Source organism: Salvelinus sp. IW2-2015, linkage group LG35 (assembly GCF_002910315.2).
Source record: "Salvelinus sp. IW2-2015 linkage group LG35, ASM291031v2, whole genome shotgun sequence".
NCBI lineage: Eukaryota > Metazoa > Chordata > Actinopteri > Salmoniformes > Salmonidae > Salvelinus > Salvelinus sp. IW2-2015.
In genome coordinates, this window is record NC_036874.1 from 20286437 (window position 1) to 20358525 (window position 72089).

Here is a 72089-nt window from a genome sequence, read left to right on the forward strand (position 1 = left end):
GTTCTATGTCTCTGGGTTGTTTTGGGTTGGGTTCAGACAGCTACTGTGGCAGTTGAAAATACTTAGACCGACACTAAGTGTTTGTTTTACTTCTGTTTGCTTTCTGTGTGGGCCTTCTTTGGTTGTCTGCCAGTGCATGTTCCCAGCTGGGTCATTTTACCAATTCAGTGCCTTTTGAGAAGTGTCATTTGGTAAAATTCTGTCATAAAGAGCTCATGTTCAACTTCATAAAAATGTTTTCCCAAATCAAGAGGTTAAATAAAAAAATGTGGCTATTAAGTGGCAAATAAAGTAACAGGGTTGGCAGTAAAGGGGTTGACTATTTCTTCTTAAATCAGCCATAAATTCCCTTGTAACAAGGGGAATGGAAGCTTGTTGAGGTCATACAAGAAGTTTTGTAGTGATTCTTATGTTGATGATGTAAAGAATATTTGCTGGTCTGTGGTGTGTAATGAGGAGCAACCAGACACTGCACTTGACACATTTCTGAAATTGCTTATTCCAGTTACTAATAAGCAATAATGACTGTAAAAACTGTCAAATCCCCTTGGATTGATGAGGAATTGAAAATGGAATTGTGAACGCTGCGTGTAAACGCTGCGTTTATCCGGTATCAGGATAAATAAAAAGCCAGGTCTGCTAACTTTCTTTAATTATGTTTAATTACCGCAAGCAATGAATGGCAAATGCAATTTTCGTATATACGGGTTCACTGTATCACCACGCAGGGTAAAGCAGGGAACTGTGGAATGTACTCAAATAGCAGTTCTTATACTATGACAGTTTTAGTTCCAACTCGTCCAGTTGGCCTATCATAGTAGAGGCTGAGCACGGTTTAAACTCTTGCTCCGCCTTTGGGGGCACCCGGACTTGTCCAAGCCCCTTGGCGCTTTCCTTTGTCCACATCTGGTTGCTGGGTAGATTAACTCCGTCTTGTGTCTCCCCCTTGATTCTTCACTCAAACAATTCCTAATATGGTACTGATCAGTCTCCTAACCACCCTGGTTGGTCTAGAGTGATGCACCCTTCCCCTCTCCAGACTGACCACAGCTTTTATGGCCTGTGTTGGTCAGTCCTTACACACCTACACACACACCCATCTGTATTGTTTGTGTGTGTGTGTAACAAAACAATATTAATCTTCAAACAATATGCTAACAGGCTATAGTGCATAAACATAAATCCTAACAGTATGGTTGAGAGGGATGAGGCAAAAGGTATGGCAAATAAGTCTGAAACATAAATCCTAACAGTATGGTTGAGAGGGATGAGGCAAAAGGTATGGCAAATAAGTCTGGCAGCCCAATCGATTGGCAAACGTACTGCAAATTAAGAAATCATGTGACTAAACTAAATAAAAATAAACTATACTATGAAACAAAAATAAATAATATAAAGAATGATAGTAAAAAGCTTAGGGGCACCTTAAATGACATTTGGGGGAAAAGACAAACTAATTACTTTTTCATTGGCAAGATTAGCACATTTAGGCATGACATGCCAGCAACAAATGCTGACACTACACATCCAAGTATATCTGACCTAATTATGAAAAACAAGCATTGTACTTTTAAATTCGGTACAGTGTGTGTGGAAGAGGTGAAAAAGTATTGTTGTCTATCAACAATGACAAGACCCCAGGGTCTGACAATCTGGATGGAAAATTACTAATAGTTTGCGATATTGCCACTCCTATTTGCCACATCTTCAATTTAAGCCTACTAGAAAGTATATGCACTTAGCTTCCCACCAGGCCTAAAGTCATTCTGCTACCCAAGAATAGTAAAGCCCCCTTTATTGGCTCAAATAGCCGACTAATCACCCTGTTACCAACCCTTAGTAAACTTCTGGGAAAAAATTGTGTTTTACCAGAATCAATGCTATTTTACAGAAAACAAATTGATAACAGACTTTCAGCACGCTTATACTGTAGGGAAGGACATTCAACAATCACAGCACTTACACAAATAACTGATGATTGGCTGCGAGATTGCAGTTTGCTCAGAACAGAGCAGGACGGCTGGGCCTTAAAAGTACACGTAGAGCTAACATTAATGACATGCATGTCAATCTCTCATGGCTCAAAGTGGAAGAGAGATTGACGTCAACACTACTTGTTTTTGTAAAGTTTTGACAAGCTGAATGTACCGAGCTGTCTGTTTAAACTACACAGATGGGACATCCATGCATACCCCACAAGACATGCCACCAGAGGTATCTTCACCCCAGGAAGAGTAGCTGCTGCCTTGGCAGCAACCAATGGGGATCCCTAATAAATACAAATACAAACTGGGAGTGGCAATTGAATGCAAGCTTCACAAAAAAAAAATGAAATTGCTCAAACAATTTTAGCCCGTCTATCTATGGGTAACAGGGTTGACGTGTTATGCTCGACCCGCTCAGTTTTCCACCAGAAACACCAGAAAATTACCAAAAACAGTAGAACCAGCTCACCTGCTTTTATTTAGAAAAAATGTATTTTATTGTTTTATATTGTGGTGGTACAACATTCAACCCACATAATGTGTAGTGCATTTAATGTTTTATTTCAAAACCACTTTTTTTTTTTTTTACAGAACCGACCTCAAAAGCACTAATTAGCCAGCACTAGGGAGTTTTAAATAATATTATTAGTCTATTTCTCCCTATTTCTGTTTGTCATTCTGTCCTTTTTTGTCAAGTGTAGGAATCTTCTGCAGCATAGAACTGCCCCAGTGAGATGGAAAAGAAAAATGGAAAATGAGAGTCGGGTCCCCAGAGGGTGATAATGGTAGTGAGAGAAGGAGAGAGGGAGAGAGGCAGGGTGGTCAATCTGTGTTTTACCGGATCAGATGTCAGATCTGGCTGAGAATAAGAATCGATTCGGATTAACAAAAGACTCACATGCAGGACTCCATTAGCTGCCAGAGAAGCTAGTCGGCTTGAACCTCTCTTTCCTTCTCACTGGAGTGGAGCTGTGTGTTTGTGTGTATTCATAGGTGTGTGTTTACTTTTGTGCTTTCTACCTACTTAGTTAAGGCAATACTTTGCCCTGGTATCATGGTCTATGTGTTACGAAAAAGCTACGACATCCCTCAGTGGCAGTTCCTTGAGGATAGTCTATCTGCAGCGTTGAGGTAAGCCTTCTTGTAAGGGGTATCTGTTTTTCACCCCCAGCCTACGCAAATACAAAAAACAGGCAGAAAATGGGACAGAGCCAGGCAGTGGCCCTCTATGTAAATGTAAACTAGGTGGGCACAGTCTAAATGGATCCTGTTTATATCATAACACCACAGTCTGTGCACAGAGAGGGTCGGCTTAACGTAAACACACACATCTTAAATAGGCTGCCTTCTGGATTGGAGGAATTCTTCAGTCTGCTACGTTTTGGCCCTTTTTACGGTCTATGTCTCCAGTTTACGGGGTGCAAGTCCGAGAATATGCCATCTGTATTGCTGTCTGTCAACAGGCAACAGGATAAACAGTAATAGCAGCATAAGTGATGAGTCAAAAGAGTTAGTTCAAAAAGGGTAAATGCACATAGCTACCTGGACTGTTGGTTAACTATTTAACTAACCATTTTGCAGTCTTATGGCTTGGGTGTAGAAGCTGTTCAGGGTCCTGTTGGTTCCAGACGAGGTGCATCATTACCACCTGCCATGCGGTAGCAGAGAGAACAGACTCTGACTTGGGTGGCTGGAGTCTTTGACATACCGCCTGGTATGGACGTCCTGGATGGCAGGGAGCTCGGCCCCAGTGATGTACTGGGCTTGTACACATAACCCTCTGTAGCTCTTTGCGGTCAGATGCCTAGCAGTTGCCATACCAAACGGTGATACAGCCATTCAAGATGCTCTCAATGGTGCAGCTGTATAACCTTTTGAGGTTCTGAGGGACCATGCCAAATCCTTTCAGCATCCTGAGGGGGAATAGGCGGTGTTGTGCCCTCTTCATAACTGTGTTGGTGTGTGTATGGACCATGATAATTCCATAGGGATGTGGACACAGAAGAACTTGAAGCTCTCAACCTGCTCCACTACAGCCCCATCGCTGTGGATGGGGGCGTGCTCGGCCCTCCGCTTTCTGTTAAACCACGAACAGCTCCTTTGTCTTGCAGATATTGAGAGAGAATTGTTGTCTTGGCACCAAACTGCCAGGTCTCTGAACTCCTACCTGTAGGCTGTCTCATCATCATCGGTGATCAGGCCTACCACTGTTGTGTTGTCGGCAAACTTAATGATGGTAATGGAGTTGTGTGTGGCCACGCAGTCATAAGTGAACAAGGAGTACAGGAGGGGACTAAGCACGGACCCCTGAGGGACCCCTGTGTTCAGCGTGGTGGATGTGTTATTGCCTACCCTCACAACCTGGGGGTGGCCTGTCAGGAAGTCCAGGATCCAGTTGCAGAGGGAGGTGTTTAGTCTCAGGGTCCTTAGTTTAGTGATGAGTTTGGAGGGTGCTATGGTGTTGAATGCTGAGCTGTAGTCAATGAACAGCATTCTCACGTAGGTGTTCCTTTTGTCCAGATGGGAAAGGTCAGTGTGGAGTGCAATAGAGATTGTGTCATCTGTGGATCTGTTGGGGTGCTAGCGAAACAGTCTTGTAAGCTTAGCATCCCATTCATCGGACTACTTCCGTATTGAGCGTGTAACTGGTACTTTCTGTTTAGAGTTTTTGCTTGTAAGCAGGAATCAGGAGGATAGACTTACGGTCAGATTTGCCAAATGGAGGGTGAGGGAGAGCTTTATATGCATCTCTGTGTTTGGAGTACATTTTGTTCACCTCTAGTTGCACAGGTGACATGCTGGTAGAAATGAGGTACAACTGATTTCAGTTTTCTTGCATTAAAGTCACCGGCCACTGGGATCGCCGCCTCTGGGTGAGCATTTTCTTGTTTGCTTATGGCCCTTTTCAGCTCATTGAGTGTGGTCTTAGTGCCAGCATCAGTTTGTGTTGGTAAATAGACAGCTACGAAAAATATAGATGAAAGCTCTCTTGGTAAATATACTGAACAAAAATTTAAATGCAACATGCAGCAATTTCAGAGATTTTTACTGAGTTACAGTTCATGTAAGGAAATCCTTCAATTGAAATTAATTCATTAGGCTGTAATCTGTGGATTTCACATGACTGGGCAGGGGCACAGCCATGTGTGGGCCTGGGAAGACATACGCCCACCCACTTGGGAGCCAGGCACACCTAATCAGAGTGGGTTTTCCCCACAAAAGGGCTTTATTACAGAAATAAATACTCTTCAGTTTCATTAGCTGTCTGGGTGGCTGGTCTCAGATGATCCCGCAGGTGAAGTAGCCGGATGTGGAGGTCCTGGGCTGCTGTGGTTACACGTGGTCTGCGGTTGTGAGGCCGGTTGGACGTACTGCCAAATTCTCTAAAACGGAGTTGGATGCGGTATATGGTAAAGAAATGAACATTAAATTCTCTGGTAACAGCTCTGCTAGACATTCCTGTGGTCAGCATGCCAATTGCATGCTCCCTCAAAACATGAGACATCTGTGGCATTGTGTTGTGTGACAAAACTGCACATTTTATTGTGGCATTTTATTGTCCCCAGAAAAAGGTGCACCTGTGTAATGATCATGCTGTTTTAATCAGCTTCTTGATATGCCACACCTGTCAGGGGGAACGATTTATCCACTCTCCAACGTAATCTCGTCAGGTATCCTGCATGCCGGCCTCTATGCTCCGTCTCCTCCTTCGAGTGTCTGGTGTTTTGGGCCTGGTCCAGGATAATCAATGTCTTTTGCCTCCGATTCATTGCAGTAAAAGTCCTCGGCCAAATTCCTTTGTCATTTCTGGCATTATTGAATTTCCTACTTTCTGTTTCCTATTTTCCAGAGTGTCACTGAGCTTGCAGCCTGGTCCCCAGCCCTTCTCATCATCATGCCAATGTGTAGCAGCTTCCCTGTCAACAGAGGCTGTATTGTCCCTACCTACCGCCCATCCACTGTAAGCCCCACTCCTTCCCCAGTTTGAAGAACAGAGGACAAAAGGATGGGTGAAACTCCCTCTCTGGGAAGTACAGTATGGGAGGTGTGTGCTGGGGCTGCCGTACGACGGCCACAAAGATCACATTCATCCCAAACACAATACAGTACAATACTATAGAGGCCCTTCGGCCAGGACAGGACCTGCCCCAGGCCACCACAGCACCACAACGCCTGCCTGCTACACAGAGTTGGGGGTTAAGGTTAGCATTGAATGGGACTAAAAATAGAGAGTGGGACAGCGAAAGGGTTGAGGGGAATGTGGATAAAAAAAGAGGAGAGCAAGAGAGAGGGACAAAGATGGGTGAAGAGAAGGTGGATAATGGAAAACTAGCAGGGGGCAAAGGATAGCAAAGGATATAGAGAGAGAGGAAAAGTTGTTTTTGTCCAAGGTTGAGAGACTGTAGAAACACCCGTAGTGACCTGCACCCTCTTTCACTGTATCTCATGCCTGCCTCCCAATAAGGAGAATGGTAATGGTCCCACTGGGTAATAATTAGCAGACAGCGCTCCCTCCCTTGTCTGTATGTGTGTCGGTTGTGCTCGCGGCTCGCTGTGTGCGACTGTTTATTTTCGAGTGTGACTCACACTTCCTGTGCTCTGCCAGTGAGGCAAGCCTCAATGGATCAGCAGGGCCTCCTCTCATTCTCAATTCCACACGGAAATACTGTGCGGGGGCTTGAATGGATGAGGTGGCTCTGGAATTCATTTACTAGTGCACAGGCACCGCAGATTTCTTTGGAAGGTACATTTTTTATATGTAAAGGAGAGAGCGCAGTCTTATACGACTGATGTTTTGTTAGCAGGAAAAGACCGCCGTTAGACACAGTCATTGTACGTTCCAGTGTTTCTTGAGTGAAATCTTCTGGGAATTCAACATGCCTTCATCACTACTTCCGCTTACTTAGTCAATAATGGTTGGCGATGATGACGGGTTGCTGGGTTTTTCCCCAGGATCCGTCTCCCTTCGGTGTCCTGTGCTTCGCTCCGGGGGAAAGACCTGTTTTAAGACCTGTTTGTAATGGAATCTATAGCCGACTGTGCCACTGTTTATTAAAGGTGCAAAGAGGAGCAATTGTGAGGAGAGGTCTCAAAGCAAGAGGATGCAGACCTGGTTTGAATGAGTGTGTGTGTTTTCATTCATAGTCCTGGCACGATATTTATTTTCCTCATAAAGTCATAACGTAACGTTAATATTAGGGATGCACGATATATCGGTAAGCATATCGGAATCGGACAATATTAGCTAAAAATCTAGTTTAACGCCAATGTGCAAAACCGATGTCAAAGCTGACATGCATACCTATATAACGTTGGTAGATGACGTAATGACGCCACGAAAAATACAGTGCTACACGTGCAATACAGCATTCCTAACCTAGCCCATAATGTCTGCTGTGTGGATCTATTTTGAAGTTTCAAAGGAAGATAACTAAAAGGCCATATGCAACGTTTGTGCTGCTATTATTTCTCGAGGAGGGGAGAAAGTGAAATCGTTCATTACCACAAACCTAATTACTAATTTGAAAGTTCATCACCCCCAGATGTTCAGCGACCTCAAAAGCAGAAAAAAAGTGCACACTTCCAACGACTAAACAAGTTCAAGTCGAGCAGTCATTTGAAAGAGTAAGAACATTTCAGTGAGACAACTCAAAGGCGAAATCCATTAACGCCAAGATAATGGAATTCATTGCCCTTGACAATCAACCGTTCTCTGTGGATGATGTTGGCTTTCGCCGACTGATCGAGCACCTTGAGCCCCGCTACACACTACCAAGTTGGCGCTATTTTTCAGATGTTGCCCTACCGGAGTTACACAGTATTCTTGAAACACACATCCATGAGCTACTTGCTATGGGCGTCACTGTTATAAGCTTCACAACTGACATTTGGACCAGCTGTGTCAGCCCCATGAGCATGCTGGGTCTGACAGCACAGTGGGTCGACGAGGATTTCGTACTGAGGAAACCCTTATTGCATGGTCAAGAATGTGCTGATTCTCATACCGCTGCTGCCATTTCAATGGCATTTGACAACATGTTTGAAACCCTGGAAACATGAACACACTCCTAGTTCCATTCGAACAACTGACTCGAGAAGTAAGCAGCAGATGTGATACCCTCTGTCATGGCATTGAAACGCCTGCTCAACAAAACTGCCGACACAGACCGTGGGGTTAAAACTTGAAAAAGTACTCTAATAGAGGCTGTGAACAAGCAATTCGGTGGCATTCTCTCTGAGCATCTTTACTGTGTCGCCACCATGCTCGATGCTAGGTATAAGGACCGCTACTTCGATGCAGACAAGAAAGGGTTTACATAAAATTTTAGACAAAGCTGGACAAAATGGAAACGGACACAGTGACATTGTGCACCGAGGAAGAGAGGCCACGTACAGACAGACTTCATTGCTTGTCATGTATGATGAAATCCTGGTTGAGAATGAAACGACTGAGCAAATGAACAACGAAACAGCACAGCAAGTAAGTGAAAGAAATAGGTTTTGATTATGTTTTACTGGTAATGGGGATATACGTAAATGCCAACAAAATAACTTTGTGTGTGTGTGTTTCAACTATTCAACTGTACTAGAATGCTTAAAAGGTCGCTAAAATGTTAAATATCGGGTGTAGTTTTTTTTGGCAAGGAAAAATAGTGGATATCGGTATCGGCCCAAAAATGTCATATCGGTTCATCCCTAGTTAATATGCTTCGATGTTACAACAATGATGATGATCTTGATAATGATTGTAATGAAGATGGTTATTCTAAGGTTGCAACTTTGTAGGTCCCTCCTAGCTCTCTATTAGCTATTTAAGTGCTTTCATCCATCATCCCTCTACTTAACTCTTTCTCTCCATCACTCTCTTTTCACCTCACCCCCTCCCTCTCTAAGAAACACACCCACTCAAGCACTCATATCTGCTCACTCTCTCCCCGAATGTCTCTCAGTGACTCTGAAGCTCCTCTGAGGGGTGAAACCAGACTACTCTCTCCCAGGTAAACTGCTCTCCATCCTCCCTCGCTCATTCTCTCTCTCTCTCTCCTTCCTCAATCTCTCTGTCCTCTTTCACTATCTCACTCTTCTCTCTCCTCTCACTCGCTCTCCTCTCTCTCACAACTCTCTCTCATACACTCTCGCTGAGGCTAAATGGTCACTGTAATGGAATTAGTCTGTTAGATTGGGATTGATAGTCCTCATAACTGTCTGTTGTGTGATCTGCTGCTGTACCATAGGTAGTGTTTCTATTTGTGTGCTTTCTCCGAATGGGTTGCCTTTCCTGATTGTCTTCTTTTCTCCAGTTTGCTTGAGTGTGTTATGTACTGGATGTGAGTGTAGCAGCTACCTGAGTTCTAGTTCTTTCTCATGTTTGAGTGCAGCTAAATGGTAGTGAGTTTATTAAAGGGCATCTCTGAAAAACAAAGTCCTCAATACTCTCCATTTGTTTTTGGAGGGTTAATGGTGGATAGAGAGAGGATGACTAATCAGTGTGTGTGTGTGTGTGCTCACGTGTGTGTGATGAGTGGTCTACATATGCATGATTCACAGTTATACAGGCATACTCCCTCCACTTCCTGGTGTGGGTGGGATCTTTGCCTTTCTTAATACGTTCAAAAGGCAGTAAAATAAGTATTGACAGCGTCTACGGGCTAATCAGCCTGGTCCCACTGGATTGGGTTGAATCCCTAGACTTTGTGAAAATATGAGAGCAGCACTTCGGTTAGAGCTTTGGTCATTTCCTCTTCTTATAATGTTACCTGAATACATGATCAATGACCTTCATCCTAGCCCCTCGTACATTTCTGTCAAATCCTCCTGGGCTTTTCTTGTGGTTTATATTAGGGGTGTGAACGTTTAAACTAAATTGGGATTTTTAACATGAAGAGAAATCCCGAACTGAAAAAAAGTGCTTTGTTGTTGTTCCCCACCAAATTATGTCACATTCTTTGCAGTTATCACAAAACTCCTCGCGCTGGCTCGCCTGCTCTTTCTCTTCGCTAATGATGAGTGTGTGTATCCAGTTTTCGGTCTGTTGCGTGTTGAATATCCTAGCCTATTCATTGATTCTAAGCCCGCTTTACTGGAGTTGCGAGACATTGCATGCCACAGCATTCCATTGCGATATACAGTTGAAGTCGGAAGTTTACATATACCTTAGCCAAATACATTTAAACTCAGTTTTTCACAATTCCTGACATTTAATCCAAGTAAAAAGTCCCTGTCTTCGGTCAATTAGGATCACCACATTATTTTAAGAATGTGAAATGTCAGAATAATAGTAGAGAGAATGATTTATTTCAGCTTTCATTTCACATTCCCAGAGGGTCAGAAGTTTACATACACTTAATTATTAGCATTGCCTTTAAATTGCTTGACTTGGGTCAAACGTTTCGGGTAGCCTTCCACAAGCTTCCCACAATAAGTTGGGGGAATTTTGACCCATTCCTCCAGACAGAGCTGGTGTAACTGAGTCAGGTTTGTAGGCCTCCTTGCTCGCACACGCTTTTTCAGTTCTGCCCACAAATTTTCTATAGGAAGGGGTCAGGGCTTTGTGATGGCCACTCCAAAAACGTGACTTTGCTTTCCTTAAGCTATTTTGCCACAACTTTAGGAGGAATGCTTGGGATCATTGTCCATTTGGAAGACCCATTTGCGACCAAGCTTTTACTTCCTGACTGATGTCTTGATGTTGCTTCAATATATCCACATAATTTTCCTGCCTCATAATGCCATCTATTTTGTGAAGTGCACGAGTCCCTCCTGCAGCAAAGCACCCCCACAACATGATGCTGCCACCCCCGTTCTTCACGGTTGGGATGGAGATCTTCGGCTTTCAAGCCTCCCCCTTTTTCCTCCAAACATAACGATGTTCATTATGGCCAAACAGTTCTATTTTTGTTTCATTAGACCAGAGGACATTTCCAAAAAGTACGATCTTTGTCCCCATGTGCAGTTGCAAACCGTAGTCTGGCTTTTTTATGGCGGTTTTGGAGCGGTGGGGCGGTGGATTCCTAGTGGAATCGAATCTTGACCCTCAGAAATGGGAGTCGACATGCAAGGAGTCGAGGAATCAACTATTTTGGAGTCTACTCTCCACCACTTCGTCATCAGCAGCGAAGTCCTGTATGGCAATACTTTGAGAAGTTAAATGAGAACGAAATGCAAACTTTGCGAAGTGAAATTGAGGTACAGTAATGGTAGTACAGGTGCAATGCTTAACCATCTGAGACACAAACCGTTGCTGGTAGCAGCGCAGCTGCATTGTGAATTCACGTGGTTATTATAGTTTAAACATTACGATTTCTTTTCCATTTGTCACATCCCTAGTTTAGATGTACATTTCGCTATGCCTTTGTGCTGCTTGTGTTTGATTTGGAGGGTAGAATTGACCTACAGTCCAATCGGCTTGTATTTAATGAAAGTGAACATGGTGATCGCTGTGAACTGCCTGTCTTATCAAAGCCCTCTGAAATCCTGCTCTGCCTGCTCACGGCCTTCGAGGCACAGCAGAGCAGACCTCAAAGAGACTGCTTGTATGCAGTTTAAGAAAATTCCCTCTGTGGGTGTGTACATCTCCTACTACTAGACACAGTGGGAGTAACCCTAGGTGGGTCTGGGGCACGTTGGTTTTACATGCCATCTGATTTTTAGAGCTTCTGTTCTCTGGGTTTCTTTAATTGTAAGTTCCAGTAAAAAGAGCTTTATTGTGTTTTCGCCCCTTGGTTACAAAAACACCCTCAGGTTTGGGCATTTGATCTGGTAAAAGTGCTTACACTCTCTCTGAGAAAGAAAACCAAGAACATGGTTTGAGCTAATGTCACTTGCACAGACCTAAGTAATGAATGTAAACAAGTTGCCCCTGAGACACTGATCTAACACCAGTGTTGCATTGTCATGACCTGATGGTTACGGTGACAATTTGGTGAAGGTAACCTAGATCTGTAGGCTGCTTTCTACCTTCAGCGACCCTCAAGCCCAGGGGTCAGGGGTTAGGGGCTGTTCTGCATGGATGCAGAAGTCAGGCTGTTCCACCACTTCCTCCTGCTAGCGTGCATCTGTACCCAGAGAGGATGCTGGGTGATACATGTAGCCCTCCAGCTCTCTCTCCATCTGCCATAGCTCCGAGTAGACCCGTTTCCATGGGAACCAGTGAACCAGCAGCACCAGGCTACAGCGAGGAAAGGAGAGGCGGGAAAGAGGGTTTATCGGTTCTCCAGGCACAAGCTCATTTAATGTTTAGCCCATATTTTTATCATTTCCAGCCGTGGAAAGACCTGCCAAAATGAGCACAAACACATAACCCGGACTGCTCTTTATTCTTGGTGTCTGTTCATATTAATATGAAAAACAGTTCTGATATTGTACTAGTGCAGCTTTTTGCATATTGAGTGACTGAATGGTGATTGTGATGATGCCTCATGTTATGTGACCTCAACTTATCAAAGTTACAGTAGATCAAGATTTGTTGCTGTGTCTCAATCTTCAGATGTCAAGGTTAACATAGCAGGATTTGCAGCAGACCCGGTTGCTCAAAGAACTCTAACAACGTAATCGCAATGTTGCTAGCTGTCATTGGCATGATCAGGTTTCCTCTGTCTTTTACAAACATCCCACCAATGTCAGAATAATCTTGCGTCCTAAAGAAGGGTTAGAACATTAGATTGGAGCCTGAGTGAAAATTTAGCTTAAATAGTCAGTGCTGTTCCTCTTATGTCGTCCACACATTACAACCAATTTTAACAACATATCCTCGCAGTTTTATCAACAGACCTCGAGAGAAGAGTTTAGCCTTTAGTTGGAAATGCATAGTTCCTTTCACCTGGAAGTGTCTCGGAAAATAAATCTAGTCAGGTGTCAGTCTATTTTAATCTCCCCCTCAAGACATGAAGCAAGGTATCAAGCAAAGTGCTTCTGTAATCAGTACTGAAGAATAATGCTCTGATACATGTAAGCTGAGCCCTAACTCCGTGGCTGCCATATTGATAAGGCTGATGCCCTACGAAGCTTCTATCTTTTCTGTTGATGAAATTCAGGGGTAACCCCTCAGGTCTTTGTGAGGACATTTTAAGGCATGACACATATCCAGAGTGAAGGGATATTTAACTTGTCCTGCATTTAAATACTGTATGTCTCTGCAGACTCACTGCAAGTGTTCCATGGAACAATAAGAGAGGGAGCCTCAGAAAGCTTCTTCCTGGGTCTCCTTTCCCCTGGGTACCTCCACCACTGTTTGTGTTTCAGCTGACGGTGCACCGCACTCCCCCTCCTCCACCCATCCCCCCTCTCCTCTCTTCCTAGTTTGCGCTAGGCAGGAGCTAGGCAATCCCTTTCACACCATGATATGCACGCCTCACACGCATGCGCACACACACAGACATAAAAAGACACTCACACCACACCCCAAGTCTACTTGTGTCCAACTGATGACAGCAAAGGAATGTACTGTACAGACAAAGGTTAAAGATAGACACTAGTAGACAGCAGAGAGGTGTGTCCCATTACAGGTTCCCATACTGAAGGACCTGATTCTGCAGAGTACAGGATTAGCCGTTTCATTTCCTGATACTAATATTAGCTCTGGAGTTTTACGTGTGACAACTCCTATCAAAGGAATGTGTCACTGTAAGAAAAGAGAACAGAGCTGTGTCGTCGGCTTCACTAACAGTACATTCACACCCCATAGACTATAAATAGATCTTTGTGAATGAGTGAATCAGCAACCTTTTTCCCCGTCTGCATTCATCCACAGTATACTTCTGATTACCATCCTGAGGTTCCAGCATTGAAGTGTTTGGACTGTCAGCCTTCAACTGCTGTAAATGTTTTGTCTCACTTCCTTCATATGGTTCCTTCTACCTGGTTATCGTAAAGCATTATTGTAAGGTAATGGGGTCAGTGGGAAGGAAAAGCCTTTGTGAAACAACAGGAGGAAACGTTGAGAGCAACCAGAGCCACTGGGGAATGGCAGGATCTCTTTACCTGATCTGACTGTCAGAATGGATTTGAGACCGACAGGCTACAGAGGAGGGTGTTCTGGGCAGTGTAACGTGTGAGCGAGTTGGTGCGTGCATGTGTTTCAAGAAAATAACATGACAGTCTCTGCCATATTTCCCCTACCCAAGGTGATTGCTCCGTGTGTAGTACAACCATTAGGAATTAGCCTATTATTTCTAAACTGTAGTTTCCTATCCCTTATCCAATCTCAAATAATTGTGAAAGGAATACAATAATGACAATGTAGCCAAATGAAATGAATGTTATTAATACGTTTAATAAACTCAGTCTGTATAGGTTTAGTTGTTTGATTCATCTCTCGTTGAACAGCAGTAACCAACTCTGGAGTTCCAAGCTCTAACCAACCATATATTTGAGCCAGTTGAGATTAGTTTCCAGGTGATTCATTGCCTCTCCAATGGTGTGCCTGCCTTCTGACTGGTAGCCATTGGCAGTATGGTTGTTGAGCTTATGCACCATCAGAATGCCTCATCACCGGACTCATCTTTTGAGTCAAAGTAAAAGTTGCCAGACTCAGTCAGACTCAAGTTGTACACTGACATTTTTAAAGTTAAATGCTGTCAACCAAAGGATTTTAAAGCTTGGTATCTCCGAAGGTGAGAGTATGCTAAGGTAGAGGGGAATCTGTGTTTAGAATTATAGAATGTTATTGCTGGTATCTATGGCAATCCAAGCTTCCTTCTCTTGTGATGTACACTACAGTTCAAAAGTGTGGGGTCAATTAGAAATTTCACAAGTCCTCAACTGGCAGCTTCATTAAATAGTACCCGCAAAACAGCAATCTCAACGTCAACAGTGACTCCGGGATGCTGGCCTTCTAGGCAGAGTTGCAAAGAAAAAGCCATATCTCAGACAGGCCAATAAAAAGAAAAGAAAATATTAAGATGGGCAAAAGAATACAGAAGCCAGCATCCCGGAGTCGCCTCTTCACTGTTGATGTTGAGACTGGTGTTTTGCGGGTACTATTTAATGAAGGAGTCCTTTTCTCCCCATTCATCTTCCCACTCTTTACCTGTCTTTTCCTGTCTCTCCCACTCATACCTTTTTTATTTCTGTCTCACACTCCTGTAGTATTCTCACCCTCACTTTTCTTTCTTGGGAATTGTGTGTGAAGAGACCACTTTGGTACATGACCTAGCTACAGTATAAAACCAATCCCTTTTCTAACTATTCTAGCTAATTCCCAAGGCAAACACCACAATGTAGCTGGACAGCTCAGAACATTTTCTCGTCTGCCTCTCTTACTGTGAGGCGTTTGAGTTCATTTTAATGCTGTCACTTCAGTCTGTTATTCTTAATAATCGCTACTGTTGATAGTACTCTGCTGTAAACAAAGTTAACCATTGTGTAGTCTTAACATTCTATATACTCCCCTTGTCCCAAGGGTAAAAAATTACCCGCCTTCACTAAACCCCTAAAATAAAGCAGCTTAATTGAATTTTAAAGCCCAAATCTATTTTGCATGAAGAAACAACCTGTCATTCATCACAAACATTGAATATCTGTGTTTTCCCTCTTCACAATGTAGAAAGACTGCATTTAATCAGTGGACACCACTCGTTTTTATTACAACACACCTATCATAATTGTTTCCTTTACTAAAGTAAAGGTTTATGATTATTGTTATTATTATTATTATTGCTAAAGGTACGGCATAGGAGTAAACATACATTTTCTAGCAAGAGATAGCACTTGTATAGCCTAAGAAAGTAGCAGAAATGTGCAGAAAGTAGTTTTGATTGCATTTTATTGAAGGGAAACAATGACAGTCTTGAACGTTTTTGGCAACATAGTGGTATATTCTTATATACTGTACAATGAGGAATTCAACTACAAAATACTAGTCTTCTCCCATTTTTTAACCATTGCCCCCACCCACAAGGTGTATAAACAACAACAATAAATAAGAATAAAATAAGATAATAGATACAAAACAAAAACGTGAAGAACAAATCAATCAACTCTAATTAGCACATGTAGGACAGTATGCAAGTGTTTGTGCATGGACTTTGCAGATGTATTTCTCACATGTGCAGCACATAGTATTTGTTTTAATAGTTGTTCTTTGGGGGGCAGAATTTGCACCTCCTCCTCTTGCCTGCCCCAACTGCAGCCTCAGGTGGATCAGGACAAGATTCAGCCTCCTGAACAGCTTTCACAAGCGCTGCAGAGGCTGCTGTGCGGGGGAGGCGCTCCCTTATTTGAATGTGTGGGGTTTACAAGTGCCTTTCCCAGCTGCTCCAGGAACACCCTCCTCTTGTTCCGCTTATCAAGCATCCAGGTAGGGTTGATCTTTTTCCGTATCACGAAGGCATTGTATTAGGACACATCAATGATGTTATGGAAGATGGCCAGAGGGCAGTCATCCTCCTGCAGCTATAAGTTCCAATCACCTTGACCAGGTTGTCCACGCCTCCTTTGTTGTGGTTGTAGTCCAGGATGATGGCTGGCTTCCAGGATGATGGCTGGCAAACTTTGATGAGAAGTCCTCTCTGCCCCTTGTTGATGAGAAGGCTTCCCTCCCCCTCTGCATCCCAGAGACTACATGTAGCCTTGCCTTGGGACCTATACACACCCGCTAAGATTAGCAGCCCTATGAAGGTACGCAGGTCAATCTCATCCATCCTTTTCCAGTTGTCTCTATATTTACGGAAACCCTCCAAATTTGTCATCTCCAGGATGATTTTTTTGATGGCTGGTGTGATGAACATGTAGAATGTTAAGGTGATGTCCTGGGCATGGGAAACTGCATGTCTTGTGGGCCCTGGGGTCATCCTTATGACATTTTGTGCTGCCATTCTGCCCTGGTTGTCATATGGTGACAAGGACCATGTTATTTTGCTGTTCTTTGACAAAAAAATTCTCTCTTTCAGTTTGGGGGATTTCTTCTTCATCTGAAGATGATGATTCATGCTCTGGGTTGTATTCTTCCCCATGTTATTTTGCTGTTCTTTGACAAAAATGTCTCTATTTCAGCTTGGGGGATTTCTTCTTCATCTGAAGATGATGCATTGTGCTCTGGGTTGTTTTCTTCCCCATCTTCTTCATATACCTCCTTCTAAATCATTGATCTCTTGTTCCTCCTGGACATCTGAAAAAAACAGATCTACGACCTGTTGTGCACTGAAACGTGCACTCATGGCTTCAGCAAAGAGAGAACTGGGGGGACTGTCATCTGCAGCACCTTTATAGCCTAAATAAATGTATTTAGTCTGTGAACTTGTGTCATGTGTGGGGTCGTGAGGGGAGATGCTGCACATGCACAAGAAAGTTTTTGTTTTGTCTGAGTTCAATCAGTAGCACACAATCTCAATTTCTCATTGTGTGTGTGTGTGTGTGTGTGTGTGTTTTTGTGGTGTGTAAATTATTTTATAACTGCTGGGTCAAAAATAACCCCAAGAAAATGTTTGTACCCTGGTAGTGTACAGCTTTCATGGACATATGAACAAAGGCGATGTTTCACTTTTTCTAAAGTTGGGGTCACTTTAGGAAAAGTTGGAAAAATATAATGTAGGGGGTTTTCTCTGCTATCAAACAGTGTCGGGTCATTTTTGACCCTTGCGACAACACGAGGGTTAACTTCTGTTCGGAGAAACAGACTAATTGTATGATCATCAGATGTAGGGGAACATGGAAATGGAGCGGAGAATCTGTCAATTCACTTCCAAAAAGGAAGTGTGATTCTCTGTTTTATTTTCCACTGTTAAGAAGCCAGACTGTGCTGTGTTTTTCAGGAACATATGGAGAACGAGTGAAACCCGGGCTCATTAAAAAACCTGCCACCGCTGCCCCAGCTGGAGTCAGTCAGACTAGTCTTCTACTAGGCCTTTTTAGCCAGCCGCTGGGACACTGAATGACTCCACACAGCCTCTCAGAGTGAAATCTCTCTCTCTCTCGCTTGCACACTCACTCACCTTGTCAACCTGTCAGTCTCTACCTCTGCCACTGCTTTTGCCTTACCCAGGGAAGGTGGGAGGGAGACACAGTGTTAAATGCACTAGCTTATAACCCCTACATCTATTCCCTCCCTGAAAGTGGTATTCTGAAATATGATTTACTGAGAAGTGTGTTTTGATGGCTCTGCTCTGATGGATGTCAGTGGATGGGTCTCAGCTCGGACTGTCAGCAATTGGCTACGACAGCTCAGTGACATTTTTTTATTGGCTCTGACTGCTCCCAGAATGTGTTTTGATTGGCTGCAGTACAATAATTATGTGTGTGGAGTTGAGACCTGGGTTTCTCCTAAAGTGGGAAATATAACATCAGATATGTCTTGATAAAAGAGGGGAGGTACCCTTCCCCATCTTCCTACAGTCTTTTTTTCTTTCTTCAACTACTTCACCCGGCATCTCATCCCTGCCATGCTGCACCCTAGTGGCTGTACATGACAGTGCAACACAGGGGTAGAAGCTGAAGGCCTCTTGCTGTCATCTCATCTTTACTCATTACATGAAGATACCCCCTCTTCCCCCAGCTTGAGAACAAGATCGAATAAGCTCAGGCTAAATTTCAAATGTTTGTTTTTCACTTGAGTCACACTTTTACCCTCTGTTGGCGCTGCTGCCCTGGATGTTGACCTGGCTTGGCCTTCTCAGAGCAGTGGTGTCGCGTGCAGACTGTGCTCTAGCCAGATGGTTTGGAGTCAGAGATAGATACATAGTGGTGTGGTAGAGTTTTCTCTCTCTCTGTGTCTGAGCTCTTTTTGGAACTAGGAGGTATTATGTTGGATGTTGCACGTTAGTGCATTGAGACCATTCGAGCACATTTCCGCATACAGAACCAACATTACAGGGTAGAAGTACACTGAAATAGACCTTTTCTGTATGTGGCAGAGACTCCAGCATACAGGTAGAGCAAGAATAGATCAGAGCAATAACACGGTGTTACCGCAATTACCTCGCTAATGTGATCATTAGAGCACTTCCTCCACTCATCAGGCCAAGGAAATGTGGCCTTATTTGTCAGGGTATGATTTGTGGCAGCAATATCAACGTGAGAGTCAGTGTTTGGTCACAGGGCTTTGACTAGGCCTAAACTCCATGACAAACAGTTTGTTTTTGGGGTCTTTAGGGACTGGCCACCTAGTCATCGATAGTGTCACGAGTCACAACTAATAATGATGAAACTAATGCCTAGGTGTATTTTGTCAGGTCTGCCTAAGCTCTGTGACTCACTTCTGCTTATTTCTGTGTTTCTGCAGATCCCAGTGAGGTACTAGGTTTGACCAATGACGGCCTAAGAGGAACAAGAGAAGACCCAGAGTTTTCTACTCACCAGAGCCACAGTGTCAGAACGGTCCAGCAGTATGCCAAGCCAAACCCTCATCTAGCTCCCAGTCCATAGTGAAGACCTATTACAATGGCTCAGACTTACTCCGTAATGAGAGAGGATCTATGTTTACCTACATCCTCTATGCTGCTCTGGGGCACTTTTTAATTATGTCTTATTTGGTCCTCTTGAATGACTTTTGGCCTGCTCATAAAAAAGATACTCCGTTAGATGTTCCCTCGTCCCAGGCATCTCTGCGGCACTGTGGCTAGCCCCATGAGGCTGTGTGGCGCACTGCTCCCAGAGGAATTCCCTGTGTGTCTGTAAGGCCTCCTCCCCACTCTATGGAGGCGGAGCCCAGCCATCCTGCTGATGGTGAGCGATCCGGAAGGCAACAGCAGCCTCTGTCTGCTGGGGCCGCTGAGTCCCCCACAGGGTCCTGTCCACCTCAGCCACAGCAGCCGCCATCCAACCCCCGCCCCATCCACGGTGGCCTGGGATGCCTCCACCACCGCAAGCCTAAACGTAGCGACCTGCTTCTCATGCTCCAGCATCAGCACAAGACCCAAGCAGCATGTCAGCTCTCAACAGACACCCCAGGTCCTTCAGGAGGCAGCATCTCCTCCCCCTCCACCTCATCCCTACAATCCTCCTCTACCCAAGGCGACAACACTCAGGGGGTCCAGTCCCAGCCCAATCAGGAAGCCCCAGAGGGCAGCCCGTCTAAAAGAAGTGAGAGGAAGCCCCAGAAACCGGGGAAGTATGTGTGCACTTACTGCGGCCGTCCATGTGCCAAACCCAGCGTTCTCCAGAAACACATCCGCTCTCACACAGGGGAGAGGCCTTACCCCTGTGTCCCCTGTGGCTTCTCCTTCAAGACCAAGAGTAACCTGTACAAGCACCGCAAGTCCCACGCCCACCGCATCAAGGCAGGCCTGGCATCCAGCCGGGACGAGCTGAGCCTGAGCGGACCTGCGATGAGCGCCCCGGGAGAGGATCCCGAGGAGCCTACAGAGGGGGAGAGCACAGACTCTGAGTCGTCGTCAGGTCAGTACAGGAAGGAGAGGCTGGTTAAGCAGAAGAGCAGCAGCAGTTTGGCGCTGTCAGGGCAAGAGGAGGGCCAGAGATCTGACGACTCCCAGGCCGTGAAGCAGAGACTGGCTATGAGGCTGAGCGAGAGGAAGCGTGGCCCCTTGGCCTCCCCGGACGACCCTCCCTCCGCCTCCTCCTCACTGGACCCCAGCAGTAAAGGCAGCCAAGAGTCAGGCTACTTCTCCCTTTCGAGGAGCTCTGAGATGAGTCGAGCTGACTCTCAGGTGAGCCCTCCCAACGCCAAAACGTATGCCGAGATCATCCTGGGCAAGTATGGGCGGCTTGGAGGGCAGCAGCGCGGTCCCCATCAGCAGCACGCCCACTCTTCTTCATCGGGGATGGAGGAGAAGAGCAGCATGCCCTTCAGCGTGCCCAAGATGCAGGTCATCGAGCACATCACCAAACTCATCACCATCAACAAGGCGGTTGTGGACACCAGCGAGATCGACAGCGTCAAGCCCAGGCGCTCCTCGCTCTCCAGGAAGAGTAGTCTGGAGTCACCCAAGTTCTTCTCCCCCAAAGATCCCTATGTGTTTGAGCCTAAGGGAGAAAGCCCAGGCCCCAGTATGGCAGGCCAATCATTCCGTCCCCATATCCAAGACGTGGGCTCATCGGGGGTCCAGGAGTCCTCCTCCTCATTGCCTCTGCTGAGAAGCCACTCCATGCCCACCTCAGCAGGCCAGGGAAACCACTCAACCACCTCTCCCTGGGGTATCTGTCATCTGAGCCACTCCTTTGATGAGCAGCAGGCCGTGGTGGCCAAGATGAGGGTGGGCGGGCAGCACCATTTGCTGAAGCGCCAGCCCGCCATCGAGTTGCCCCTTGGGGCTGAGCTCAGCCTGGAGGAGGCTAGCTCCTCCTCCTCCGTAGCTACAGAAATTGGCCTAACCAGGAAGCAGCAACAGCAGCAACGCAAAGGTCCAAGGCTGTATGAGTGTGAGGCCTGCGGAGTCCGCTGTAAACAAAGGGAGAGTTACGAGGCCCACAGGGGTCTCTGCACAGGCAAGCCAATAAAGGAGCGGGAGAGAGGACAGGTGGATGGGGCGTTTCGGGATGACCGCCCCCAGATGATGCACTATAAATTCCGGGCGCTGGCCATGGCAGCGAGGAAGAGAAGGAAAGAGGAGAGTCTGGAGGAGGATCCTCCCAGCCCCAGGCCTACAGCTGTTGTGACCTGCAGCCCCGCAACCACCACTGCAGTGCCAAACCTGGTGCAGCAGAGTGAGGCCTTCTCAGGTGCTCCCTCACAGGCTGAGCAGCAGCAGCAAGACAGGAAGGGCATCTCGGTCATCCAGCACACCAGCTCCTTCGAGAAGCAGGAAAGTATATCCATGGAGAGCCAGGAGTCTATAGAGCTCAGAGAGAGCCAGTCAACACCGCAAAAACAGCCGCAGCCAAAATCATCGCCCTCCATGTCCCGCCTAGTCCGCCAGCACAACATCCAAGTGCCAGAGATCCTAGTGACGGTGGAGCCTGACGCTGATATGGTGTCAGTGTCGCCCATGGCGATGGCATCCTCGTCCAAGGAGCCAGAGAGAGTGGTAGAGGAGTTCCAGTGGCCTCAGCGCAGCCAGAGTATGGCTCAGCTCCCCGCCGAGAAGCTGCCACCAAAGAAYAAGCGTKTCCGTCTAGCCGAGGCTGCTGCCCAGTCTTCRYSGGAGTCCAGCTTTGAGTCGGTATTGCTGGGGCCCCGGAGRCCCAGCCAGGAGAGCAACATTTCCCACTCACCCAGCCMKTCTGCKTRCTTTGAAGACATGGGGGGYAAACCTGCTGAGCCTTCCRCCTGGGYCTCRAGCAGCACCCAGGGCTCCCACATGCTAACCGTGCCCTCGGGCCCCCACCAACAATACCAACCCCAAAGYGASATGCGGCGCTCAGCCTCGGAGCAGGCCCCMGCCAGCCCKCAGCARACGGARGAGYTRGTGGAGACSAGGAGCAAATCCTTTGACTACGGGTCCCTATCSCCGCAGCYGTCTGCYTCAGCCTGGAGGGAGAGGAGGAAGTGCCTYCTGGTGAAGCACGCRACRCTSGGRGAGCCAGACCYCGAGGAAGGGGCCGTGGCCAGCCACTCYGGCCGACCAGGGAGCCCCAAGCCGGGCCCGTCCTACACCAGCCACCCTMCCCTCCACCCAGCTGAAGCCAGCACCTCYAGGCTCAGCCCAGAGGCCATAGGGAAGACCGTACAGCTGTTCCACCAGCCCCGGATACCCCCATTCCCCATGCAACCAACTGGGCATGATCGGTTCCCTCCTGGCCAGTTAGCCCAGCTCCACCCGGTCACCACTGCCATCTCAGATGTCTTCTCCACCCACATCATCCACAGAGCCTTCTTACACACACACCCTTCTCCTCCAACTATACAAGTCCACCCAGGGCAGCTTCACATGGCAGAATGCTTAGGCCTGCCCCTCGATCCTTTCTCAGCTCTGCTCTCCCTGCAGTACCCCACCGGGGCTGGCGAGACTGTGTACCTCCCCATTTCCCCTGGGCTCACCATCCAAGTCCCCACACAGCCCCCCATACCCTCCACTGTGGTTCTCCCTGCCCCAGCTCCTCAGTCCTTAGTCTCTCTACCCTGCCACCATCCCCTGCCTGTCATCGCAACGTGCCTGGCGCAGCTGACGCCAGTCGTGTCACTGGTGGTGCCAGTGCGCCTCCAGACCAACATAATCACCTACGCCAGTGCCCTGTACACCACCCTCTCCCAGATCCTGGCGTCAGCCCGCTCCCAGGAGCCCATCTGCTGCATGGCCATGGTTATRATGGGCCAGCTGGAGCAGGAAAATCTGCAGAGGTCCTACCTGAAGATCCCCACCCCGGACTTCAAGAGCAATCTGCCTCTGTCTCTACCCCTGGAGCTGGGCTCTGTGTCCGGAGAGGGCTATGAACAACTGGGGACTGGAGGGAGCAAACGCATGCTCTCTCCTGCAGCCAGTCTGGAGCTCAGCACAGAGGCCCAGCGCCAGCAGAAACGAGTGAAGGAGGAAGAGGAAGAGGAAGAGAAGGTGGGAGAGGAAGAGGAAGAGAAGGTGGGAGAGGAAGAGGAAAATAGGGGTACTGGGAGAAAACCTGAAGCAGGGGAGGATGAAGAGAAGCAGCCGGAAAGGGCACAGATAGGAGTAGTTACTGTGAAAGTCGAGGAGGAAGAGAATGTACAGGACACAGAAGGGCACAGGGAAGAGAGGGAGATGCAAGGGAAGGCTGAACCTAAGAAAGAAAAGGGGAAGGAGGGCCAGGGAGTGAGTGCTTCCTTTGTACCCCAGAGTCCAGAGCGAGCCAAAGCCCCCTCGTATCCCAGCCTCCACACCACCACCTCAGTCAGCTGGTGCTACTTGAACTACGTGAAGCCCAACCCGTCTGCCCAGAGGGAGCCACAAACCTCCGTTTACACCTCCTGGAGCGTCAGCGTGCACAACCCCAACCTGCCAGGCCTGTCCACCAAGCTGTCCCTGTCCCTGCTGCGCTCTAAGCAGAAACACAGCTCAGAGACCTACACCATGGCCACAGCTCTAACCCCGGTGACGGGCAAGGTGGTCCCTGCCAGCAGCAGAAAGCCCCACATTTCAGAGGTAAATATAACAGCAATATTCAATATGTAGGAAAACACAAATTAGACCAAAACTACCAAAACCCATGATTCAGTTTTAGTTATGAATTATATAGAATAATGCATACCCCACAACTCCACAGCTGGAAATTACCAGACACTATACTGTTAGATTATACACAACCGATACATGAAATGTTTGACATTAATTGTTGTTCCAATGTACTGTATATCATCATTGCCAACCAAGATGTCAGGGTGCGTTGGTCAATTTGCCCGTATATGTCTTTGAGTGTAGGTACATGCTACCCCACCCAGCACCCCTGTCGAAGTGAAGGAGCCACCACAGCAGCCTGAGAAGAAGGGGAAGAGAGAGGAGCAAGGGCCCTCCACCTCCAAACAGAGCGAACCTCTCCGTGTCCAAATCTTCGAGGGCGGGTAAGCCCTGATCAGCTAATACTAGTGGAGTTTTCTATGAGCAGATAGATTTTTCTGCAAAATTCATCATGCAGATATTCAACGTTACTGACAGATAAAGGCAAAGGCAGTAGAGATGTAACAATACAGTAGATGTGAGTCATTGTATTCAGATACGGTAGCAGTACCAGGAAGCACAGGGCTGCCACCAAATGCTGAGTCTCAAAATATAAATGACACATTATGAGGGGAAAAACAGCAGTAACAGTGGAGAATGTTTTACACTTCAGTCTTCCAGAATAACAGAGAAACAGGTGAGCTAGCCCCCAGGTACTTCATTTACACCGACAGCAGAGCCTTTCCCGTTCACAGCTGGTAGAAAATGTAGATTTTCAGTGGAGTGTTGAATGGGGTTGGGATTTGTGCGGTGCAGCAGACAAGCAGAAAGCATCCCACCAGATTTGTTTTATGAGATTCTCATTAGTGTTGATATACTTTCCTCTCAATGACACGAGAGCAACTGAAGTTTAGCTGCTGTACTGTACATACATATGTAGGAAAGAAGTCACCTAAAGTCTCTTGAGTAAAGGCAATAATTGGGTGTGGGTATTGAACATGGCTAATTGCTACGACATGTGTGAGAGTCGTCCCACTGCAGTATATGCTCTCACTGTTGCTTCTGATCGCAGCTCACAAAGCTGCCTTTCCCGTGGCAGCTGCCACAGTCTAGCCAACAGATAGTGATCTGCCAAGAGCACAGTAAAAGGCAGAGTGTGATAGAGATGGAATTGAAAGGGAAAGACGGAGGGGAAATGGTGGAGAGAGGGAAATATAGAAGGAAACATTAAACATTTAGTTTCCTTATGACAGACAAGGACATACATGCATGTGTTGGAAAGAGATGGAGACAGAAATACGAACCGATAGGTGTTGATAGAAAGATGTGTGATAGAGAAGTTTTTACAACGAATGACAGATGGACAACATAAACCTCTTATGTTGTCCATCTGTCATTCGTTGTAAAAACTTCTGTGAGTGGGCGGAGGGGTGGGGGGTGAGTGATTTAAGCTTATACAATGTTGTTTGTGATCTAATTATTGACACCCTTTAGAATATTAACAATGATTTCTCATAAAATTGTTACTTATACATTGATTTATTATAATATTTGTGAAGAATGATAATTCCAGCCAAAATAATATATAGGAGTACAGCTTTCCACAAATCACCATATCATTTTCAAATATAGAGAGTTATAATTAGCAAATCTGAAATTTTTTAATTCCATATAGTTGGTTCCGAACACATCTACATTAATGTGGATGCTACCATGATTACGGATAATCATTAATGAATAATGAAAGTTAGAAGCCTACAGTAAATAGCATACCCCCCAAAAAATGCTAACCTCCCCTGTTATTGGTAATGGTGAGAGGTTAGCATGTTTTTTGAGGCATGATCACACAGTTTTGGAATATAAAAGTAATGAATCCATTAAATATAATGAAAATAAGTTATGTGTTTAATACACACAGATATTATAAGTCAGGGTTCCCCAACTGGCAGTGATTTTATATGGCCCCCCAGGATTTTTTTTTTTATATATTTTTGGGAGGGCATGAAAGACTGTAAAAACACAAGGAAGTCAGCTTCAAGTGATTTTAATTTTGGTAATCTGTTCCCAAGTATTCCCACGCATAATAGGCGGGTAGGCTGTTTGGCTGGATTTAGGACCGCGCGGACGCCACAAAGCGGACGGACATGCTGTGTGAAGGCAAAGCTTCTGGAAGGCTGGCTGGATCAGCACGGGAGAGTTGAACATAGTGGTGCACGACTCCAGGAATTTTGGAGTTGTAGAAGTCGTGGTTGGAGTCATAGGAGTCGACCCTTGCTCGACTCCCAAAACACGCTGAAACAGATGCGCACACACATACACCTCATTGTTGCAGAGTCCTACTAGGAAGACTACATTTGCATTCTAGAGGACTGTCATGAGCATGATGCTGCCCATTTGCCTATAAAAGGGCTATTTTGTTTGAATATAGAAGGTGATGTGTAGGAACTCTAATATTTCAGTGATATTTCTGTTGTGCACTGCCTTGACTGATCCCATGGGATGACGCGGTGCACTCTGCTCATAAGCCTATTCTTTGCCATGATATTGCCCTATTTGAACGGATATGACTAGATACGTTGGTTTTGTAGTTATTATCCAAGCATGTGCCTTACTCCAGAGGAATTCACACAGGATTTTCAAAACTGCCGCCTGTAATTCTTAATTTTTCTAATTGAATCGACTTTTATGACGGAAGCCTGGAGTTTTTTTGTTGTTGTAGGCGTGAAGATATTTCAACGTCATGTCCAGACGATAATAGGCTACACTGATAACTTGTGCTTGGCTTCCAAATGTGGTTGGCTTCTAAATATGGTTGGCTTCCAAATGTGGTTGGCTTCCAAATGTATAGGTCTTTCCATAATATTTAAATGAATGAATTGTGATCGTAATCATTATTTTAGCGATCCATCCGTGGTAGACTTCCTTCCTAATAGCAATCCTGCTGATTTGAGCTGCTGAACCATATTTGCACTTGACCGTGTTTATGGATGAGAAAGTGAACTTGCCATTTCCAAAAAGTTTAGTGGGAATCCTGTTTTGCGATCTATTTCCTAGGACAGGATTCTTCAGCCCTGTTCGTGGAGAGTTACCATCCTGTAGGTTTTTACTCCAACACTAATCTTACGCATCTGAGTCAATAGTTAGCTAGTTGATAAGCTGAATCAGGTTAGTTACAACTGGGGTTGGAGCGAAAACCTACAGGAAGATAGTTCTCCAGGAACAGGGTTGGAGAGCCCTGATCTAGGACATCAACAGCCAGCCAGGGTTTCATTAAATAATAATACTTTTTATTGCACATTTAGGCCTAATTTAATTGATGCATTTGGCGATGTTCAACTTCAATTCACTTCCACTATGAAGAAAATCTTAGCCATACTCATTGATAACCTGATATATACTTGAATATACTTTTGGTGAATTTACGAGGCATTGCTAGATACAGATTGCCAAGATATAGCCTATGCGGACGGTTCTGACTGGCTGTCTGCCTGCCTCGGACTTCTCTCCCTCGCTTGCTCCTCTTTCTCTTCGCTATGAAAATGCTAGTGTGTGTTAGGTCTTCGGTTGTTGTGTGTAGAATAGCTCAGCTTACTTATTGATAGCCCCTACTTTGGTGAACTTGCGCAAGACATTGAAAGCCAAGGAATTGCGAAATACAGCATGCCTATAGCCTACAGATTTTGATTACCTGCACGCTTCTGACTGTCTGCCTGGTAGCCGACATGTCTACCTATGCCTGGCTGTGCCACTTCCATCTCTCTCTCCCTCAGTAGCTCGCTCTTTCTTTGCTGTGAAAGATGCGAGAGTTTGTGTTCTCTTAGTAGACTACAAAAAACTGTTTCCTCCGTTGCAGAAATACTGAATCTCAGGAGTCGAGGAGTCTATTCCTAGCCAAATCTAAGCTTGACACCCAGGAATGGGAGTCGACGGGCAAGGAGTCGTCTCCCCCCCCCCCCCCCCCCCCCCCACTAGCTGAACATTGGCAGCTGCTATCGGAAAGTCATATGTTATGCAACTCTAGAAACTCGTATGTTATGGTCTTGTGAAGTCTGTTTTATCTCAGCATGTCTACAGATTCTCCCTTCTCCCTGTTTTTGTTTGCTAGGAAATGTTGATACTGGAGACTTAACAGAAGAAACTGTGTAACCAAGCATTTATAGCGGCTAAGAAATGCATTGCCATTAATTGGATGGTTGGTTATCCTCCCACAATGTCACAATGGATGGCAGAAATATCAAGTTATGTATCATCAGATTTGATTTATTACAAGATTAAGTGTATACTGGGCACTTTCATAAGGTCTGGATTAGGGCTGGGCGATATGACGATATATGTGTGACGATCGAAAACGTCTATCGTTTCATATTATGCGTTTATTTCGTTGTGTAGCAAATCAGTCTTTACGGCAATATTTTTTGTCAATTGGACGACGCAATTTGCAACACAAACAAACATGGAGGAGAGTGAACATGACACAGAGCACGGAGACACAGAGCTCGTATCGAAAAGAGGGGCTACTTCGGTCGCATGGACGTGATTTGGGTATGAAAAGTCTGACACGGACCAGAAAACCGTCCTCTGCAAGAGGCCGGTCCCGACAACAAGTTCAAACACCACTAACCTCTTTTACCACTTATGCAAGAATCATGTGAAACAGTATGGGGAGAGTCTACGGATGAGACCCAAAAAAGTACAGTCGAGTGCTCAAAACAAACCCCCGACTCAGACGTTGCAAAAGGCTTTTGCCCGCGGCACACCATATGGCAAAGAATCACGAAGATGGAAGGAGATAACAGCTGCCGTTACAACTTACATCTGCAAAGACATGGCCCCAATTTACACGGTCGAGAAACGGAGGTTTCGTGAGTTGGTGCTAACACTCGACCCAAGGTACCAAATGCAATGCATGTGACACGTATTAATGCCAAAATAACATGCAAAACAGGCAAGCCCCTAAAAATATTGGTTATATATTTTAGGCCTATATATACACTGCTCAAAAAAATAAAGGGAACACTAAAATAACACATCCTAGATCTGAATGAATGATATATTCTTATTAAATACTTTTTTCTTTACATAGTTGAATGTGCTGACAACAAAATCACACAAAAATGATCAATGGAAATCAAATTTATCAACCCATGGAGGTCTGGATTTGGAGTCACACTCAAAATTAAAGTGGAAAACCACACTACAAGGCTGATCCAACTTTGATGTAATGTCCTTAAAACAAGTCAAAATGAGGCTCAGTAGTGTGTGTGGCCTCCACGTGCCTGTATGACCTCCCTACAACGCCTGGGCATGCTCCTGATGAGGTGGCGGATGGTCTCCTGAGGGATCTCCTCCCAGACCTGGACTAAAGCATCCGCCAACTCCTGGACAGTCTGTGGTGCAACGTGGCGTTGGTGGATGGAGCGAGACATGATGTCCCAGATGTGCTCAATTGGATTCAGGTCTGGGGAACGGGCGGGCCAGTCCATAGCATCAATGCCTTCCTCTTGCAGGAACTGCTGACACACTCCAGCCACATGAGGTCTAGCATTGTCTTGCATTAGGAGGAACCCAGGGCCAACCGCACCAGCATATGGTCTCACAGGGTCTGAGGATCTCATCTCGGTACCTATGGCAGTCAGGCTACCTCTGGCGAGCTCATGGAGGGCTGTGCGGCCCCCAAAGAAATGCCACCCCACACCATGACTGACCCACCGCCAAACCGGTCATGCTGGAGGATGTTGCAGGCAGCAGAACGTTCTCCACGGCGTCTCCAGACTCTGTCATCTCTCTACATGTGCTCAGTGTGAACCTGCTTTCATCTGTGAAGAGCACAGGGCGCCAGTGGCGAATTTGCCAATCTTGGTGTTCTCTGGCAAATGCCAAACGTCCTGCACGGTGTTGGGCTGTAAGCACAACCGCCACCTGTGGACGTCGGGCCCTCATACCACCCTCATGGAGTCTGTTTCTGACCGTTTGAGCAGACACATGCACATTTGTGGCCTGCTAGAGGTCATTTTGCAGGGCTCTGGCAGTGCTCCTCCTGCTCCTCCTTGCACAAAGGCGGAGGTAGCGGTCCTGCTGCTGGGTTGTTGCCCTCCTACGGCCTCCCTCACGTCTCCTAATGTACTGGCCTGTCTCCTGGTAGCGCCTCCATGCTCTGGACACTACGCTGACAGACACAGCAAACCTTCTTGCCACAGCTCGCATTGATGTGCATCCTGGATGAGCTGCACTACCTGAGCCACTTGTGTGGGTTGTAGACTCGTCTCATGCTACCACTAGAGTGAAAGCACCGCCAGCATTCAAAAGTGACCAAAACATCAGATGGGAAGCATAGGAACCTGAAGAGTGGTCTGTGGTCACCACCTGCAGAACCACTCCTTTCTTGGGGGTGTCTTGCTAATTGCCTATAATTTCCACCTGTTGTCTATTCCATTTGCACAACAGCATGTGAAATTTATTGTCAATCAGTGTTGCTTCCTAAGTGGACAGTTTGATTTCACAGAAGTGTGATTGACTTGGAGTTACATTGTGTTGTTTAAGTGTTCCCTTTATTTTTTTAGCAGTGTATTTTGTTTGCAACTATAGTTGAAGTGTTTTCTATTTACCTTTTTAGATTTTATACATCCATATTTTATATTTTGTTACATGATTAATTGAAAATTTGCACAAAGGTTCTAAATTAAAGGAGAAATAATCAAATATGAGTAAGTACCTTTTATTTGAGTATAATTCAAAATGTAATAAGAAATAGGCCTTTACATGTGGTCATTTTATATAAACAAATTATTCATTGAATTTACAGAAAATGTGCTATATCGTGATATGTATCGTTATCGGGATATGAAATGACATATATCGGGATATGAGATTTTGGCCATATCGCCCAGCCCTAGTCTGGATGCCTTATATGGAATGCAGTACTACAAAAGCAGTCTATTGAAAACATGCCCAAGTCAGCGGAGATGCCTTCTTAGGCAATCCCTAGCTGCTGGACTGCTCAATCCTGGCCCTGGGGGATCTGCTGGCTTGTGGGTTGTCACTCTGGCCTTGGCCTAACACACCTGAAACCAGTCATTTATTTTTCTCTAAGATCCTAAAGCTGAGTGGTGTGTGTTGGATTCGGGCGCTGCAGGGTGTTGCACTCCTAGGAACAGGATGGGACGACCCAGCTGTATTGTGTGCAAGTAAAAAGATCTCTGCAGTACTATTAGGCCTATGAGATTAATTATATGGAGGATTTGCTGTTTCTGTTTTAATGTATATTTGAGGTGTATGTGTTTCTTATTTATTTTACTTTACTTTTGTGTCCAAACACAAAAAAAGGTGGGAAGGAAATTGTGTTGGGGGAGAGTTGAGTTATGTACTAGACTGGTGGGGGTCGGGCGTGCAGGCAGCTCGGGCTGGCTGGGCGGTCTGGCAGAAATGTTATATAGATGTCTTAATAAAGACAATCAAGTCTTTGTATTTTTGTTACTTTGTTATGTTATTGTTTAAAGGTGCAACACAAAATTTATTATTGATTTACCTTTGATCTAGTTCAGTCTTATCAATCACTTAAACATATGTAATAATGATCTCTTACCTAGCTTGAAGACTGTGGGCATTTTTGTTTACTTTTTGTTGTTCTAAATAGAGACCGCATATACTTTGGCTTTTTGAAACTAGCCATTGCAAACAATTAGCAACATTAGCATTTTGGGAGGCCTTTTTTTCAAAATAATAATTGTTTACCAATTCATTGAGTAACACAATCAATTTAAGAGGTGATTTGGGCATGAAATGTAATGCATGCTAAACGGGGAAGATTGACTTGGGGAATGGGGAACAGCTGCTGCTCATCGGGAGACAACACAATGGCATAAACAGAATTTTGACCTCTGGGAGATTTTTCTAGAAGCACTGTGCTCAAATCCAATGTCCAAGTTTCACAGCAAAAAATACAATATGCTACAGCTGACTTCTCTCTCGGTTCCGTAGCCAACAGATTAACCTAACGTAGCAGGCGTAAAATAAACGCCTGAAACCTGATCCCTTACAATGACCTACATACTGGTCTTGAGGAGAAGAAAAAAAGCTGTCGGGAGGTTCTCTTCTGCACTGTTCAACCAATCCAGTGAATGTGGAGGAGGAGTTAAGATGGAGCAGAAGTCCAGTCACAGGTTCTCTTTCCATTTCCCCTGAAAACCGGAACAACCGTTTGTTGGGGACTCGGGCAGAGGCACTTGACATGCGTTTCTACGGTTAGCGCAGCTGTTCATATGGGTATCCCCTCTTAACACATCTCAGACTATGGCAAAAATATCAAACATGTCTGAACAACATTTTTGTGACGTCCCAGTCTTGATCTGGAGAACTTAACAGCATCCATCAAGGCTTGTTGACCATCTCACACTATGAGCAGGAGGACGTGCGAACGAGTCTCTCGGCGTGCACATTTCATCCTTATCTTTTGAAACTTATCTGGGACACTTAAATCTTGCAAATATTGGGGAACACACACACACACAATGCATGTAACACTCCGGAAACAGTGTGTCATTCATTCCACCTCTCTCCTCTGTTCCCAACCACGACTGCCCTCATTGGAACACAACGCACATCGCCACTGTCTATAAATACACGGAAGGAAAGCAGCCCAGCTCTGTTTGTGTTTTTAATGACTTGTATGTTTTCATCCTGATCCAATTAAGTCACGTCTGTGAGGGAGGAGGGACTGACTGGGGGGCTCTCTCTCAGGCTTTTCCTCACTGTTGCTTTTCATATAAACTAAAGGAGCCGTGAGTGTCCTCTGACAGCGGAACATTGGGTTTAATCTCCTTAATCTGCACTTAGAGCAGCTGCAACTGTCTAGTTGCTCTTAACACTGCCAGACGCACACATCTTCATGGAGTAAATACATTGTCACATTTTCTCATTGGCTTGGTGACATGGTCAGCTTTGCTCGTTCCACTGTTAACCCGTGTGGTCATGAGCAGTGTGTTTATCATATTGTATGGTATGAAATTCAACATGTAGGAATGCAGCGTTCACCATAATTCGTAGTCACATTCATGCCCAGCATCATCACAGCCAGAAACAGATTGAAATTGTCAGTGTGATGTAATTTTAACAATTTTTGTCCAGTTTCTCCTGCTGGGTGTATGCCGTGTGCCTGCACTCACAGTAGTGACTCAAAACGCTGTTGCATTCCATCAATGACATTATCACCATCCGTTGTTGCTGCTTTGATTTGACCATATTAATGACCTAAGGCTCGTATTTCTGTGTGTTTATTATATTATATTTAAGTCTATGATTTGATAGAGCAGTCTGACTGAGCGGTGGTAGGCAGCAGCAGGCTCGTAAGCATTCATTCAAACAGCACTTTCCTGCGTTTGCCAGCAGTTCTTCGCTGTGCTTCAAGCATTGCGCTGTTTATGACTTCAAGCCTAACTCCCGAGATTAGGCTGGCAATACTATAGTGCCTATAAGAACATCCAATAGTATGTATTGTCTAACCTAAAACTTCTTAACTGGGAATATTGAAGACTCATGTTAAAAGGAACCACCAGCTATCATATGTTCTCATGTTCGGAGCAAGGAACTTAAACGTTAGCTTTTTTACATGGCACATATTGCACTTTTACTTTCTTCTCTAACACTGTGTTTTTGCATTATTTACACACAATTGAACATGTTTCATTATTTATTTGAGACTAAATAGATATTTTTTATGTATTATATTAAGTTAAAATAAAAGTGTTTATTCAGTATTCTTGTAATTGTCATTATTACAAATATATATATAAAAATCAGCCGATTTAATCGGTATCGGCTTTTTTTGGTCCTCCAATAATCGGTATCGGTATCGTCGTTGAAAAATCATAATCGGTCGACCTCTAGTTCAAAGTACTGTTGTTGCCTCATTGGAGCTCAATGCGAATACTGATCTTTATTCATGTTGATAAAGTATACTGTATAACACATTTTGTATTTGTTGGGTAGTTTATAGTATTTCCGTAAGTATTAAAAACAACATATAAATGAGTCTTTTTTAGAGGAGTAGAGCTAAATGTAGAGTTTGATTTTGTATGTATTGTCTATTTGGGGCAGTTGGCTAAAGCCAGGCTTCCCTCTCTGTAGCTGCTGCTGTTGTTGGCCGAGCCACCCAAACTGAGGATAAAGGTTGGGTTCTCTGCCTGCCTGCCCCGGGCGTAGACAGGCTGGAGAGAGAGGGGACTTAGAGGAAGCAGGGGGTTGGTGGGGCTACTCCGTTCTGGTGTAAAGAGTGCCTTGTAGGCCCAGGGAGCTATCTTTACCTACTTTTAACTCTTATGTATTTTCTTTTTCTTTTCTCACTCCCTCTCCCCCCACTTCCTCTCTCTGTCCTTCTCCCCCTCTTTCCCATCAGGTACAAGTCTAATGAGGAGTATGTGTATGTGCGGGGTCGCGGCCGAGGAAAGTATGTGTGCGGAGAGTGCGGGATCCGCTGTAAGAAGCCCAGCATGCTAAGGAAGCACATTCGAACACACACGGACGCCCGGCCCTACGTCTGCAAACACTGCAACTTTGCCTTCAAAACCAAAGGTGAGGAAGAGGAGGAGGAGGTGTGACCTTTCTAAATAGGACCCGAGTCATAATACAGCATCAGTGTTGCTCTGTCTTTGTATATGGTTGAGCAGTTTCTGTAACGATTAGCTATGCTCCAAGTTGATATTCACGTCATAAGGAGGAGTTCCTCTTGACCACGTCCACAAATTGGGGAAAACAAAACATTCTTCCCCATTGACGCCCATTTGTAAAATAGCCAACTTTGTCAATGTTATTATTATACAGAAATAACAAAACATGCCGGAAAACTGCTGTGTTGTTCAATGTACATGTAACCAGGTAAAAAAATCCCGAACTACGGTTCGCAATGCTCCAACATAAGGAAATGGAACCTGCGAGAAGAGCCCTGTGGCTTCAGGCTATTTGGCGTGGAAAATATGGGGGCCGGTTCCCAAGTAGGCTACACGTATAGTGCATTCAGAAAGTATTCAGTATTCAGAAATTCAATCTACACACAATACCCCATAATGACAAAAACTATTTATAAAATAGAAATTAAAACTGTTAACACATTTACATAAGTATTCAGACCCTTTACTCAGTACTTTGTTGAAGCACATTTGGCAGTGATTATAGCCTTGAGTCTTCTTGGGTATGGCACTACAAGCTTGGCACACCTGTATTTGGGGAGTTTCTCCCATTCTTCTCTTCAGATCCTCTCAAGCTCTGTCAGGTTGGATGGGGAGCGTCGCTGCACAGCTATTTTCAGGTCTCTCCAGAGATGTTCGATTGAGTTCATGTCCGGGCTTTGGCTGGGTCACTCAAGGACATTCAAAGACTTGTCCTGAAGCAACTCCTGCGTTGTTTTTGGCTGTGTGCTAAGGTTTGTTGTCCTGTTGGAAGGTGAACCTTTGCCCCGGTCTAAGGTCCTGAATGCTCTGGAGCAGGTTTTTTTTATCAAGGATCTCTCTGTACTTTGCTCCTTTCATCTTTCCCTCGATCCTGACTAGTCTCCCAGTCCCTGCCGCTGAAAAACATCCCCACAGCATGATGCTGCCACCACCATGCTTTACTGTAGGGACGGTGCCAGGTTTCCTCCAGACATGATACTTGGCATTCAGGCCAAAGAGTTCAATCTTGGTTTCATCAGACCAGATAATCTTGTTTCTCAAGGTCTGAGAGTCCTTTTGGTGCCTTTTGGCAAACTCCAAGCGGGCTGTCATGTGCCTTTTACTGAAGAGTGTCTTCCGTCTGGCCACTCTATCGTAAAGGCCTGATTGGTGGAGTGCTGCATGGTTGTCCTTCTGGAAGATTCTCCCATCTCCACAGAGGAACTCTGTCTGAGTGACCATCGGGTTCTTGGTCACCTCCCTGACCAAAGCCCTTCTCTCCCGGTTGCTCAGTTTGGCTGGGCGGCCAGCTCTAGAAAGAGTCTTGGTGGTTCCAAACTTCTTCCATTTAAGAATGATGGAGGCCACTGTGTTCTTGGGGACCTTCAATCCTGCAGAAATGTTTTGATACCCTTCCCCAGATCTGTGCCTCAACACAATCCTGTCTCGGAGCTCTACGGACAATTCCTTTGACCTCATAGCTTGGTTTTTGCTCTGACAACTGTGGGACCTTATATAGACAGGTGTGTGCTTTTCCAAATCATGTCCAATCAATTTAATTTAAGTTCAAGTTGTAGAAACATCTCAAGGATGACGAATGGAAACAATGCACCTGAGATCATAGCAAAGGGTCTCAATACAAAGTCTCGTAGCAAAGGGTCGTATTTTTGTATAAATTTGCACAAAAAAATATTAACCTATTTTCGCTTTGTCGTAAAGGTTATTGTGTTTAGATTGATGAGGGGGGAGGGTGATTATTTAATCCATTTTAGAATAAGGCTGTACTGTAAATAAAATGTGGGAAAAGCCAAGGGGTCTGAATACTTTCCGAATGCACTGTAGCTATGTGTGTGTGAAAAACATTTCATCACGTTTAAGACATTTAACTTGTTTAGTATAGTCTGTTTGTAACTCCACTCACTACTTGTAACTGTATAGTCTGTTTGTTTATGTTGGTTTTTGCTAGCTTATAATGTTCCGGTCAGTAGGTAGCTACCACTCACTCACGTGGCTGCTAGCACCGTCATTTTTCCCCCAAATGTTTTATTTATTTAACCTTTATTTAACTAGGCAAGTCAGTTAAGAACAAATTCTTATTTACAATGACGGCCTACCAGAAGGCAAAAGGCCTCCTGCGTCATCAAAAGGGGCATGAGGGAAACCCTACAATATTACTTTTAGTAATGAGAATGCTTGGGAGTAGGCAATGTTGAAAAGTAATCTTTAGACATGTTGTACTTTTCTTAAATGTAGTTTTGTAATTGACTAAAACAAGCTGACAAGAAAATTCCGTTTGAAAAGGTCAAGTTTTTGCTGTGAGCCGATGGGGGTAACCTGGGTAACAACAGGTGGTTTTCCCCATCGGCGAACTGTGACGTTCCGTCTAAAAACGACTGGGACTTAGGGTTGCAAAATGCAGGTAACTTTCAATAAATTCCCTGGTTTTACAGAAATCCTGGTTGGATGTTTCTGGATTTCCTGCTTATCCCCTCCTGATTCCGGGAATCTTTCAACCGAGATTTTGGAAAAAACAGGGAATTTATTGAAAGTTCCCAGAATTTTGCAAACCTAGCTATGCTCGACTATTTGGTTGTACTCCGGTCTCTCTCCCCACCATCAATTATTCCTCGTCTACCCTGCTCTGGTTCAGTCTAATGTGGCTTTGCTTTTCTTGTTTTCCTTGTCTTCATAGGGAACCTTACCAAGCACATGAAGTCCAAGGCTCATGGGAAGAAGTGCCAGTCAATGGGAACGTCTGGGTCTTCACTGGACGAGCCGGAGACCGAGGAAGCAGGTACAATACCATAGGGAGGAAACTTCACTCATCAAACATCTTTCCTCAAACCAGACACGATAGCTAGCCTTGTAGCTATATCTGCTCCTCTGAAGAAACTAGAACTGGGCATGACATGTATGTCGGATATGTAAGGCTATATGTTGCTATTCTCCTTACTCTTGTGCTGAAGAGAAATGGAAAAAATATTAAATTAATACATGAAGAATACATGGCCAAATACATTCCATAGAGTCTGTTTCTGGTGCAGGATGGGAGAGATGTACAGTGTTGTTTTCAAGGCGGCAGTCCTGGCCTATAAAGAACAGCATTCCAGACACTCACATCCACCCCCTCTCTGTGCAGGCTCAATGCCACCCATCCCTCTCTCCATCCCTCCCGGTAGCAGACTGCACTCAACACTGAGCCAAGGACAGCCCATTCAAACAACCCTTCCATTCAAAAGCCAGCTGTTAGACTTCATGAATGGGAACAGCAGCACGATTCCATTAAATCAAACCTTGCCTGTCTGCTCGCTATTTATAGCATCAGGTTGATAGAATGTTATGTTGGGTAGGAAGTCACCCTGTCCTGGTCCTTGTGCCCATTTCACGTGTTTGTGTGTATGAGTGTGTGTTTATATACAGTTAGCTCCAAAAGTATTGGGGTGTAGTGCCCACATTTTTTATGTTTTGGCTCTGTACTCCATCACTTTGGGTTTGAAATGATACAATGACTATGAGGTTAAAGTGCAGACTGGTAATTTCATCCAAATAGGGTGAGCCGTTTAGAAATTACAGCACTTTTTGTACATAGTCCCCCCCATTTTCGGGGACCAAAGGTATTGGGACAAATTTACTTATGTATTTTAAAGTAGTCAAACGTTTAGTATTTGGTCCCATGTACCTAGCATGCAATGATTACATCAGGCTTGTGCCTCTACAAACTTGTTGGATGCATTTTCTGTTTGTTTTGGTTGTGGTCAGATTTTTTTTTGCCCAATAGTAATGAATGGTAAATAATGTATCGTGCCATTTTGGAGTCACTTTTATTGTAAACAAGAATAGCAGTTTCTAAACACTTCTACATGAATATGGATGCTACCATGATCATGGATAGTCCTGAATGAATCATGAATAATGATCAGTGAGAAAGTTAGACGCACAAATCATTCAGGACTATCTGTAATCATGGTAGCATCCACATTTATGTAGAAGTGTTTAGAAACATATTGTATTTTTATTGTAGCTCGTAGTCCAATCCAAAGTGCTTGAGTACAGAGCCAAAACAACAGCAAATGTGTCTGTGTCCCAATACTTTTGGAGTTTGGAGAATTAGGCTTAGTGTAAGTTTCCCCCTTTTCTCATCAGGAGATATTGAAGATATTGAAGAGCATTTATCTGGCTCCGAGGACCAGGATGACCACCAGTTCTCTGACGTGGATGATTCAGAGGAGGACGATGACGAGGAGGAGGAAGAGGAGTCCTCATCTCACAACGAGCCGTCCTCCTCCTGCTCACCCGACCGCCGTCTGTCCACATGGGGGCACTCCAGCAGCGGAAGACGGTCCCAGCAGGGCACGCCTGACCCCTCAGCCCCAGAACCCCAGCCAGATCCCAGCCCCTGCCCCAGCCAGGAGCCCTCTCACACCCGTAGACTGTGGCCCAGCGGGCGTGCTTCCTCTCCAGAAAGCCGGAGGGCACTGTTCTGGGACGCCTCCCCCAGGGCCTTCTCCCCTAGCAGTGAGAGCTGCTCTCCCATCCAAAGCCTTTCCCCCAGACTGGAGCTGGCCTCCCCCAACCGACACCTCTCGCCCTCTTCCAAGAGAGAACCATCCCCCATCAGAGCTCTGTACCCCCTGCGGCCTCTGTCCCCTAGCCAGTATCAAGTGTTGTGGGCCCGGGCCTCTCCCTCGTCCCTGGGGGTGCAACATAGACCTCGCAGGTCTCCCAGTCGTTTGCCATGGGCTGGCCCCAGTATGATGGCCAGCGATCGCAGACAGGTGGATACAATGGTAAGTTATGTATATAATTCACTTGGTGATCCTGTAGTTTTTCGTGTTATTTTAAGCCACAGTTATTCTTGTCAGTTACAAAATGAGATGTAATTAGCCATCCCTCCACATAACTACATTGTCAGTAATGGTCAATAGTAAACACATCTTATTGCAGAGTAATTTCCCTTTTGGTACTAAGCTAATAGCAAAGACCTAAATACATAACTCTGCAACACTTTGTGAATTTACTTTTGAGAGAGTTTTTTTTTCCTATCATAAGGCTCGCGACTGATGGTGTTTAATGCCTGTGGTTGCGTCTTGCTTGCTCCCCTCCCCTGTGTTTTAAAACCTGCATTGGAAGCCCAGTTTAGCCAAAGGCAATGTGAAAACATGTTCAGTGTTTTGTTCTACTGTGTGAAGTAATGATGAGGTACTTGCTCCCCGTACAGGAGAGGATAGGAACACCAAGTAAAGGGCAGATTGGTCCAGAACCCTGCCTGTCATTCCCCCCAGCTTTCCGTCTGTCACCTACTGACAGCCCTAAAGCCCAGTCCCAGTCCATGGACCGCATCTTCAGCCACCTGCCTCTGCACTCCCAGCAGGCCAGGGTGCCCTACCTGATGATCCCCATTGGGGGCATTCAGATGGTGCAGGCTCGTCCCCGCTCCCACCCCACTACTCCCACCTCGGCCTCCTGTCCCCCAATGGAGGGGCTTTTACTGGGCCAGACCAGGAGGGAAACCCCCTGGTGCAGGACCCCCATAACTCAAGGGCTCAGAACTCCTGGGGACCACTGGTCTGACAGCCAGGAAGTAGTAGGAGCCAGCCAATCAGGGCTGTGCATTCCCAGTGTAACCCCACCCATATGTTTCAAACCCTCCACCTCGCACCAGGGTAGGATGGACCCAGGGATGATAAACACAATGCAAAAGGACAGCTTACACAGCTCCTCCCACTCCCACAGGTCTGAGGCAGAGACCAGAAAACGATGGCCCTCACACGGCCAGGCAGGACCATCCCCCTAGTCAGCCAGTCCCCCCCTCCCACACACAGGATTGGATAGCTGTCTGAGAGGCAGGAGCCACCAGGGTTGCGGTCCAGAGCGACTGGTTCAGAATTGGTAGAGGAAGGAGCAAAGGCGGAGACTCAACCAATCGAGGCCAGAGCACTTAGTCTCCACCCTTTGATATGTCATGCATCCTTTACGCTTTTTGTTGCAACCCTTGTTTTTGGCTTTTGTATTGCTTTGTTTTTATACAGTTTTCAATCCAATTGTTAACTTAAATGTTAGTTCTTCTGCAATATTCAGGTTTGTTATAAAATGCACTTTTTTATTGTTGGCGATTTCTTTAAATCTCTTGATCTTACCTTCTGTATCTCTATTGATACTGCTATCTTAATATATATTTAAATATACATGTCAAATAAATATGAATACATTTGTAAATGACCAAAATCTTTAATGAACAATAAATGCACATGTTGTTTTGTCTCTTTGTCCACTATTACCCAAACTGTAGTTACTTGTGCCTTTTCTTTCTGGGTTTGTGTCTTGAGATGACGACAAAGAAAAAAGGCTGTGAAGTTTTGACATACACTCTGTGTTTCCAGGAAGGGGGTTCCTGTGTGGCGTGATGATTGTTTGTATCCTTAAAGGGATAGTTTGGGGTTAGAGGTAGTTTCGTGAGCCAATGCTAACTAGCTGTACCCGAAGACTTCCAGTCTTTGCACTAAGCTAGTTAGCATTGGCTCGCGAAACTACAGAACCTCTATCTTCCTTCATACTGGATGCAGAGACATAAAAATGAATTGCCAAAACACCAAACTATCTGTTTAAGGCCATTGCATTGAGTTCAGGGTATTCTAAAATATGGTATATGAGGTGGTATACTGAAGGAACAGTGAGTGCTTTGCAAAGAAAATGCACTGAAGTCATATTTTTTATAAAAAGATATGGCAATGTTATGTCTCTGTACAGAGAAGAGTGCTCCATATTTGTTATTTTGTTAAACTATGAAAGTCATTCTTAAGTTTTTTTACTTTACATTTTTGGAGGAAAAAAAACATGCCATTTTTTTTATTTTGTCATGTGTCTGTCTTTTTCATAATGTTCTCAAGACTTGAGAGGGAGAGGAAGGTCTCTTTTAAGAGTGGATATGGTACAAGGATGAACAAGTGCCCTAAAGATTTTCACACAGGACATTTTTTTTTCTGAACCAATAAAAATACTTCTGTGAGGCTGTTTACTTGTTTTGTTTTCTTGTTTTTGAAAAATGGTATGTCATTTTTTAATAGATCAACCAAAATACTGATTGATTAATACATTTAGAATGCTTCTGTTTGAATTCCACAAAATAACAATTAGAGCTAATATCAACAAAATCAAATAAATTGTTATTTGTCACTTGCTTCGTAAACAACAGGTGTAAACTAACAGTGAAATGCTTACTTAAGGGCCCTTCCCAACAATGTAGAGAGAAAAATTATAGGAATAAATACACAATGAGTAATGATAACTTGGTTATATACACGGGGTACCAATACTGAGTCAATGTTCAGGGGTACGAGGTAATTGAGGTAGATTCGTACATATACACTGAGGCCAGTTTATTAGGTACACCACCCTGTTCATGAAAATGGTTCTCTCCTACAGACAGTGAGTCACTTGACTGTGACTTGCTATTTAAAGCAGGCGGACAGGCATTGAGATATTCAGTTACTGTTCAGTTGAATGTTAGAATGGGCAAAACAAGCTTTTCACGCACGACAGTGTTTAGGGTTCACCGAGAATGGTGCGACAAACAAAAAACATACAGTCTGTGGGCGAAAACAGCTCGTTGATGAGAGGTCAAAGGAGAATGGCAAGAATCTTGCAAGCTAACAGGCGGGCAACAAACAGGCAAATAATGGCGCAGTCCAACAGTGGTGTGCAGAATGCCATTTCAGAACACACAACTCATCGGCCCTTGTCACAGATGGGCTATTGCAGCAGATGACCACACTGGGTTCCACTCCTATCAGCTAAAAACAAGAAGAATAGTCTCCAGTATGTTGCGCGATCACCAACACTGGATAATTGAGGAGTGGAATCGCCTGGTCTGACAAATCCCGGTTCCTGTTGCGTCATGCTGATGGCATAGTCAGGATTTCCTTCTGCCTGGTGTCAACGGTACAGGCTGGTGGTGTTTTTCTGTTAGGTCCCTTGATACTAATTGAGCAATGTTTCCATGCCCTGAAGAATTCAGGCTGTTCTGGAAACAAAGGCGTTCCAACCGGGTACCTAATAAACTGGTCACTGAGTGTAGGTAGGGCCAAAGTGACTAGGCAACAAGATAGATAATTAACAGTAGCATCAGCATATTTAATTAGGCAAAATAGTTATTGCAAAATAGGTCAATGCAGATAGTCTGGGTAGCTATTTGGTTAACTATTTAGCAGTCTTATGGCTTGGGGTTAGAAGCTGTTCAGGGACCTATTGGTCCCAGACTTGGTGCATTGGTACCGCTTGCCGTGCAGTAACACAGAGAACCGTCTATGATTTGGGTGGCTGGAGTCCAATTTTTAAGGCCGCCTTCTGGCACCGCCTGGTGTAAACCTCTGACAGTTATAACATCTTAAACGCTTCAGTACATAAGCACTCACATAACAACTCATACATCCTATGGTTACTTTATTTGGCAGTATCCGGTCCTTGAAGTGTAACAGAATAGACTGGCTATCTACCCTAACTCCACCCCTTGTTGCTTGCAATCTTTGCAAGCTTGCAAACATTCACTAGAACGCCTCCTCTCATGTTAGTGTAACACTCACAGGCACTCCTGTTATCACCCCTTTAATCCACTGCTTCCCTGTTTGATCAGTCCAGCTGCTCGACACCACCATACACTTCCCTATTTGCTTCACTCTGATAACTTTTTCCCTCTGTGCCATGTCCTTACAGAACACCAAGGAGTTCCCGTCTCTTAACACTTTAGCATTGACAACTTCTCCAACTTTTATCACAGCCGTCCACCTTATCGGACTCATCGCCCCAAGTCCCCCTTCCTCCCTAAACTTCCGAATCACTTAACTCTCCTCCTCACCTCCATGCTACCCTCGTAACTTATCTTGCCCTTCCTCAGCACTCTCTACCTCCGAACTGCCGCTAGCGTTGGAAAACTATGTTGCTCTTCTTTTCTGCCTCCTCTCTGCCTACATAGACCTCTCGCTCCCCTTCAAACCCCTACTCACTTTCTCTCCCACTTTCTTTTTGTCTTTCTTACTCCCCCTTTATTTGTACTACTATGCTCCATACTTGCTTCACTTTTTTCTCCATTATCTCCTACCATCTCTGACCCAGTCACTGTTTCAGCCTCTCCCTCACTTCTGTCCCCGTCTCCTCTTGCCCAGGCAACCTTGGCTTTAGTTAGCCCATGATTTATTACAGTAACCTTCCACCCCAAGAATGGTAGTACACATATCAATGTGTGCACTGTACACATGTATCAATATGCATCATTACAAAATTGAATGGGGGAAAAATATAGTTATACCTTTGCCTATTCGATCTGGCCACTAACATAGGCCTACGGCATTGCACCAAATTCTTGTCTCAAATTCTCAAATTCTTGTCTCTTCTGTTATCCAGAACCAAATATTTGCGCGTCTTGACAAATTGGCGTGCGAAGGTGGGTGCACATATCCAGATTAGATTCGATCCAGATTAGACCAGAAAGTGCTTGTTTCATTTTCTCCGGTTTTGCCTGGCAAAAAACGTTCATATTATCCATATAAAATACAGTTTAGCAATCTGTTACGAAGGCATCTTTGACAGAACAATAGGCTACCTGGCAATGTCTTTGATATTTTTCATATTTCAGATAGGCCTAGTTTGGGTGGGTTAATTATATACCTCAGTGGTGGGTAGGCCTGCTGACTATATGTCTAAAGGTAGCTGTAACATCGTACTGCCTTCAATATTTATGGGATGAAGATGTAACATATTCTGGTGAATTAAATACCATATTTGTGAGGAAGAAAAAGGCTACAGACCGACCATGCTTTCCAAGCACGGTTTGTTTTAGAGGGGCACCCATTGTTTTAGAGGGGGCACTGAGAACGTGAGGATGGGGGACGGATGGTGGTTTATGTAAGCATACCTCTTTACCTGTTCAATTGCATTTTAATGAGGGTGTCATTCTGACTGTTGTAATCCACACATCTCATACTGCACAAACATGTCTAGGATATTACATCCAAATTACAACTGTAATTATTACAGTCACAACAGTAATAATACCACACATCATCAACACAGGCACGTATCATGGCATCATGATATTGCAGGGGTCGGTTTTGAGACCTGTTCTCTTTACTATTTATATAAATAATGTCCTCCCTATAAATATCTGGACATTTGGATTGATAAAGATCTAAAGTTTAAAACACATACGGAAGAGCTAGTTAAAAAGCTAAGATTTAAATTGGGCTTCTTCTTTTTTTAAATAGATCTTGCATCTCTTTAAACAGCAGGAAGCAGATTGTACAATCAACATTCCTGCCAGTTTTGGACTATGATGACACCATTTATAAAAATGCAGCAGACACCACTCTAAAATCCTTGGATGCAGTCTACCATAGCGCCTTTCGCTTTATCACAGGTGACAGGTTTAATACTCATCACTGCATCCTGTATCAGAAGGTCGGCTGGCCCTCACTAAAGTCGTGTAGATCACTTTCTTGTAGATCACGCTGCTGAAAAATCTTCCAACATACTTCACTGTTAAAATAAAACACCAAACCCGTTCACAGGGATAGATAACTCTCGAGGTTCCACTAGTCCGTACCGATCTAGGTAGATCGCTTTCAGTTTTAATGCCCCCGATTCCTGGAATAGCCTGCAGAAATCCTTGCATCTTGATTCCCTGGGGCCGTCAGGGCAGTTTAAGACTAGTATTACTGTAGATGTGTTGAATGAGATGTGCAGTTGGTTTGATGAAAATAAGAGATTGTTGTGGTTGTAATGTTGAAAGTTGTACTGTAACTTGTAGTTTTTTTGTTAGATTGATAATTTTGTACTGTTGTATTGCTGTGCTCAGCGCACCTTTGAAAATAAGACCATGGTCTCAATGGGTTTCCCTTAACTAAATAACAGTTAAATAAATCAAATCATAATTAATACACAAACATGATATTATCATAAGGTGCTAGATTACATTTACACCTCTTGAGCTATCGGTATCCTCCTGACTGGTCCAGTCAGTGTGCCCCCTCCGCAAAATATTGCTGACAGGTATTTTTTATAAATAATTATGACAAAAAGTGGGCTTAGAAATTATGTTTAGTAATTAATTTAACATCTGAAAAGGATTAAAAAACAGGACACATCTGAGGGGGAACATGCCCCATGCCCTTGTGTCGCCTCTGTCTTCCATCCGATCCTGCAACCTCCCTGCCTAAATTATTACCACCTGTAGCACTCACGTTGGTAGCCATGAAGTGCTTTGAAAGGCTGGTCATGGCTCACATCAACACCATCATCCTGGAAAACCTAGACCCACTCCAATTCGCATACAGCACCAGCAGATCCACAGACGATGCAATCTCAATCACACTCCAAACTGCCCTTTCCCACCTGGACAAAAGGAACACCTATGTGAGAATGCTGTTCATTGACTACAGCTCAGCGTTCAACACAATAGCGCCCACAAAGCTCATCACTAAGCTAAGGACCCTGGGACTAAACACCTCCCACTGCAACTGGATCCTGGGCTTCCTAATGGGCCGCCCCCAGGTGATAAGGGCAGGCAACAACACATCTGCCACGCTGATCCTCAACACTGAGGCCCCTCAGGGGTGCGTGCTTAGTCCCCTCCTATACTCCCTGTTCACCCACGACTGCGTGGTCAAACACGACTCCAACACCATCAATAAGTTTGCTGACGACACAACAGTGGTAGGCCTGATAACCGACAATGATGAGACAGCCTATAGGGAGGAGGTCAGAGACCTGGCAGTGTGGTACCAGGACAACAACTTCTCCCTCAATATGAGCAAGACAAAGGAGCTGATCGTGGACTACAAGAAAAGGCGGCCCGAACAGGCCCCCATTACATCTCCGGGCTGTAGTGGAGCGGGTCGAGAGTTTCGAGTGTCCACATCACCTATGAACTATCATGGTCCAAACACACAAGACAGTCATGAAGAGGGCACGACAACACCTTTTCCCCCTCAGAGGACTGAACATTTTTTGTATGGGTCTCCAGATCCTCAAAAAGTTCTACAGCTGCACCATCGAGAGCATCCTGACTGGTTGCATCACCCTCTGGTATGGCAACTGCTTGGCATCTGACGGTAAGGTGCTACAGAGGGTACGGCCCAGTACATCACTGGGGCCAAGCTTCCTGCAATCCAGTACCTATATACCTGGTGGTGTCAGAGGAAGGCCCAGAAAATTGTCAAAGACTCCAGTCACCCAAGTCATAGACTGTCATAGAATGCTCTCTCCCCCAAGCCATAAGACTGCTGAACAATTAATCAAATGGCCACCTGGACCATTTACATTGACACCGCCCCCTCCATTTGTTTTTACACTGCTGCTCTGCGCTGTCTATTATCTATGCATAGTCACTTTACCCATATCTACACATGTAAAAATTACCTCGACTAACCTGTAGCCCCGCACATTGACTCGGTACCGGTACCCCCTGTACATACCCTCGTTATTGTTATTTTATTGTGTTACTTTTTATATTTTTTTACTTTAGTTTATTCAGTAAATATTTTCTTCACTATTTCTTGAACTGCATTGTTGGTTAAGGGCTTTTAAGTAATCATTTCACGGTAAGGTCTACACCTGTTTTATTCGGCGCATGTGACAAATACAATTTGATTTGATTTGATCCAGTTGGGCCTTATGATCCCGCCTGGACCTGGCAATGAGCAAAGAGATGCCTAGGCAGGATGCTAGACACTCTAGTGCACATATGTCAGAGTCAAGGCCCGCGGGCCACATCCGGCCCGCGAGAAGGTTTTTTACGGCCCCTGGGATGATCTTGATTTATTATTAGAACCGGCCCGCAGACCGCAGCAAGCCGGCAGCCCGCAGATCTTTTACACGCACCAATACTACATTTCCCACAATGCAACGGTGACGCACCGAGCAGTAGGCTGCTTCATTTCAATATTTATTGGCACAGCAGTCGTCAGCATCACAGTAAAATTAACTTTCAGATACCCATCAAAAATGGCAAAACGGAAGGTGGACACTGAGAACCGGGGGTTTTCAAACAGGTGGGAGTCGGAGTATATGTTCACGGAGGTAGCTGGAAACCTGTGTGTCTTCTGTGTGGAGAAAGTGTGGCGGTACTGAAAGAGTATAATCTGAGACGACATTATGAAACGAAACACGCGGACAAAAACAAGAATATGGACATGGAACAAAGGCTACAAAAGGCAGAGGAATTAAAACGAGGCCTCAAATCTCGACAGGCTCTGTTCAAAAAGCCAAATCACAAGGCCAGGCTGCTGTCAAGGCCAGTTTTATTTTGGCAGAAGAGATCGCTAAATCAGCCCGGCCATTTACGGAGGGGTTTCATCAAAAACTGCATGATTAAAGTTTGTGACGAAGTTTGCCAGAAAAAAGGCACCTCTTTTTAAATGTGAGTCTGAAGCAGAAACACCATTGCCGAGAGAGTAGACCAGTTGTCCATCAATTAAAAGAGCAGCTTTGTGAAAAAGGGAAAGATTTCATTGGCATATTCCTTGGCTGTGGGATGAAAGCACCCGACAATTCTGACATTGCCCAGTTGTCAATTTCATTCCGCGGAGTGGACTCCAGCCTAAGGTGACAGAGGGTTTTTGGCTTTACGTCTATGCATGGCACAACTACGGGGCATGATTTGTATGAAGAGGTGTCAAGATGTGTAATGAGATGGAGCTGCCTTGGGAAAAACTCGTGGGTTTGACAACCGGACGGAGCACCTGCGATGTGTGGACACAGGAGCGGACTGGTGGCGGAAGATACGGGAAAAGATGCAAGAGGAAAACGCGACAGGTGAGCTGACAGCTTATCATGTATCATACACCAGGAAGCCGTTGTGCGGTAAAGCCTTGAAAATGGAGCATGTAATGAGCATCATCACGCGCACAGTTAACTTTATCAGAGCCAAAGGTTTGAATCACCGCCAGTTCAAGGCATTTTCTGACGGAGTTAGAAACGGAGCATGGTGATTTGCCTTATCACACAGAGGTGCGATGGCTAAGCCAGGAAAGGTGCTTCAAAGATGTTTCGAGCTTCGTGAGGAGTTTGTCTGTTCTTGGACAGCAAAGGGAAAGACACAACACAACTCCCGAGACGAAATGTTTCTGTGTGAAATGGCTTTTCTGTGTGACATTACGAGTCATCTGAATGCAATGACTTGCAGCTGCAGGGTCGGGATCATGTCATCTCTGATATGTACAGTCAGTGAAGGCAATTTAAAACCAAACTGACTCTGTGGGAGACGCAGATGCGGAAAGAAAATTTGAGCCACTTTCCCAGCTGCCAGAACCATCGAAAGAGAAGCTCTCTACCAGTGCGTTCCCGAGCGCACAGTTGGCTGATAAAATAGGTATGCTTGCCGCTGACTTTCGACGCCGATTTGCTGACTTTGAAGCACAAAAAAGCAGGTTGGAACTGCTCGGTAACCATTTGCTGTTGACGTGGAAAGCTCACCACCAAACCTCCAAATGGAGTTGATTGACCTCCAATGCAATGATGCACTGAGGGCAAAATATGCGGCATGGGTGCTGCGGAGTTCGCCCGTTTTCCTCCCCGACACAATGCCCCAGCTGCGCATCCAGGCTGCTCAAACGTTGTCTATGTTTGGCAGCACATACCTGTGTGAACAACTGTTTTCTTTGATGACCTGAACAAAACATCACACAGAAGTCGACTTACTGCTGAACACCTCACTTCATTCTGAGGATTCCTCAGCTCAGAGCCTTACCCGAACATTGATGAACTTGTGGAAAGATGGGACACCATACCAAGTATCACCCTCAACCTCAAACAAGTGAACATTACTGTGCAATCACATATTTAGAGTTTTTACTCAGTTCAAGTTTAAAAGTTAAAGTTTAATATTTGTTTTCACTGCATGTTACTTCTCCTTAAACAAAGTGTTGTTTTTGATTAATAGATTTTTGCACTTTATTTTATTGTATTTCAATCCAATTATATTTTAAAAATATTTCAGTTGAGTGGATGATAGAAAATGGCTATTATTGTTTTTTTCTTTGAAGTAAATTTAGCCCACTTTTGCTCACATAGAAAATATAGGCTACTGATGGTGCCTTGAATACCGGTTTCTTTCATTTAATGTTCATGTTATGGGGATTTTTATATAAAGGAAATTTGTCTTTTGTGTCTGTTGAAAATTAAAGATTACTGACAGAGCCATAAGAAAATATTGCTTTATTTATCTGATCATATTGGAATATATTTGTTAGGTTTTCAGTAGGTTCAATTAGGTTCACTAGACTATATGCGTCATTTAAAATTTTTTCAATGAACATTCGAACAGTCCGGCCCTCGGCTTGTAGCTAAATTTTTTATTTGGCCCTCCGTCCATTTGACTTTGACACCCCTGCTCTAGTGCATGCAGTATCGTCAGTGGAGGAGGAGAGAGAGTGACAAAACATAGCAGCACGCCTTGCCCTTAACTGCGAATACAGAACTAACATCAACAACATACATGCCAGTCTTCCTGGTTGAGAGTTGACGAGAGATTAACTGCTTCTCCTACTTTTTATGAGAAATATTAGGGTTGAAAATTACAGATTACAGAATCAAATAACATACAACTCAGACTCCCATACATACCTCACAAGACATGCCACCAGGGGTCTCTTCACAGTCCTCAAGTCCAAAACGAATTCACGGAAAAGCACAGTTTCCGAGCCATGATCGCATCTTTAATTACTCAAGCAAAGGGCAAAATTACCTTTACATTTTTACGGTGGGGACACACAAACACACGCACAGACACACTTTAACAACAACAAAAAAAATTGTTACATTGTTTGTATATTGTTGTATTTAAAATTTGTGTGACTTTCCTTGTATATCAGTGTATCGGTGTTTTGTTGCTTGTCATGTTTTGTGTTTTTTGGTGGACTCCAACAAGAGTAGCTGCTGCTTCTGGAAAAGCTAATGGGGATCAAAATAAACAGACAAATATACACTCAGTGTTTAATTTGATTTTAGCAGCTGGTGATGGGCAGAAGGTATGTTTGCAAATTAATTTGATTAAGCTATGTAGCCTATTTATTTCTTCTTGATGAATAAATAAAACAAACATGTTTTGTTTCTCTGTAGAACTAGCCACCTAGCAATTGTATGAAGTTGGCTTTAGCTAGCCAGCTAGATAAGTTCCCAATCTCCCAACCTCATAACTAGCTACCAAGACATTTCAAGCTATCAATCAAAGTTATAGTAGCTTGTCTAACTATCGTAGCTGGCAAGCCTGCTGGCAAGGTTGCTAGACTTTAGAAAAGCAAGCAATAACTACATGTATTGAATAAGACTTCCATTCCTTTAAATCTTTTACCCAGATTTTAGATGCAGAGAAACATATTTAGTTTCATTAAAAAAAGAACCACTGGTCAGGTGGATACAGACATCTCAAGCGGTGTGATTCGATAGGCAAAAAGGTGCTTCCCATTCTTAAGTTTTGTTTTTTGCTTACTTTCCGTTTTGTACACTAGTTTAAAACAGCTGAAAAGTACAACATTTCTTCTTATTAAAAATATATTTCACAGTGGTTTAGATGGTACACTTGTTGCTTGTTTTGTCACACACTGAAATTAGGTGAACTAGTAGAACTTTTAGCAACCAGGAAATGGATCAATTTCTGCACATTGCACCTTCAATATTAATATTCTACTCCCCTTATTCTTACTACATTTTAACACTTAATTTACCCACAACCTCTGGGTGACTGTTGTTCTCTGATAAAGCGGTACCTCTAGATGTCACTACTGACTCACATAGAGATAAGAGATGTTTGCACTTCACATTTCTAGCTGCCTTGTTTGCAATCTGTACAGCAGCATGAGTCTGTCTGAGCTGGGCTGTTTTACTTCGAAAGAGACACCTTATAGTTTGATTTTTATCGAAGTGCAGGAGCACAGTAGAGCAGAGCTCACTAGGGCTCCTCATCTACCTTCAATCTACCGTCAAAAGGAGATTATGCTTGTCATCCCTGAGCCATAAAGAACATTCAAGATTTAACAGAATAATACATCTCAGTATCTCTGTTAGTGTATGGGTAATGTGCAGTGCACGAGAGCTGAGTGCCATCTCCATTTGTGTTTTATTATGTCAACACAGTCATAATGCATCATACATTTCTATTCTACGTACAGTCACTGTGGTGACGACGTCCTCGATGCACTTATTGATGAAGCCAATGACAGATGTGGTGTACTCCTCAATGCCACCTGAAGAATCCCGGAACATGTTCCAGTCTGTGCTAGCAAAACAGTCCTGTAGCTTAGCATCTGCTTCATCTGACCACTTTTTTATTGAGGTAGTCACTGTTGCTTCCTGCTTTAGTTTTTGCTTTAAGCAGGAATCAGGAGGATAGAATTATGGTCAGATTTGCCAAATGGAGTTTGAGGGAGAACTTTGTATGCGTCTCTGTGTGTGGAGTATAGGTGGTCCAGAGTTTGCTTTTCCTCTGGTTGCACATTTAACATGCTGATAGAAATTTGGTAAAACGGATTTAAGTTTCCCTGCATTAAAGTCCCCGGCTACTAGGAGCATCGCCACTGAGTGGGCGTTTTCTTGTTTGCTTATGGCGGAATACAGCTCATTCAATGCTCTCTTAGTGCCAGCCTCTGACTGTGGTGGTATGTAGACAGCTACGAAGAATACTGATGAAAACTCTCTCGGTAGGTAGTGTGGTCTATAGCTTATCATGAGATACTCTACTTCAGGCGAGCAATAGCTTGAGACTTCCTTAAATATCGTGCACCAGCTGTTATTTACAAACATACATAGTCCGCTGCCCCTTGTCTTACCAAACGCCACTGTTCTATCCTGCCGGTACATCGTATAACCAACCAGCTGTATGTTGATATTGTCGTTGTTCAGCCACGACTCTGTGAAGCATAAGATGTTACAGTTTTTAATGTCCCGTTGGTAGTTTAATCTTTCGCGTAACTCATCAATTTTATTCTCCAAGGATTGCACATTTGCAAGCAGAATGGAGGGAAGTGGGGGTTTATTCGATCGCTTACGAATTCTCAGAAGGCAGCCCACTCTTCGGCCCCTCTTTCTCCGCCTCCACTTCACGCAGATCACGGGGATCGGGGTCTGTTCCCGAGGAGGCAGTATATCACGAATGGTCAGAGTAGTGAAAAAATAAAAATATTCTGCTCGTCTGTGGTGAGTAATCGCATTCCTGATGTAGTAGCAACATTATGTACAAAATAAGTAAACAAATAAGTTGCAAATAAATAAACATGAAACTCAATCGGTTGGGGGCACGTAAAACGTCTGCCTTCTTCTCCAGTGCCATCTTACAACCGGTGCCATCTTACATATAGTCGAGGTAATTGAGGTAATATGTAAATGTAGGTAGAGGTAAAGTGATATGGATAATAAACAGAGAATAGCAGCAGCGTAAAAATGGGGGGTGGGGACAATACAAATAGTCCGGGTAGCCATTTGGTTAACTATTCAAGAGTCTTATGACTTGGGGGTAGAAGCTGTGTTCCGGAGTTCCAAATTAAGCAGCAGCAGCTGAAAAGATGAGCTCCTACAAATATTGAAATTTAAATGTTTTTTTAGAGTAAAGTACATCGAAAAAAAATCAAAAGAAAACTGCAAACTGAATAGGAGACCAAACAAGCAGCAAACAAAGAAGAAAGGCTTTTGAAAAAGTAACAATTTTTCATAAAATTATACCGTTTTCTTAGCTAGCTAAGTTGTTTACCTGTTGCTAGGCAGTTGCTAGGGACATTCCTGAAAGAAGCTAGCTAGCTAACAAGGAGTGTCTAGTTGGCAGAAGAGAAGAAGGGACAAAGAAGGGACCAAAGTGGGACAAAATAAGGACAGAAGAAAAGGGAAAGGGACATTAAGGTGAAGCAGTCCTCTAAAGACACAAAAGACAATAATACAAGAACAACAACTTCTATTGCCTCTCCCTCTACGATACGCACTCCCGGTTTGGTTTGGAGCGAGTAGTTGCATTCCGCTTTGCTCCACAGGTAGTATTACAGGTAGTATTACATTTCATTTCATTACAGTACAACAGTTTGATTTGTTTGATCTTAGCTGGCTACATAGCCGTCTTTGTATCCAAGATAATTGTGTAGTCTAGAGTAATTGTCGAGGTTACCTAGCCAGTTAGAGGTTACCTTAGCCAGCTACACTTTCAACAAAGTCAACAACGCAGCCACTGCTAGCTAGCCTATTTCACCAGCCAGCAGTACTATATCATTTTAGTCAATAAGATTTTTGCAACGTAAGCTTAACTTTCTGAACATTCGAGACGTGTAGTCCACTTGTCATTCCAATCTCCTTTGCATTAGCGTAGCCTCTTCTGTAGCCTGTCAAACTATGTGTCTGTCTATCCCTGTTCTCTCCTCTCTGCACAGACCATACAAACGCTCCACACCGCGTGGCCGCTGCTACTCTAACCTGGTGGTCCAGCGCGCACGACCCCACGTGGAGTTCCAGGTCTCAGGCAGCTCTGGAACTGCCGATCTGCGGCCAACAAGGCAGAGTTCATCTCAGCCTATGCTTCCTCCAGTCCTCGACTTCTTGGCACTGACGGAAACATGGATTACCACTGATAACACTGCTCTCCTACTGCTCTCTCCTCGTCTGCCCACGTGTTCTCGCCACCCGAGAGCTTTGGTCAGCGGGGTGGTGGCACTGGGATCCTCATCTCTCCCAAGTGGACATTCTCTCTTTCTCCCTGACCCATCTGTCTATCGCTCCTTTGAATTCCATGCTGTCACAGTTACCAGCCCTTTCAAGCTTAACATCCTTATCATTTATCGCCCTCCAGGTTCCCTTGGAGAATTCATCAATGAGCTTGACGCCCCTGATAAGTTCCTTTCCTGAGGATGGCTCTCTTCACAGCTCTCACAGTTCTGGGTGACTTAACCTCCCCACGTCTACCTTTGACTCATTCTCTCTGCTCCTTCTTTCCACTCCTCTCCTCTTTTGACCTCACCCTCTCACCTTCCCACCCTACTCACAAGGCAGGCAATACGCTTGACCTCATCTTTACTAGATGCTGTTCTTCCCTAATCTCATGCAACTCCCTCCAGTCTCCGACCACTACTTGTATCTTTTCCCTCTCGCTCTTCATCCAACACTTCCCACACTGCCCCTACTCGGATGGTATGCGCCGTCCCAACCTCGCTCTCTCTCCCCTCGCTACTCTCTCTCTTCCATCCTATCATCTCTTCCCTCTGCTCAAACTTCTCCAACCTATCTCTGATTTCTGCTCCTCAACCCTCCTCGTCCTCCCTTTCTGCATCCTTTTGACTCTCTATGTCCCCTATCCTCCAGGCCCGGCTCGGTCTCCCCTCCTGCTCCGTGGCTCGACGACTCATTGCGAGCTCACAGAACAGGGCTCCGGGCAGCCGAGCGGAAATGGAGGAAAACTCGCTCCCTGCGGACCTGGCATCCTTTCACCCTCCTCTCTACATTCTCCTCTTCTGTCTCTGCTGCTAAAGCCAATTTCTACCACTCTAAATTCCAGCATCTGCCTCTAACCCTAGGAAGCTCTTTGCCACCTTCTCCCTCCCTTCTGAATCCTCCTCCCTCCTCCTCCCCTCCTCCTCTCTGCTGATGACTTTCGTCAACCAGTTTGAAAAGAAGGTCGACGACATCCGATCCCTCGTTTGCTAAGTTTCAAACGACACCGCTGTTCTGCTCACACTGCCTACCCTGTGCTTTGACCTCTTTCTCCCCTCTCTCTCCAGATAAAATCTCGCGTCTTGTGACGGCCGGCCGCCACAACCTGCCCGCTTGAACCCTATCCCCTCCTTCTTCTCCAGACCATTTCCGGAGACCTTCTCCCTTACCTCACCTCGCTCAGTGCAACATCATCCTTGACCGCTGGCTACGTCTCCTTCCGTCTTCAAGAGAGCGAGAGTTGCACCCCTTCTGAAAAAAACCTACACTCGATCCCTCCGATGTCAACAACTACAGACCAGTATCCCTTCTTTCTTTCTCTCCAAAACTCTTGAACGTGCCGTCCTTGCCAGCTCTCCTGCTATCTCTCTCAGAATGACCTTCTTGATCCAAATCAGTCAGGTTTCAAGACTAGTCATTCAACTGAGACTGCTCTTCTCTGTGTCAGGAGGCGCTCCGCACTGCTAAAGCTAACTCTCTCTCCTCTGCTCTCATCCTTCTAAGACCTATCGGCTGCCTTTGATACTGTGAACCATCAGATCCTCCTCTCCACCCTCTCCGAGCTGGGCATCTCCGGCGCGGCCCACGCTTGGATTGCGTCCTACCTGACAGGTGCTCCTACCAGGTGGCGTGGCGAGAATCTGTCTCCGCACCACGTGCTCTCACCACTGGTGTCCCCCAGGGCTCTGTTCTAGGCCCTCTCCTATTCTCGCTATAACACCAAGTCACTTGGCTCTGTCATATCCTCACATGGTCTCTCCTATCATTGCTATGCAGACGACACACAATTAATCTTCTCCTTTCCCCCTCTGATAACCAGGTGGTGAATCGCATCTCTGCATGTCTGGCAGACATATCAGTGTGGATGACGGATCAACCTCAAGCTGAACCTCGGCAAGACGGAGCTGCTCTTCCTCCCGGGGAAGGACTGCCCGTTCCATGATCTCGCCATCACGGTTGACAACTCCATTGTGTCCTCCTCCCAGAGTGCTAAGAAACCTTGGCGTGATCCTGGACAACACCCTGTCGTTCTCAACTAACATCAAGGCGGTGACCCGTTCCTGTGACCCGTTCCTTCATGCTCTACAACATTCGCAGAGTACGACCCTGCCTCACGCAGGAAGCGGCGCAGGTCCTAATCCAGGCACTTGTCATCTCCCGTCTGGATTACTGCAACTCGCTGTTGGCTGGGCTCCCTGCCTGTGCCATTAAACCCCTACAACTCATCCAGAACGCCGCAGCCCGTCTGGTGTTCAACTTTCCCAAGTTCTCTCACGTCACCCCGCTCCTCCGCTCTCTCCACTGGCTTCCAGTTGAAGCTCGCATCCGTTACAAGACCATGGTGCTTGCCTACGGAGCTGTGAGGGGAACGGCACCTCCGTACCTTCAGGCTCTGATCAGGCCTACACCAAAAACAAGGGCACTGCGTTCATCCACCTCTGGCCTGCTCGCCTCCCTACCTCTGAGGAAGTACAGTTCCCGCTCAGCCCAGTCAAAACTGTTCGCTGCTCTGGCACCCCAATGGTGGAACAAACCTCCTCACGACGCCAGGTCAGCGGAGTCAATCACCACCTTCCGGAGACACCTGAAACCCCACCTCTTTAAGGAATACCTAGGATAGGATAAAGTAATCCTTCTAACCCCCTCCCCCCCTTAAAAGAGTTAGATGCACTATTGTAAAGTGGTTGTTCCACTGGATATCATAAGGTGAATGCACCAATTTGTAAGTCGCTCTGGATAAGAGCGTCTGCTAAATGACTTAAATGTAAATGTAAATGTAAGCTGTTAAGAAGCCTTTTTGACCTAGACTTGGCACTCCGGTACCACTTGCCGTGCGGTAGCAGAGAGCACAGTCTATGACTAGGGTGGCTGGAGTCCTTGGCAATTTGTTGGGCCTTCCACGGACACCGCCTGGTATAGAGGTCCTGGATGGCAGGAAGCTTGGCCCCAGTGATGTACTGGGTCGTACGCATTACCCTCTGTAGTGCTTTGCGGTCAGAGGCCGAGTAGTTGCCATACCAGGCGGTGATGCAACCATTCAGGATGCTGTCGATGGTGCAGCTGTAGAACCTTTTGAGGATCTGAGGACCCATGCCAAATCATTTCAGTCTCCTGAGGGGGAATAAACGTTGTTGTGCCCTCTTCACGACTGTCTTGGTGTGTTTGGACCATGATAGTTTGTTGGTGATATGGACACCAAGGATTTTGAAGCTCTCAACCTGCTCCACCACAGCCCCGTCGATGAGAATGGGGGGCGTTCTCTGTCCTCCTTTTTCTGTAGTCCACAATCATCTCCTTTGTCTTGATCACGTTGAGGGAGAGGTTGTAGCTAGTGATAAGGTTGAGAGATAGGTTCCCTATCTTGATGGATAGCTAAAGTCAACTTCATAAAATGGCTAGCTGGCTAGTATGACCGAGAAACAACAGAACATTTTTGTCCAGCCCATCACCGGCAGCTAAAATCAAATCAAACGCTCTATGTCTTTGTTGCTTGGTGCACCTTGGAAGGAACCACAAGGGATTGGTCCTCTTTGCCTGGTCCAGTCAGTGTGTCCCCTCCGCAAAATACAGCTGACAGATATTTTTATAAGTAATTATGATAAAACGTGGGCTTAGAAATTAGGTTGAGTAATTGAAGTAATGAATTTAAAATGAAAAATCTAAGGGGGCATGACGCCTCTGCAGACAGAGGTTATGAGTTCATCCCATAAGGAGCACAACCCCTCTCAGTCTCTGCAGCAGAAGCAGCAGCAACACACCACAACACATCCCAAAAGGCAGCAGTCGACTTCATATCAAAAGCAATGGAGTGTCTGCAAGTCAGGGAAAAGCAAGATAAGCAGTTTATACACTAACCCCCTTCTGTTTAGAAAGTAGAGTAGAGGGCTGAGTCTCTGAATAGTCTTCGTTCCTTGCTGTTGGTATTTTGTTTTTAATTTGCTACCACACCCCCATGCACAATTACTCATCTTTAATAAACTCCCCAACCCAACATCCCCTGCTTCCCTGTTGGTCTCTGAACTTTCACCTCCTCTGCACACTGCCGTGGAGGAGGTATGGAGTAATTCCAAATCACTTCCTCCCTTCTATTTGGGACATGAAACCTACAAAATAGGGTGTCTCCAGATGTTTTGTGTGCAAGTCACTAAAGTATTCCCCTTTTTCCCCTTTGATGTGCTCTGACTGCCCGCAGTCTGTTTGAAGTGTAGATAACCCTACTGATGTCTCTATGTCGATTTGTGAACGACCATCATCAAGAGTGGATGGATACAGTTGGGGATGTAGATAAATACGCAACGCAGAGACAGAGGACGAGAGGTCAAGAGGACGAGAGTCAATAGAGTACTAACGATAAATGGAAATAGTGTTTTTTCTGTAATAGGGAATTATTGATCAATGGTTCAGAAACATGGGAGGAATATGTCTTCTGAAATAGGATACTTGTTATTTGGCCATTGGCTAGTTTTATTGCAAGGAATTCTAATTGGTCAACCACAGGCTAGGGCTGGGTTATAAAACAACATGCTGTCCCTTTGTTCTGGGGAGAGAACCACTGGAGAGAATCACTGAGAGAGCATCACTGAGAGAGCATCACCGATGACAGGGGAGAATGACCATCTACCTCTCAGCATAACATCTATGGTTTATCCTCTTGGAATAAACCTATTTCCCTCCCTCTGATTTGCTTTGGGGTTTGTGTTATTGAAGAGTAACATCAACTGCTAACAGGGACAACAGGGGTTGGGTGGGCAAGCAGTGGTGTAAAGTACTTTAGTAAAAATACTTTCAAGTACTACTTAAGATGTTTTTTCGGGTATCTGTACATTACTTTGCTGTTATATTTTTGACAAATTGTACTTTTACTTCACTACATTCCTAAAGAAAATGATGTACTTATTACTCCAAACATTTTCCCTGACACCACAAAGTACCCGTTACATTTTGAATACTTAGCAGGACAGGAAAATGGTCTAATTGTAACGGCTGTTGTTGGAAGAAGGTGAGGACCAAGGTGCAGCGTGGTACGTGTTCGTCATTTTAATGGAAAAGCTGAACACTAATACAAAAACCAACAGAAACGACAAACGAACAGTTCTGCAAGGTATACACACAAAACAGAAAACTACCCACAAACACAGGTGGGAACAGGCTACCTAAGTATGGTTCTCAATCAGAGACAACGATAGACAGCTGCCTCTGATTGAGAACCACACACGGCCAAACACAAAGAAATAGACAACATAGAACACCAGACATAGAATGCCCACCCAAACTCACGCCCTGACCAACCAAAATAGAGACATAAAAAGGATCTCTAAGGTCAGGGCGTGACACTAATTCACACACTTATCAAGAGAACATCTCTGGTCGTCCCTTCTGCCTCTGTTCTGGTGGACTCACTAAACACATGCTTTGTTTGTAATTATGTCTGGATTGAGCCTCTGGCTATCAGTAAAAAAATTAAAACGTGAGAATCTGCTTTGCTTAATATAAGCAATTAGAAATAATTTTTACTTGAGCTGTAAGGGGTGCGTACTGGCGGCAGAGAAGTCAGACGCAGGAGAGCAAAAACGGTGTTTCCAACGGCGCAGTTTAATAATAAAAACCACCGGAAAACAGGACAATATATAAATGGGTACAAAGCCCGACGCACACCAGACATAACGTGCACAAGCACTTACAATAAACAATACCGGACAAGGACATGTGGGGAACAGAGGGTTAAATACACAACATGTAATTGATGGAACTGAAACCAGGTGTGTGGGAAGACAAGACAAAACAATTGGAAAATGAAAAGTGGATCGGCGATGGCTAGAAGACCGGTGACGTCGACCGCCGAACGTCGCCCGAACAAGGAGAGGGACCGACTTCGGAGGAAGTCGTGACAGTACCCACCCCCCTTGAGCCGCGCGTCGACACCGGCCTCGGGGACGACCCGGAGGGCGAGGCGCAGGGCGATCCGGACGAAGACGGTGGAACTCCTGCAGCATTAAAGGGTCCAACAATTTTGATACTTTTCATACTTAAGTATATGTATAAGTATATTTAAAACCAAATACTTTTACTCAAGTAGTATTTTACTGGTTGACTTTTAATTTGACTTGAGTCATTTTCTATTAAGATACGTATCTTTACTTTTACTCAAGTAGGACAATGGGTACTTTTTCCACCACTGTGGGCAAGGCACAGTTTTATGTGAATATAAACATTGTTTCATATTCCTGAAAATAGCATATAATGATAAATGGTTAACAAATCAGTGCAATTACTGCATTTAGAAATGCATTTTTAAATGATTGTCATCAGATATTTGCTACAGTGATGGAAGTATACATTTTTAGACAGAGTGATAGAAAAGTATGACATAATAAAACATAACTGGAGATGGCACCCAACTCTAGTGCACTGCACTTTACCCATAAACTAACAGAGATACTGAGATTTATTATTCTGTTACTTAAATCTTGAAGGCTCTTTATGGCTCTGGGATGACAAGCATAATCTCCTTTTGACAAGGCAGATGAGGAGCCCTAGTGACCTCTGCTCTACTGTGCTTCTGCACTTAGATAAAAACCAAACCATAAGTGTCTCTTCTCGAAGTAAAACAGCCCAGCTCAGACAGACCCTTGCTGCTGTACAAATTGCAAACAAAGTAGCTAGAAATGTGAAGTGCAAACATCTCTTATATCTATGTGGATCAGTAGTGACATCTAGTGGTACTGCTTTATCAGAGAACAAGCAGTCACCCAGAGGTTGTAGGTAAATTAGGTGTTAAAATGTATTAAGAAGTAGGAGAGCCGAATATTAATAATTCAGATAAAATATTAACATGCCCTACCTCTAATCACAAATAGGCCACATGCACAGATGATGGTTAGAACATTTGAGCAGGGTTTATTGGGAGTGTGACTGTGTCTCTAACCAGAGCCAAAAGAGACAACACCGACTGGTGAAGTTATGTAATCCCTTTACCGCAGACAATGTCTCTGTGTAGTGAGCTAGTATGGCAGTACTGATATTGGGACTGTGTTATTGGTTCAAATCACATGGTAAGCCTATCAGTGCGTATAGGACCACTACCACAGCTTCTTCATGCACTACTTAATGAATTTGAACGTGGGGCCCTAGGACCGAGTTTGGGAAACCCTGCACTAGAGTATCTAGTGTCCTGTCTAGGCGTGGTAACACTTTACTTGACACCCAGTGTCTTAACACGTTATGACACGGCATAACCATGTCATAATATGTAATAACAGCTGACATAACTTGTCATAACCTGTCATAATATGGTCATAACACTGTCATGATCTATATATTTACACCTGTTGTGACACATATTGCGTTATATGATGGCTGGTTATGACACCTACGTAAGAGTGTCAAAACCCACATTTATTCAAAGAATTTTTTTCTACCAAGAAGTTTCCTTTCGTTTGAAAGTTTGTTTCTTAAATCCTTTGTTGTTGTAATGAATTCTTTACGGTCATGTTTTTTTTTCTTTCATATTTTAAATAACTTTTAGAAAATACACTTTATGACACTGTCATGAAGCATTATGACTGCCATGAAACATTATGACCACCCTATTTCACTTTACTTTGACTAAGAAAATACTGACTAAGAAAGTTTCGTAAAAGATGTAACATCTGAAAATGTTTAAACTGGACAATCTCAGGGGGCATGTGACTTGGTGCCCCCTATGGGTATGACGCAGCTGTCTGTCTGATCCAGGAATGTTTTATTTAAAAATATATATTTCACCTTTATTTAACCAGGTAAGCTAGTTGAGAACAAGTTCTCATTTACAACTGCGACCTGGCCAAGATAAAGCAAAGCAGTGCGACACAAACAACAACACAGAGTTACACATGGAATAAACAAGTGTGCAATCAATAAAAAAAAGAAAGAAAGTCTATATACAGTGTGTGCAAATGGCATGAGGAAGTAAGGCAATAAATAGGCCATAGTAGCGAAGTAATTACAGTTTAGCAAATTAACACTGGAGTGATAGATGAGCAGATCATGATGTGCAAGTAGAAATACTGGTGTGCAAAAGAGCAGAAAAGTAAATAAAAACAATATGGGGATGAGGTAGGTAGATTGGGTGGGCTATTTAAAGATGGGCTATGTACAGCTGCAGCGATCGGTTAGCTGCTCAGATAGCTGATGTTTAAAGTTAGTGAGGGAAATATAAGTCTCCAGCTTCAGCAATTGTTGCAATTTGTTCCAGTCATTGTTAGCAGAGAACTGGAAGGAAAGGCGGCCAAATGAGGTGTTGGCTTTGGGGATGACCAGTGAGATATACCTGCTGGAGCGCGTGCTACAGATGGGTGTTGTTATCGTGACCAGTGAGCTGAGATAAGACAGAGCTTTACCTAGCATAGACTTATAGATGACCTGGAGCCAGTGGTTCTGGCGACTGAATATGTACCGAGGGCCAGCCGACTAGAGCATACAGGTCGCAGTGGTGGGTGGTATAAGGGGCTTTGGTGACCAAACGGATGGCACTGTAATAAGCTGCATCCAGTTTGCTGAGTATTGGAAGCTATTTTGTAAATGACATCGCCGAAGTCGAGGATCGGTTGGATAGTCAGTTTACGAGGGTATGTTTGGCGGCGTGAGTGAAGGAGGCTTTGTTGCGAAATAGGAAGCCGATTCTAGATTTCATTTTGGATTGGAGATGTTTAATATGAGTCTGGAAGGAGAGTTTACAGTCTAGCCAGACACCTAGGTATTTGTGGTTGTCCACATATTATAAGTCAGAACCGTCCAGAGTAGTGATGCTAGTCGGGCGGTCGGGTGCGGGCAGCGAACGGTTGAAAAGCATGCATTTCAATATTTGGTTTGTGGATGAATCAAATCAAATGAAATTATATTTGTCACAAGCCCAGAATACAATAGGTGAGTGAAATGCTTACTTTCAAGCCCATAACCAACAATGCAGTTTTAAGAAAATACAAAAAGGTAGTTGAGGTAATTATGTACACGCAGGTAGGGTTAAGTGGCTATGCATAGATGAAAGCAGAGAGCAGCAGCAGCGTGGGGGGGTGCAAATAGTCTGGGTAGCCATTTGATTAGCTGTTCAGGAGTCTTATGGCTTGGGGGTAGAAGCTGTTTAGAAGCCTCTTGGACCTAGACTTGGCGTTCCGATACCACTTGCTGTGCGGTAGCAGAGAGAACAGTCTATGACTAGGGTGGCTGTAGTCTTTGACAATTTGTATGGCCTTCTTCTGACATCGCCTGGTATAGAGGTCCTGGATGGCTGGAAGCTTGGCCCCGGTGATGTACTGGGCCGTACGCACTACCCTCTGTAGTGCTTTGCGGTCGGAGGCCAAGCAGTTTAAAAAAAAAAATGTATACCTTTATTTCAACAAGGAACACAGACTGAGACCAAGGTCTCTTTTACAGCTGGGCCCTGCATATACATGTTTACACATACAGTTTAGGTACAATGATTAAAAAACTAAACGAGACAAACAAAACGATCACAGATAATACAAAAAATAATACAGCAACAGATTTCATTTACACATAAATTATTCTACTAACAGCACATGCATGAGAGCATGCCATACCAGGCGGTGATGCAACCAGAGGATGCTCTCGATGGTGCAGCTGCAAAACCTTTTGAGGATCTGAGGACCCATGCCAAATCTTTTCAGTCTCCTGAGGGGGAATAGGTTTTGTCGTGCCCTCATTACGGCTGTCTTGGTGTGCTTGGACCATTTTAGTTTGTTGTGGACACCAAGGATCTTGAAGCTCTCAACCTGCTCCACTACAGCCCCGTCGATGAGAATGGGGGTGTGCTCGGTCCTCTTTTTCCTGTAGTCCACAATCATCTCCTTTGTCTTGATCACGTTGAGGGAGAGGTTGTTGTCTTTGCACCACACAGCCAGGTCTCTAACCTCCTCCCTATAGGCTGTCTCATCGTTGTCGGTGATCAGACCTACCACTGATGTGTCATCAGCAAACTTAATGATGGTGTCAGAGTTGTACCTGGCCGTGCAGTCATGAGTGAACAGGGAGTACAGGAGGGGACTGAGCACGCACCCCTGAGGGGCCCCTATGTTGAGGATCAGCGTGGCGGATGTGTTGTTACCTACCTTTACCACCTGGAGGAGGCCAGTCAGGAAGTCTAGGATCCAGTTGCAGAGGGAGGTGTTTAGTTTAGTGTTGAGCTTTGAGGGCGCTATGGTGTTGAACGCTGAGCTGTAGTCAATGAATAGGATTCCACATACGTGTTCCTTTTGTCCAGGTGTGAATGGGCAGTGTGGAGTGCAAGAGAGATTCCATCATCTGTGGATCTGTTGGTGCGGTATTCAATTTGGAGTGGGTCTAGGGTTTCTGGGATAATGGTGTTGATGTGAGCCATGACCAGCCTTTCAAAGCATTTCATGGCTACAGACGTGAGTGCTACGGGTCGGTAGTCATTTAGGCACGTTACCTTAGTGTTCTTGGGCACAGGGACAATGGTGGTCTGCTTGAAACATGTTGGTATTACATAATCAGACAGGGAGAGGTTGAAAATGTCAGTGAAGACACTTGCCAGTTGATCAGCGCATGCTCGGAGTACACGTCCAGGTAATCCGTCTGGCCCAGCGGTGAATGTTGACCTGTTTAAAGGTCTTACTCACATCGGCTGCGGAGAGCGTGATCACACAGTCTTCGGGAACAACTGGTGCTCTCATGCATGTTTCAGTGTTATTTGCCTCGAAGCGAGCATAGAAGTTACTTAGCTTGTCTGGTAGGCTCATGTCACTGGGCAGCTCTCGGGTGTGCTTCCCTTTGTAGTCTGTAATAGTTTGCAAGCCCTGCCACATCCGACCAGCGTCGTAGCCGGTGTAGTACGTTTGGATCTTAGTCCTGTATTGATGCTTGCCTATTTTATAGTTCTTCGGAAGGCATAGCGGGATTTCTTATAATCTTCCGGGTTAGAGTCCCGCTTCTTGAAAGATGCAGATCTACCCTTTAGCTCAGTGCGAATGCTGCCTGTAATCCATGGCTTCTGGTTGGGGTATGTACATACAGTCACTGTGGGGACGATGTCCTCGATGCACTTATTGATAAAGCCAATGACTGATGTGATGTACTCCTCAATGACATCAGAAGAATCGCAGAACATATTCCAGTCTGTGCTATCAAAACAGTCCTGTAGTTTAGCATCTGCTTCATCTGACCACTTTTTTTATTGACCCAGTCACTGGTGCTTCCTGCTTTAATTTTTGCTTGTATGCAGGAATCAGGAGGATAGAGCTATGGTCAGATTTGCCAATTGGAGGGTGAGGGAGAGCTTTGTACGCGTCTCTGTGTGTGGAGTAAAGGTGGTATAGAATTGTTTCCCTCTGGTTGCACATTTAACTTGCTGATAGAAATTGGGTAAAACTGATTTAAGTTTCCCTGCATTTAAGTCACCGGCCACTAGGAGCGCCACCTCTGGACAAGCGTTTTCCTGTTTGCTTATGGTGGAATTACAGCTCATTGTGTGCGGTTTTAGTGCTCTGGTGGTATGTAGACAGCTACGAAAAATACAGATGAAAACTCTCTAGGTAGATAGTGTGGTCTACAGCTTATCATGAGATTCTCTATCTCATGCGAGCAAAACTTTGAGACTTCCTTAGATATCGTGCACCAGCTGTTGTTTAGATAAATGCATAGGCCCCCGCCCCGTGTCTTACCAGAGGCTGCTGTTCTGTCTTGCCGATAGAGTGTATAACCCACCAGCTGTATGTTCTTAATGGCATCGTTCAGCCATGATTCGGTGAAGCATAAGATATTACAGTTTTTAATGCCCCGTTGGTAGGATATACGTGCTTTCAGTTCGTCCCATTTATTTTCCAGCTATTGAACGTTAGCTAGCAGAACGGAAGGCAAAGGCAGATTAGCCACTCGTTGCCTAATCCTCGAAAGGCATCCTGATCTTTTGCTCGAAATCTCAGTTTCCTTCTCCAGTGAATCACGGGGATCGGGGCCCGGTCGGGTGTCTGCAGTATATCCCTCGCGTCCAACTCATTGAAGAAGAACTCCTCGTCCAATTTGAGGTGAATAATCCCAGTTCTGATGTTCAGAAGCTCTTTTCATTATGTACAAAAAAATAAACAAAATAGCATGATTGGTTGAGAGCCGATAAGACGGCCGCCCTACCCTCCGGCGCCATCATGGGCTATAGTGCAGTAGTATGGGAATTTCAGGAGGAGGAAGTGTTTTTTCTTGGTACCTCTGGTAGATATGGCAGATTAGCTCTGACAGTTGATACTATGAGATCCTGATAGATAAATCTGTTAATCTCTCATTCCCAACAGTCTAGCATTTGGATCCCATGATTCACCCCATTATTCTTCCATGGTTGTAAATTCTACAATTAGAATAGTACCAAACATTGTTTATGTCTCATTAATGTGAATGTCATACTTGATTTATGTGTGTTTAGTTTACCCAGGAAATGTTGTCTGTTGTGGCATGCCAAGCATCCTTGTGTAGGAAAAGTACCAGTTTAAAGAACTTGTACTCTGTTAGATTCCATCTTAAGGTGCCAAGTCTCACCGAAGTAATTTCCCAGCAGGCACGCACAATTTCACCAAAACAAAGTACATGTAGTACTCACAGAGAGTTGCCATCCCTTTGACTCAGGGAACAAATAAAGGAATATTGCAAAATAGGTGGGGCAGTATGTAGCCTAGATGTTAGAGAGGCGGAGGGTTGCGGGTTCGAATCTCTGCACTATACTGTGGCTGACCATGTGCTGCTCTGAATGTGTATGTGTGTTATGTCATGTTATATTTGTGAACAGACTGCATACTAGATACAGTACTGGTGAAGAATAGACAATTTGAAAAAGATAACATACATTTTTTCACATCCACAAGAACCACAGTATAGCATTATCATAAATAATCAGCAATGTTCAGAGGAGCGCCGAGACTCCTATTGTCATACATTACACAAGTAAAACTGATTCAGATTTACACATATGCCTGGACAAAAAACACACTCAACTCTTTTTCTCTTTCATCATACTTTCTAGACTTGCGTGTGTTGTCGAGACACGTGGCCCCCAGTATCTAAATCTGACAGAGCTCATCACAGCCCACGCTGATGTTAATGACTGACAGCTGTATCCACGCAGTATTTCCATACACATTTGCCATATTTRCCTYTCAGATAATTGACCAWCRACTCATCYGCCATGCCCCMGTGGCTTTAACGAACACCTAAGCCACTTTATGGAGTRAGRGATAAAATCCCTCTTGATTAACCTGYCTAATCTGAYTGTGTGGGGAGATTAACGCCACAGTTCATTTGCATGAGTGAGTGCTACCATTTGGCTATCTGCATGGCAGTGGTAAGGTTCCCCCCTTGGCTCCTGGGCCAGTCACTCACTGGGCACTGTGTGGGTGGCACAATGCACTGGGGGCACCACTACCCTCAGGCAGGGAACAGAGCTGTCGGTTTATCTGTGCATGGGCTAGTGCCAGCCATCACGGAACAAGAGACGAAGGGATATTTTTTCTCGGAAATGAACCAAGAATATTTTGGTCAAATCTAATTCCGGAAACAGTTTAGCTACTTCTTTGACAGTGCAGTTGTCAAAACAACGACAACGTAATAGCTGGCAATGGTAGTAGAGATATTGCTGTTGGTCTGTAGCCTTCATTTTCAAAACACTGCTTCTGTATTGCATGAGATGTTTTGTGTGGTACGTTGCTGACTTTGAGGTAGTGTGTCATAAGGGTTGTCTCATGATTTACCGTGAGTATTGTACCTTGGCCTTAGCCTCACATCTATTGTCTTTAACTCTCTTCAACCCAATTACCATTATTAGGTGAAGTGTTCATCATAACCACATCCTTTAGATTAATTGACTGAATTGATTGGATAATTAAAAGTAGTAAGTTGCTCCAGTTGGCGACAACATTCAATACACCAAAAATAATCGAGGATTAAAAAGCAAAGCCCAGAGTTTATTTCCATTCTGGTCTTCAATTTCCATTGCACCCCATTTACCTTGTTCAATGACTAATCAGATGAACGTAATATTCTCAGACCTCAAAATAATGCATCATGTTCTCAAAACACATCTTGCCTGAATCATTTAATGTTCAGTGCCTTTGGAAAGTATTCAGACCCCTTGACTTTTTACACATTTGGTTAGGTAACAGCATTATTCTAATGGATTACATAAAACATTTTCTTCAGCAATCTACACACAATACCCTATAACGACAAATCAAAAACAGGTTTTTAGCAATTTTTAGCAATTAAAAAACAGAAATACTTCATTTACATAAGTACTCAGACCCTTTGCTATGAGATTCTAAATTGAGCGCAGGTGCATCCTGTTTCCATTGATTATATTTGAGATGTTTCCACAACTTGATTGGGAGTCCACCTGTGGTAAATTCAATTGATTAGACATGATTTGGAAAGGCACACACCTGTCTATATGTGGTCCCAAAGTTGACAGTGCATGTCAGAGCAAAAACCAAGCCATGAGGTCGAAGGAATTGTCCACAGAGCTCCGAGACAGGATTGTGTCGAGGCACAGATCTGGGGAAGGGTACCAAAAAAGGTATGCATTGAATATCATTTAATATCCCCAAGAACACATTGGCCTCCATCATTCTTAAATGGAAGAAGTTTTGAACCACCAAAACTCTTCCTAGAGCTGGCCACCCAGCCAAACTGAGCAATTGGGGAAGAAGGGCCTTGGTCAGGGAGGTGACCAAGAACCCGATGGTCACTCTGACAAAGCTCAAGAGTTCCTCTGTGGAGATGGGAGAACCTTCCAGAAGGACAACAATCTCTGCAGCACCACCAATCAGGCCTTTCTGGTAGAGTGGCGAGACAGAAGCCACTCCACAGTAAAAGGCACATGACAGCCCTCTTGGAGTTTGCCAAAAGGCACCTAAAGACTCTCAGACCATGAGAAACAAGATTCTCTGGTCTGATGAAACCAAGATTGAACTCTTTGGCCTGAATGCCAAGTGTCACGTCTGGAAGAAACCTGGCACCATCCCTACGGTGGAGCACGGTGGTGGCAGCATCATGCTGTGGGGATGTTTTTCAACAGCAGGGACTAGGAGACTAGGCAGGTTTGAGGGAAAATTGAATGGAGCAAAGTACAGAGAGATCCTTGATGAAAACCTGCTCCAGTGCTCTCAGGACCTCAGACTGGGACAAGAGTTGACCTTCCAACAGGACAATGACCCTAAGCACACAGCCAAAACAACACAGGAGTGGCTTCGGGACAAGTCTCTGAATGTCCTTGAGTGGCCCAGCCAGAGCCAGGACTTGAACCCAATCCAACATCTCTGGATAGACCTGAAAATACCTGTGCAGCAACGCTCCCCATTCAACCTGACAGAGCTTGAGAGGATCTGCAGAGAAGAATGAGAGAAACTCCCCAAATACAGTTGTGCCAAGCTTGTAGCGTCATACCCAATAAGACTCAATGCTGTAATTGCTGCCAAAGGTGCTTCGACAAAGTACTGAGTAAAGGGTCTGAATACTTATGTAAATATATATCTACTGTAAGGTCTACACCTGTTGTATTCGGCGCACGTGACAAATAAACTTTGATTTGATATGTATATATATATTATCAAACATTTCTAAAAACTGTTTTTACTTTGTCATTATGGGGTATTGTGTGAAAGCTTGATGAGGGGGAAAAAAACAATTTAATACATTTTACAATAAGACTGTAATGTAACAAAATGTGGAAAAAGTAAAGGGGTCTGAATACTTTCCGATGGCACTGTAGACCCAAAACTGCGTGTGAATGAAAATCTTATTCTGTGGCGCACGCATGGCCTAGTGGTAACACTTCCAGTTACAACTGCAATCATCTGCACTGTCTAGACTATAAATAAAGCTTGAGAAAATAAGTAGCGTATGGAGGGTGGAATTACACTTAAATAATATTCAACACCCCATGGGGAATTCATTTGATCTGTCAATCAATCCCGAAATGAGTCAATTGTCACCCAATGCACATCTGCACATCTGCTCCACCACCACATGCCATCACCATCTGCCAACTCCCCTTTATTGGATAACATTCCCCCTGAACATTGTTTCCACGGCACCCTGGCCTTCCCTTGCAGACTACATGCAAAGCAGGCAATCAGGAACCATCTCTCTCCTTTTCCTCATGGTCTTCCACTCCCTCCCTCCCTCTCCCTCCTTCCCTCCTACCCTCCCCCTCAAGGCTCTCGCCATATTTCAAACATCACTCAAAATATGACAGAAAAAGTATATGTCACACAACCAAATTGCATGTGGAAAGTGAATGCAACATGCTACAGGTGATAAGTGAACTGTTGTCTGTCCAGTGACCTGCAGGTTGGGGAGTTGTGTTGGGGTGGAGTGAACATAGATTCCTGGAATTTTCAGCAGAGGCTCAAACCCTCTGGAGGAGTTGTGTAACATTGTAGCAGCAAGGGGCAGGGCTTCCAGTGTGACATCATGGGGAAAGAGAACTATAAGTTGAGGGCCACCGCTCAGACACCTGCAGACAAACAGGCAAGCAGCAAAGCAGAAGACAGCTGGGATAATTTGCCAAAGCGCATTTAAGGATATTACACTTCACCGTGAGCTCTACAAACAGACCAACAGCAACCATGTCAGCACACGCCAGCCTGCTCCTTCTCATCACCGTGTGTGTGTCCATGCAGGAAGGTAAGTACTACAGCGCTATTATTATAATAAGATTTAGGATTTTGTTATTTCCTCCACAAGCCAACATAGACTTAATCATGTCATTGAAGCGTTGAAAAATAATGGTCAAGTGTCTTCCACTGATAATTTTCTGAATGCATAACTAAATACAAAATATCATAAAAATATTATTTTGGAATGACGCACTATACAAAAAAATATGACATTGTATTGAGGTTCTATGCTACTGTCTTGCATCAACAAAACACTAGCTGACTTTCCATTTAAACGAATTAATATCCCTATAAAATGGTGACATGGTGCAGCATCGACTACATGTTTTTCATTGTCTAGAGCAATGTAAAGACTTACTCATAAGCACACTCATTAAATTCAGTGACAAGATATACAAAGCAACAAAGAGACACGTTTCAGCAAGCCCCGTTCCAACTGTCACCTCATCAATGGAGATTTATCGTTAACACATTAAGACCAGTGTTGAATCTCACTTCAACCTTGCTGACTAGCTCAGGGGTACACATTCTCAAAGGTGGATTATCTAGGAGAACCTCTTCATCTCACACAGCAAATGGATTATCTTGTATTTGAGTGACCTTGGTTGTCAAAAGCACCTTAAACTTGAACTTGTGAGAGCATGACAATGTTTGCTTGCTGGTTGTAGACTTGTCATTGTACAGTCAGAAAATACCAGAGGATGTGTTTCTCCATACTCTGGTCATCTCTGTATAGGGACAAATGAGATGTTATGACTCCACTGTGTCAATAAAGAGGTGAAGTTTCCTCTAAATGTCTGGTCCTTCACTATTTGAATGTTTGAACAGACAGATAACAGCGATTATAGATGATTACTAGTTTTCCACGGAAATTATTGATTAGACTGGTGTGATAGATCAAGGAAAATAGCTGAGTACCGGTAATAATACACTTGTTTAGTGTCCCTTTATACTGTTGGCAGGGTTGGGGAGTAAGGGATTAATTTTTTWAAAAACTGTAATCCATTACATTACAAGCATAAAAAAAAAATAATAATCAGATTACAGACACTTTTGAAAAACTAGATGACTACTTTGAGGATTACTTTTAAATTCAGAAAGGATGTTTGGGGGAAAAAATATTTGACTCTTCTGTTTTCTCAATGGCATTCAAATCAGCATTGAAAA

General features: G+C 44.6%; 2 protein-coding genes across 4 annotated transcripts in view; both read left to right on the forward strand.

Annotated features, from left to right (window-relative positions):
* Positions 1–19123: 19123 nt before the first annotated feature.
* On the forward strand, positions 19124–41592 carry LOC111959018 (transcription factor HIVEP3). 3 transcript variants are annotated; one of them, XM_070437284.1, is made up of 6 exons: positions 19124–23929; positions 24206–24345; positions 34332–34507; positions 37274–37375; positions 38725–39368; positions 40315–41592. In XM_070437284.1, exons 1-6 carry the CDS (start codon positions 19613–19615, stop codon positions 40318–40320), a joined length of 5385 nt encoding a protein of 1794 aa, XP_070293385.1. In that variant the 5' UTR covers positions 19124–19612; the 3' UTR covers positions 40321–41592. The 3 variants fall into 3 exon arrangements, with proteins under 3 accessions (XP_070293385.1, XP_070293384.1, XP_070293383.1); XM_070437283.1 differs by having other exon boundaries at positions 19126–23929; positions 38725–39356; positions 39800–41592; XM_070437282.1 differs by having other exon boundaries at positions 19127–23929; positions 39800–41592.
* Positions 41593–70776: 29184 nt separating this feature from the next.
* Positions 70777–72089, forward strand: part of LOC111959099 (endothelin-2) — a 5814-nt gene continuing 4501 nt past the window's right edge. The window contains exon 1 of the mRNA XM_023980541.2: positions 70777–70929. Within this exon, the coding sequence (XP_023836309.1) occupies positions 70872–70929 (58 nt within the window). The 5' untranslated portion in view covers positions 70777–70871. The remainder of the gene's footprint in view (positions 70930–72089) is intronic.